The sequence below is a fragment of the Manis javanica genome, chromosome 16 (genome assembly GCF_040802235.1).
Source record: "Manis javanica isolate MJ-LG chromosome 16, MJ_LKY, whole genome shotgun sequence".
Lineage (NCBI taxonomy): Eukaryota > Metazoa > Chordata > Mammalia > Pholidota > Manidae > Manis > Manis javanica.
In genome coordinates, this window is record NC_133171.1 from 5,869,112 (window position 1) to 5,941,200 (window position 72,089).

The 72,089-nt window shown below is 39.1% G+C and overlaps 1 protein-coding gene across 4 annotated transcripts; it reads left to right on the forward strand.

Moving 5' to 3' along the window:
* Window positions 1-16,526: 16,526 nt before the first annotated feature.
* SLC35B3 (solute carrier family 35 member B3) lies at window positions 16,527-40,768 on the forward strand. 4 transcript variants are annotated; one of them, XM_073224078.1, is made up of 11 exons: window positions 16,552-16,662; window positions 18,618-18,723; window positions 19,534-19,827; window positions 21,901-22,022; window positions 25,341-25,495; window positions 26,773-26,880; window positions 29,872-29,969; window positions 35,396-35,488; window positions 35,901-36,012; window positions 37,960-38,029; window positions 39,107-40,768. In XM_073224078.1, exons 3-11 carry the CDS (start codon window positions 19,627-19,629, stop codon window positions 39,255-39,257), a joined length of 1,110 nt encoding a protein of 369 aa, XP_073080179.1. In that variant the 5' UTR covers window positions 16,552-16,662; window positions 18,618-18,723; window positions 19,534-19,626; the 3' UTR covers window positions 39,258-40,768. The 4 variants fall into 4 exon arrangements, with proteins under 4 accessions (XP_017532904.3, XP_036870753.2, XP_073080179.1 ...); XM_073224079.1 differs by lacking the exon at window positions 16,552-16,662 and adding an exon at window positions 16,669-16,871; XM_017677415.3 differs by lacking the exon at window positions 18,618-18,723 and having other exon boundaries at window positions 16,527-16,662.
* The last annotated feature ends 31,321 nt before the right edge of the window (window positions 40,769-72,089 follow it).

Sequence of the window (72,089 nt, forward strand, 5' to 3'; positions counted from 1 at the left end):
TTCCAGGGTTCAGATCCAGATGAAGACCCATCCCTACATATATGTGGAAATGGGGAAGAAAAGTAATTCTCTTGTTGAAATCTCAAAATCATATTTCTGTATTACTACCTTTAAATGCTCATGCCTTTAGAAATTTCAGCAATCCAGAATTACATTATTCATGTGTTCTGGTTGGAGGTTTCAAGAAAATTTTAAATTACAGCATTGCTGCCCATTTTACCAATGTCAATACCTAATGCAGTCAATAATCAAATGAGATTAAAAATCAGAAAAACACTTTTAAAGGTATGGCAAAACAACCTCATTGTCCTGTTTCAAGAACAGCCATAAAAAAAGTTTATTCTATGGTTGAGGTTTGGAATGTGACTGAATGACTATAAAATATTCCAATTACTCTCAATAAGTCACAACCAATGATATTCGGATGTTCATCACAAACCCAGCCAACCCAAGAACTGAACTTGTAATCTGGAATAATCCAATGGTAGGTTTGGGAATCATTCTCCCGACTCAATGTATTACATACCAATTGTATTAAATAACTCTATTAACTAAATATCAAGCTATAAGCACTGAGTCATTAAAGATACTCCATTTCAATTGCCTCATATACAAATGCACTTATTCAGCACATGCTCACCGAGTGCTCCCCATAAGGCAAACTGCACTGGGCAATGAGGATAAATATACAACATAATCAGTACTTTCCAAGAGCTCACAGCCCAGTTAGCAAAGAGAGAGAGAAGCACAAAATCGACAAAACGCTGTGATTACTGCTCTAATAGAAGCAAACGGGTATGCGTTTAAGAACTGTGGTGGCCCAAAAGAGAACTGCTAATCTACTGTGGCAAAGAGGAGAATGGTGAGGGATCTTTCGGAGGAAGCTACTTCTCACAGTTACAGAGCTTGACACTGGCAGAGCCTGCTTTTAAATTCAGATCTCTGGACTTTCAGGGTCTATTTGTTTTGCTACACTGTCCTTAACAATTTGGCCCAAGGTCATCAATACTGTAGCTACAGCACACACAGACACAGGAATGAGATTTAATTTAAGCAATGTTTTTAAGCTGTGACTTGCTAACAATTACCAACTTCACAGAATTAAAAAAAGACCTTTTAAACAACTTTGACCTTGTACCAAAAGCATTTAACACTCACACACATGCAGAGTATGTCAAACATATGTCTGTATACACAGTTTCATGTAGAAGATAATAGATATGCAAAGCTAGTGTAAGTGTTATTTCAAAACTGTGAGTCCAATTCAGTTTATTTATAATCACTTAGGTGCTGAGAGCTCATTAACTAACCAGCTGTCAGACTGTGTTGCTTCAGAACTCTTATCCCAGCAGGATGCTTATCATGGAAGTCAAGAATGAATCTTCATTATTACCATCTCTCTTACTTAACAGAATGTATTTCAGAGGGATTACCTGGATTAATGCAGCTAATTTGGTACAAAACTGAGTTGGCTACTTACAATGTCCAAATATCCTATCTTTTTCAGACCTGTGCAAAGCAATTACAACCTCTGATGTTACATTTGCTAAGAAGTGAAGTACTCAAGCCAAATGTTTATTTCCAACAGGTAGCAAAGGTCCAAATTTGCAAAGCAATAGATAACTTTTACTCTTTTAGACAACTGAAAATATTGCTGCAATCCTTTGCCTGCAGAGGCATTATGATGCCATGCTCATGTCTCAGAGCCCACAGCACGAATAACAGGTAACAACCAGGGAGTGCTACCACCCAAACCATTTTATTGGGAAGTTACAGCTTGTGTACAACTCTGGGTTTTCTCAAAGATGCTACCAAGAATGGCCTTTAATATAAAACAAGAATGCCACTTATGTATTAAGAAAAGAATGACCTTCAAGATCATTTGAGTTTTATTTGTTAAAGTGATGTGCACTATACTTTCCCAGAATCAGGTTTCTTCACAGAGGTTATATTCAGCAGCCTGCCCGTGGAAACAGAACTTGTGTGTGATGTTTTAAATACATTGTGGTGCCAGCTATGCACATTCCCTCATCCCTCAGCTCTCTATGTTGCCACACATATGAATGGAACTTCTGTTATCTCATAAGCCTGAAAGATACACCTTTTTTATTCCACTATTTTTAGCAAACTTAAGACAAAAAATGTGTGGGAAAAAAGGTAAGGAACACCATCTTCTACATCACAGCATACTAAAGTATAATAAACCAAAATACAGTAATTTTTCTCCAAGCTATGTTGGTCCCAGCCTTTGTTTGCCAGGTGAATCCAATAGACAATTGCTACAAATATTATTCTCTTTCCATATTAGCCCTATTGCAAATAATACCAAATGTCTAAATGAATGAAAGCTAGCCATTTTATTTCTAAAATAATTAATGTTGCTGTTAAGACCTAAATCACATTAAAATAGCCATACACAATATAACAGAAAAACAGGTATATATATACATATATATAAATATATAGAGTAGTGTGTACATATATATGAAATAAAAACGAAAAACTATTGTGATGAAATTAAACTAAGGGCAGCTGAATTATCATTAGCACACATACTGTAGGGGGAGGCACGGGGAAGGCAGTATAACACACAGAAGATAGGTAGTGACTCTATAGCATCTTACTACGCTGATGGACAGTGACTGTAATGGGGTATGTGGGGGGGGGCTTGATAATGGGGGGAATCTAGTAACCACAGTGTTGCTCATGTAATTGTATATTAATGATACCAAATTTTTTAAAAATTAAAAAGTTAAAATAAATAAATAAGTAAAGGCAGCTGAACCATGGTCACATCTTATTTAGTTGTGATGCAAATTGATTCAGAGGAATTTAGAGGTGGGGAGGGGAAAGCTAAAGCCTTGTTAGGGGAAGAGGCTTCAGCTAGTTGCTTTAAATTCAATGGTCATTTTAGCAATTTATGGACTTGATTATACCTTCAAAATGAACAATAACCCTGTAACAACTGCAGTAGATACTAAATTTTTATGATATGGGGTAATCAGACTGGCAACCACAGGTATAAGAGACATGATTCAAGGAAGAAACTATTCATGTAAACATAGCTGAGTAACAAATTTCTTATAAGGAAAGACAACCTCATTTTTAAGGCTAATTCAAAGAACTGCAAAAAATCATCACACTAAACCCCATTGTTGTATTTACTCTTACTCTATAAAGAGCAACAAGAATACATGCAAGTATCTTAGGCAGGCAATATGTAGAAATGCATCAGGATACTTTTCATACAATAAAGGAAACTCAAGGGACTCAGCCATTACTAACAGAAGTGACATAAAAAAGTGAGCTAACATTTTTCTAGGTTATTTTGTTATTACAGGATTTTGAACTGCTTTTCTGGTCATTGATTATAATATTTCAATTTAAGGGCTTTAGTTTTAAGCTGAAAGAAGTATTTTCTTAAATCTTAAGTACACTATAGCTTAAAAGATGAAAGAAACAGCCATATCATATATCTCTCCAGACTTCATTTAGTTGTATGTATTCAACAGCAGAAACTTCTTCTCTAGAGTACAGAGAAAACAGAAACAGGTGAAAACCTCTTTCTGTCCTGAATTGGTCTAACATTAGTTAGAGGAATAGAATAGAATAGAATAGAATAGAATAGAATAGAATAGAATAGAATAGAATAGAATAGAATAGAATAGAATAGAATAGAATAGAATAGAACAAATTTCCTCCAAGTTCTTTGATTCTTTGTTTCTTTGAAAGCAAAAATATAATATATTTAGAAAGCAGTTTCTATGTCAATTATATATGGATGACATTTTATATATTATATTATTAAATATATCTGAGTGTATTATGCTGCTCTGAGATTTTTACCTCGTTTCTCATATTAAATGTAACAAAACTGCCTCTAATGGCAATTATAACAGCAGAATTCATGTGACTTCCACAAAAAAATCAGGCTAGTTTTATAAAATCTTTCAGCTTATTTATATAAAAGTCATTAAAAAATATTAAAAAACAAACTATGATACTTTTTATAGACAAAAAGATTTGATACCAACTAAATTTTTTGTTACTCAAAATTTTGATATACTAAATTTTTACTTCATTCAATTACATCAATGAATCAAAACTTCTCATTTCCACGAAAGCACCTTGGATGAAATGTGTTGACAGAGATTTCTTTTTAATGTGTCTCCCCTTATAATAGGTATACGATTTGCCTGGCACCAGATTTTGTCAAGTAGCAACTGTTTTATTCTAAAGCTGAAGAACAGCCATCTAATACCTGCTACACTATTGTCTCCTAAGACATCTACATGGGAGAGCCTGGAGCTGCACAGACTGGTGCCCTAGCTCAGGACATATCCAAAATTCAGACTCCTTTATATTGCTGGAGGACCACTGCTACTGAATTAATTTAAAATATAAAGCAATCACTTTCAGACAGAAATTTTAATTTAACTTATTTTACAATAACATACTTCCAATTGTTCAATGGTCACAATCCGTGCGCAGAAAATATAGGAGCAACAAGAACAAAACTCCACAAGAATCATGTTCTTCTTTGGTGTGTCCTAAGCAGCAGATTCCTCAATGGGAACAATGCAAGCAGGAAAACAGTGTGGCGCCACCTTTCAATTGAATGAAAAACTTCTGTCATCCTAGAAATCAAAATCCAGTGAAAATAACTTCCAAAAACAAAGGTAAACTACAGACCTCACACACAAACAAAAATTAACTCAAAATGGATCATATACCAGACATAGAACCTAAACTATAAAACTTATTTTAAAGAAAGAAGAAAAATCTTTGTGACACTGGGTTAGACAAATATTAATTAGCTAAGACACAAAAAGCACAATCCAACAAAATAAGTATGATTATAAAAAAATAATCATGTAAACACCATGTGATTATGTAATTATATAAAATGATATAAAATATATGATTAACTATACATTAATTATAAAATTATAAATTATAAATTAAACTACATCAAAATTAAGTACTCTTAAAAGACACTGTTAAGAGAATGATAAATAAGCTTTAACATGTAGGAAAACATTTTAAAATGCATCTGATAAAAAGACTCACCAAGAATATATAAAGAACTCTCAAAATGCAATAGTAAGAAATCAAGCACACCATTCTTTAAGTGGGCAAAATATTTGAGCAGGCACTTCCCCAAGATGCACAGAACATACATAGAAGGCAAATAAGCATATGGAAAGATGCTCAATATCTCTAGACACAAGGAAATTTACCCAACAGAGATGAAAACCTGTGTCCACACAGAGATTTGTGCATGAATGCTCAATAGCAGCTTGAGGCATAACAGCCAAAACATGGAAACAAACCAAATGTCCATTAACAAGTAGAATAATAAACAATTAGTGTAGTGCATGCAATTGAGTATTACTCAGCAATGAAAATAAATGAACTATTGGTATACACAACAATATGGCTGACTTATAGGGAAATTAATTTAAGTGAAAAAAAGGTAAAATACAAAAGCAGTATGTAAGAAAGGTTTCCATTTATTTAGAATTCTAAAAAATTCAAATTAATCTATAGTGACAAGAGCGATTAATGGTTGCTTAGAGAAGGCAGTGATAGGTGGGGCAGACAGAACACAAAAGGACAGAAGGAATCTTTGGAGATACTAGATGTGCTCGTTATCTCGATTTTGGGGATGTTTGTGTGGATAACATATCAAAACTTAAATTGTACACTTAACTATGTGTTGTTTATGTCAGTTATTCTCAATAGAGTTGTTAGAAGCTGAATCGTCAATTAAACTTGGTTATGGCACTTAACTGCTCTTCTTCTTTCTTTATAATTCTACATCATTTTTAAACTGATCTTGTTCATTATTGATTTCATTGCTTTCATTGCTAGTGCATGTAATAGTAGATATTTTTATCAAGTATGTTTGGGGTAAGTTTTTCTAATAATAGCATGAATCTATGCATGCATTGCAATTCCAATGTTAACAATGTATCTCCATAGTTGCATCAAAACCTCCAAAAATGTGTTTGTGAATGAATCCTACAGTTTAAAAATCAGTTTCTTCAACAATTGAATAAGATAGGATGTTACCTGAGCTAAGGGCTCTTTTGTCCATTTGAAGTCGGTTATGTGGTCATATGTGTTTGAGCCTTTCTCCTAGACCTAGGGAACACAAGAAGAAACAGCCTAGAATGTTGAGAATCCTGCAAATTCCCTAATAGATATCCACACAAGATGGATCAAAGTGTATGAATAGTAAGTACAGACAGACAGAAACAGAGATAACAAATAATGAGAGTTTCATTGATAGAAATAGAGAAGTGTGGGGAAAATACTGTTTAGTCAAAGAAATGGAGTTCAGGCTTAGGATGATCAGGTTATATCCCCATGTTCAATGTCTAGCAAGCCATGTGAAAAATGCACCTAAAGCACAGGTGAGCGGTTATCTGTACAGGTATAAATACAGCAGACAAGTGTGGTGGCCTTAAAATTGAGTTTATTTCCTGAAAAAGAAATTGATGCAAAGATCAGGAAGACAAAGACTGAAACAAGGGACATTTAGAGGCTGGAAGGAGGACAGGGAGCAAGTGAGGTAGGAGATCTGGAAGCATAATGTTATAAAAGACAACAAAGAGGAAAGTTGCAAAATGAAGCTGGTTCTCCACAGTTCTCATTGCAGCCAAGAGAAAAAGAACAGACCTGATGAAAGGTGTTCAGGCCGGACAATGAATGCCATAAACCTTCAGGGATTACACTGGGTAGAGGAGTGGGGGAAGAAAGGTGCCTGTCTTGAGTAAAACAGGGGACAGTTCCCCACCCACGTGCTCCTCCGTACCTGGGAACTGTCCTTGTTTTTCCCCCACACCAAACCAGCCACAGAATTTAGCCTCCTTTCAGTTCACCTGAAATAATCCAGTTGCAGAGAGGCATTAGTGAGCAGTGCAGATTTGCTGAAGCTTTCCAAATAGTCACAGTGATAGATTTACAAATTAGATACTAATGTTTAATTGATTCCAATGAAATACCTGTTTGTCCCCACAGCTACTTCGCAGACATATCACCCTAGAGGTCCTGTTTTCTCTCTCTTCCTCCAGGCAGCTTTGTTCCACACTCCTGAACTTTCTCTGCAACTTTACACCCATGTCCCTCCAAATGTATCACCAGAATTTATCAAAATGCTCTAAAATTTTAATATGGTAGCTAGTTGTCACATGTGCTGTTGAGCTCCTGAAATATGGCTGGTCCAAACTGAGTTGTCCTGGAAGTGTGAAATTCACACTGGATTTTCAAGATTTTATTTAAAAAGTAATGTATAACTTTTCATATTGATTATGTGGTGAAATGGAAATATATATTGAGTTAAATAAAACATTATTAAAATTAATTTCAATTATTTCATGTCACCTTTTTAATGTAGCTGGTAAGACATTTGAATTTGCATATGTAGAATACATTACATTTCTATTAGACAGCACTGCTCTAAGAAGGGAGAAGGACTTTGTTTTAAGATGAACCCTCCACAGAAAGTATTTTAGGAATCGTCTTCTAAGAAGCTCATCAAATCACTTCTTTAAAAAAAATGTTGTCCTGAAAGAGATTCTCACACGGGTCTCTAAAGGAGTAAACTATTTCTCCATCTCATGACATATGCTAACTCTATGTAGAATTCGCACCACATAAATAGTGCTGGGAAAGAAGGGGAGTGGGAGCTGGTGTCCACAAGCGGCCCAGCTCCATGAAGCTTGTGCATTTGGGTGAGAGCAGAGCAAAGCTGTAGCCCTGGAAGTCAACCAACCTACAGGGAAATTAAAACTGTAACCATAGTCTCATTAGCATAGCCTATAGTTACCATCATACTCTGTAGTTAATTCTCTTATCATTAACACTAATCACATTGTAATTATTTGTGTAATTAATCATCTCCACCACAGACTGTGAGCTTGGTGAGGGTAAGAATCCATGTCCACTTTATTCATCAACACGCCCACTTGCCCAGTAGCATGTATAGTCTAACTGCTCAATAAATATTTATTAATGAATGTTTAATGACAATTGCAATAGCTAGTTTTTCTGTTCAATGCATGTGGAGCCACACATCTACCAATGAACTAGCTTGAAAATGCTATCTAAGTTATTCTTAATGGCAGAGATAGAAAAGGGGCAACTGATGATACTACTATGGAAATGATGATATATAATGAGAGAAGGTGATATTAACAAAAGTAAGACTAGCTAACATTTACTGAGGGCCTACCAGATGATAGGCACTGTGCTAACCATTTAACCACATTTAGCCCTTTTTCACTTAAATCATAGTATCAGCTAATCAGGAAAGTACCATTATCATTCCCATTTACACAGGAGAGTGAGGCTTAGAAGGTCTGAGTAATTTGCCCAAAGATTCTAACAAGCAAGTGGTGGTGCAAGGATTTAAATTTAGTCTGACTCTAGATCCTAATTCTTAACACTAGACAAGGTGATTCCCCAAGACATGCTGAAAACCTGAGAAGCAAAAAGAATGTCTCCCAGAATTGTCCTCCTGGGGGAGAGAAAGCAGGAGCATCTGTCCATGGGTATCCATCCCCCATGGGTAGATCCTTGCCATAGGTGTTCATTTGCCCAAACCTTCCAAGGGGCAGCTGTGCATATGCGTGTCAGTGTGTGTGTGTAAGGGCATGCACACATATGTTGTGGGGTGGGGGTGGGTAATGAGCTCCTTCAGGCCTCTGCAGCACCAGAAAAGCAGAAAGCAAAAAACAAATAATGCAAGTTTGAGGCAAGACACTGTCAGCAAGAAGTGACTGGGTGAGATTGAGTTGAAGCAATCTCTGCAGAAGATTTCATTCCCCAGGGTCAGTCTGATCAGCCAGAGATCCTGCTGTCCTGAGGCTGTAGCAGTGGCCATTTGATCCCTCCCGCCAGCCATCCCAGATTTATCTCACTGGTGACCTTTGGCCAGCACTACAGCTGACTGCTCGCCTAGTGGGGACCCGACGGAGACGTGCAAGCCGTTAATTGTTTTGCCTTTGTCAAGCCGTTGTTGCTGCAGTTGCCTGTTCACCAGTTTTATTTGACACAGAAATACCAAGTGACACCCAATAAATCCAGACGTTTTGCAAACCTATAGACCCCTTGTCCCACTATGCAGGGCAGCACTCATGACACCTGCAGAGCAAGTCCTGATAAGAATCCAGGTCTCTCCTCCACCTGCTTATCCACTAGTGTGAGGCACCCAAGTGAGCAAGGTGTTTTCAGCTTCTTTTATATTCCCCAGGAGAAGAGCTCTCCTCACCGACCAAATCTTTCATCAGTAGAGGACTGAGAAGCATAAAATCTGCATTTGAGTCCCTGGGAGGCACTGTGAGAGAGACCAGCATTATTTCCACTTTTGGTTCTCAGACTCATAAATTCTAGCTGCTGGGGACACAGGACCGTATCTATCTGCTGTTGGCTCCGTGCATGTAAGTATCCTGGACAATGGCCTCTCAGCCTCACTGGGGCATTGCTCCTGAGCCTGGGGACTCGAGCTTCACTAGACCATGCCAGTGTTCTGCCAGGCCAATCGCCTCCAGGTAGTTCAGGCTACAGTAGGGCCAGTAGATCCCATGATCATATGCCCTTTGTCACACTTCATTTACCGGGAAGTGGGTCACATAATCAGAGGCAGTATATCAGGAAATCAGGTGTTTTGTGAGTCCATTGGAATGCAGTACTGGCAGAGGCCCTGGGAGCAGGACCAACTCACATGGAGGGAAGTGTCAATTCCACAAGGACAAATCACTGCTCTCCCCAGGGAAGGAGCGCTCTCATAATTAATCAAGGGGATGGCTGCTCTCCTTTCAGGATTTACCATCAGTCTTTCCTGCTGACCAGCTGGACATTCCAAAAGGCAGTAATTACACCGGCTTTACTTAGAAGGAGCTTTACCTGCTGGGCCAGGTGTTCACCCCCGACCTGACCATAACACCATGGCTATTCTGTACACGACCACACCGGGCAAGCACTGGAGCAGCTGAGAACAAGGGTTAACACACACTGGACAAGCCATCCTGGCCCTTTGCTTACTGAGTGCCTCCTCTGCAATGAAGACTCTATACAGGGCATAAAAATGAAAACAAACATTGACAGATTTTTGTATCCACACCCTCAGAGCTATCCACCTGTCTCTTCCCCAGAGCTCCTCGCCTCCAACCTGCCAATTTGGCATCTTCTTGGCCCCTGACGGAAAGTGGACACTAATCAGGAAGGAGGGGCCATTACTCCCTGTACACTAAGTGGACAGTAAAGTGCTTATAGCTCTGGCCACTGGGGGCATTTCCCCTCAGTGCCTTCTTGGGGCCACTCCTGAGTGGGCTGCAGCAGAGCAGCAGGGCATTCTCAGCCACCCCAAGCTATCCAGCCAACCAGTCCTCCAAGAAGGCCCATGTTGTTTGCCTTCATTGACTGGCATAGGGAGGCCCCTCCTGAGGCCGTAGGTGTGAGCAGAGGGACAAGCACTTGTGCCAGACAGGTGGGGACAGAGGGTCTGGCCTGCCCACTCATCTAACTGGCTTTGCCTTCTGTACCTGCTCTGGCCTGATCCTTAACATACCATTTTTCTCTTACAGCAGATTACTGCTGCACCTGCCCAACCTCTGGGGGTCCGAATTCAACATGATGGGCACCTGCAGTGTCATGACCACTTGACATCCCATGGTCTGCACCCGTCTCAGCTCAGCCTCAGGAGCATTGCAGGAGCCATCAAAGTCAGCAGTTCTCTGCTATAGAAGGTGCAGACTGGCCTTCTCCGGTTGGCACTGTGCTGCTTCTACCAGGGTTTTCCACGGGTTCCACTCAACATTGTTACCTGCCACAGGTGCTTCCAGCCCCATTAAATCTACTGGGCAGCAAGTGGCAGAGCTGCTGCATTCCAGTACAGTCTGGATTTGCTGGGGAGCCCTCCGCTGCCCTGGAACCCCCTCAGAGCTGACAGGTTTTCAAGTCACCTACTGAAAACAGTATTCCTAAGTGGGGCCTCCAAATTCTAGGGGCTATTAAGTACTTATTTTATTTTTTTTTTTGCAATAGGGTCTGCAAAGTGCAATAGCCCTTCCTTCACTTTAAAGGATGTGGCCAGTGCTTCTGTGCCCCACCTGACATCCCCCACAGCAATGTCTGACTTAGGTCACAGCTCAGACCCACTTTGTACGTACGGCGTTTCAGTTCAAGCAGGCACTGTGAGTCTCCCTGCTTCCTGCCTCTGCGTCTTCTTTGACGTTACAGGTACCCTTTAGACAACGCTCATGTGTATCCTGGAAGCTTTAGGAACAGGAGTTCTAAACTCTAGTTTTCAGTTCCTGAGGGAATGGAGTCCCATTGTCCAGGGCGATGGCTTCCCTATGAATCCTAGCATTCCCTTTTCTCTCCCTCCCTCTCCTCATTTACCTTCTTCTTCTGGGGATGACTTTCCAAAGAAGTGACCTGTACACAAATTCTTGTCTCAAGTTCACATTTCAGGTGAAACCAAACTGATAGAGGGTTATATAGACTCTCCCAAATCATTAGGTGCCCCTAACTTTGGCAGATTCTGAATTGTTACAGTGTTTCTCTTTTACTTTGTGGCCCACATGTATCACCCTAGAATATCTAGAGCTTGCCTTCTGTTCTCTAGGTCCAAGTAGCATGATGTCAGCAGAGACTTCATGGCAATCAAAAATTCTTGCAGGACTCAATGTTGACAAAGAGCAGGAAGGTAATCCTAACCCTAGAGATAGACAGCGAATGTGTATTGAAGTCACTTTCATAAAGGAGCAAAGTACTCTTGTTCCGTTTTACCAGTGGGACACTTGCCAGTGTGATAACCAGTTAACAAGGCTGTTTTTACCTGTGTTAGCAAAACTACCACATTTGGCATAATGACAGCGGCTATTGGAGCTACCACTTGGTTAGTTTAGATACTCTACCAACATACACCATGATTCTCCTAATTTTTTCAAGGGCCAAAAAGATTAGTTAAATGGGTATATGATGGAAGCTATCATCTCTGCATTTAAAAGTATTTTCTGGTAGTGAAACCTGTGCAATTCCTCCTGAATGCAAAAAGCATCTGCCTGACTTTCTTGGACCAAGGAGGAAAGATGATTTCAAGAGCTTCCATTTTGTCTTTCCTAACTATTAGAATTCTTTCCATGGATCAAAGAGGGCTCTGCCAGTTGCTAAGCGTGTCAATATTGGTTATATCTTGGGGAGTCATGGACGTGCCATGGAACAGACTTTGATCAGAGCTCCTTTTATCATCTGGCCCCATTTTGAGTGCTTGGCATCAGTGCCTAGTCCCTGTGTCAAGCAGCCCTTGAGAATCTGGTAATCTACTTTCCACAGTGTGTTCGTCCTTGGGGAAACATCTTTCAGTTTCTGGGGGGATGTATTGGGGAGCACTTACTGCACATCACTTGCAGTGGCATTGAGGGTTCTTCCTCAAGGGACCTGGCTGCCGCCTCAGTTGATGCTCTCGGTGTGAGATTACTTTAAGAAGGCAGCTAATGTCAGCCTTTGCTTACTAGGTCTTTTGGTTTCTAAGGTTATTCATGGCAAACAATATGCTTGGCGTACACATCTGTCTCACCCTTAGGTACACTTTCATTATGTGCCCACAGGCCAAGGTAACCTGGTTGCTGTTCTGGCTTTGCTGCCAGCTTTGGTAATTACACCCAGCTTGCTTCTCTTGTGCAAATGTTGCCACTAGGCTTGGACTATTACGGAATCCTATCACCCCTGTAGTCATTATTGATTATCAGGGATGCTAGTTCCATGGAATCATCTCCTACTTCAGCCTTACAGGGGACACTGAGCTTCTCAAAGATACCACTGCCCTTCTCACCAGTGTACTCCTCATTGGCTGACTCAAGGCTCTGTCCAGCCAGCCTTCCCAGGGAACATGGTCAGGGGCTGGGGCCTTTGTTCTCCCATGATAAACTCATTCCAAGGCTTGCTTCTCCCTGAGGCTTGATTCCTTCCTCAGTTTTCTGTCCAGGCCATTTTGTTATCCCTACTTCATTTCCTGCAGGCTTTCACTGCAGTCAAGCTTCAAAGAACCACCTCAGCAGGGCCCTTAGGACAACTACCTGTGCATGCCCAGGTCATTTGGGAGGCGATCTAGTGAGAAGCAGTGAGAGAATGGGGAGAAAGATATAGAAGATGATATAAGAAAACATAATTGAAGTTGCTATTGTGGGCAGCCAGAACTCAATTTCACCAAGATCACTTGAGAAGAACACAGAATGACCTTACAAAACTGTCCAGCTAAAGGGTAAGAGGCAGGAGCCTTTCTCCATTGGCTACTGTCACCTAGTGGTTAAAAGGTGGTCCCTGGAGTGTTAACTTACCTATACTTCAAAGCTGCACCTGTTGTGAGCTGAGACTTTGCATGAACAAAGTCAGAAGAGCCTCAGGGAAGAAAGCAAAGGGACCTGGGAAACACTAGAGAAAAGAACCTGTCAGAGAGAAGTGAGTGGCAGCTTGCATGAAACTGTCCTCATATCCAAGTCAAAAATCAGAGGTGATGCTCAGAATATGAGTCAGGACACCAAAGGCTTTTGTCACAACTTGACTGTTAATGTCACAACTTGACTGTTAATTTCCTAAAAGTTGATAGTTCATAGTTGCAAGTCTTTGTTTACCACAATAGTTATAATAAAGGTATCACATTAATGTAAGGGAGTTAATCATTATTCAATACATACTCTTTAAGGACTACTCAGTCATACATCTCACATCTGACATGTAAGATATTTCACTGACTGCATTACTTTGCTAAAGCTGCCGTAACAAGTATCACAGATTGGGTGGCTTAAATAGCAGAAATGTATTTCTTCACATTTCTGGAGTTCAATATCAAGGTGTTTGTAGGGTTGGTTTCTTCTAAGGCCTCAATCTTGGCTCTCACATGGTCTCTCCACTATACACAGCTGTGTTCAAATCTCCTCTTTTTATGAGTTCACCAGTAAGATTGGATTGGGACCCACCCTTATCACCTCTTTTTAACTTAGGTACGTCTTTACAGACCCTGTTTCTAAATATAGTCACACTGAAGTATTAGGGGCTAAGACTTCAATATGTGAATTTTTTGTGTTTGTGGAGGGGGGAAGGGACACAATTTAGCCCATAACATTTGACCTTTACATTAAAAGCTATTTAGTTTAAAGGAAATTCTAACTATTCTCAATATATATTTGCCAGTCTGAAATTGACAGTAGCTGATGGATATAATCTAGGAAGGACAGGATGTTCTGGTAAAGAGGGAAATGATAAACCAGTCCTTGGTGAGAGGCAAGACCAAATTTGCACAGATTGGCTGTTAACAGTTTTCCTATTTTAGTTATGTTTGTAGAGGTCAGCATATTAGCATTACTGTAGATCTGATACTGCCTTCTCTTAATGTCTGTTTATTTTGGTTGACTCTACTTGGACTACCCTCCCCTCCCCTCTTTCCCCAATTCCCAACCTATTTGAAACCTTCTCACCATTTAGGTTCTGGCTTCTAGAGGAAACTTTCAAAAGCCACCCCAGCCAATATTTGACTTGTTTTGACTCTCCATGCTACTTAACACTCATTTGGCACCTCATCTTAGTCTTCATTCACGAAGTATTTACTGAGTGCCAACTACTTACCAAGCACTCTTTCTAGATGATGGCCATACAGCTGTGAAATAGCCTTGCTTTCATGGAACATTCCAATAGAGCAAAAGGGGGGGGGAGACAGAACACCAAATGTGTGAGAAGTGATCATACCTGTTACGAGGACAAGAAATTCAAGGTGAGGACAGTGTGTGTGGCAGGGGTAGGAGAGGGAAGCTCTCCCAGATAAGGTAGTCTGGGAAAAACTAGCAGGTCACATTTGAGCAGTGACCTAAAGAACGTGAGGAAACACATCCTGTGAATATCTGTGAGGGAAGCGTTCCAGGGAGAAGGAGCAGGACGCCCAGAGGGCAGATGTTCGGTACCCTTGGAGAGGGTCAGATGGGCTTTGAAGAGTAGCTCTGGGTGTGGTCCTCAAGTTCTTTCTTACAAGCCTGATAAGGGTTTTGACCTTTAATCTCAGAAAATGCTAAGCATTAAAGGGCTCTGAGCAGACGAATGGTATATTCTGTTACATATTCTAAAGGATCATCACAGTTGCTAAATGGAATTAGGGTGTAGAGAAATAAAAGGGAAGAATAAAGATAGAAACACCTGTCCAGCTACTGTAATTGTCCGGTCATGAGTAAACGGTACCTTATTATACCTCTTTCATTGTAAGTTGTTTTATAGTGATATTTACCTTTTCATGAGTATCCAGAACTCCTTGAGGGCAGAGAACTCATACTTGTAATTTTTGGATTATGTATGATTTACACATATGCCCATTTAATGGCTGCTCACTCAATAAATGTTTGAATGCCTAACAGTAGTATTAAACTCACATAATTCAGGTAACAAACATCGTTGAAAGGCTTTGGCATTTACTATTTCTTTCAGATATTTAACTTCCCTAAGACTTAATTTCAACATTTATAAAGTGCAGATTAACACCAACCCAGCAAAGCTGGTAGTTTCAATGCAAATGCCTAACCAGATCCAGTCCTTAAAGATATCTGCCACACTTGAACATAAAGCCTCACACCCAATCCAAAATCAAACGCTGCCTTTTCTATATAATGCCTGTGAAATATTAAAAGCTGTGCATAGCTGATTGGCTACTAACATATATATTAATCTAACTCATCCCTTTCTGGACATCCAAAGCATGCATTCAATGTTCTGGCATTGTTATAAGGAGTCTTTGCCTCCCATGTGATTTTAATGTTACCTAAAAACAGCTCATCTCCTGTCTTATCTCGGTTTTTATCTTTTCATCTCAGTGATGTAGATGTAGCCCTAAATGCAGGGTAGATATTCAGCTTTGTTGGCTGGTAGAACCTTACATTCTGTGCAGTAAGTGCCACTGTCAAAATAACGCTGGCAACATTTCTGTCAGGTTTTAAGGACCAGGTGGCTGTAGGTATAAGCTGAATTATAACGTCAGAAGCAACCTAAGTGTTATCTCTGCCCCGCTTCCCAGAAGGCAGGTATGAGACAGACAACTTGCAAACAGAGAAAGGTACAGTGACGGCCCCGTCCCAAATGGATCAAGTACGGTTAAGACGGAACCCGACGGGTTTCTAAATCCAAGTTCAACATTCTCCAATTGGCCTCGTTCTCAAAGTCCAGCGCAGGCTCCTGACGAAGTCGCTCCTGCGAGGCGCCCACGGCCGCGGGACCAGGGACTCCCAGGCCGCCGTAACCTGGGGGCTGCCGAGACTCAGAGGCTTCGAGACCAGGTTCGAGAAGGGCACTGATCGCAAGATGAGAGCATCCGACCTCACCAGCGCAGGCGGCCACCGCGCCATCTTCAGCGGGCACGGAAGTGCCGTCCTCGCCCCGCCGAGCCCATCCGGGCCGCGCTCTGCCGGCGTCCCGAGGGGACGGAGCACGCGCAGAGAACGCCGCGCCCACGCCGCCAGCGGCCCGAGGAGGGGCGGGGCGGGGCCGCGCGGCTGCGCACGCGCGCAGGGACACATAGGCGGAAGTGGCGCCAAGACGCCGGGGATGCAAATACACTGCATGGAGGCGGCGGCTGCCTTGGGAAGTACCGGAGTAGGCGAAAAGGAGAAGCAGGAGGTGATGGCGACGGACTTGGGGAGGGGAAGACGCTCCGTCTGGCTGGGGTCACCCTTCCAGGGGACACACCGGCTTTAGAGTGGATGGGCCTCCGGGCCTCCCCGCACTCCAAGAGAACCTTGACACTGCCCATCTTCCTCATCCTTAACGAGCTGGCAGGGAGGGGATGAGGTCAGGATGACGGCACGGTGACGTCCTTTTTAAAAACGGTAACCCGCTGGCATGGTTTCTAGAGAGGAGTGTCTGGATCTTCTCACCCCGTTGCCGACCCCCGCTGGCTAGAACTCCCTCGGGCCCGTCTGTGGGCTCACAGGCGTGAGGCCACTTGCAGGCCTTTTAGGCTACTGTCGGAGCCCCTGGAGAACTGTCAGTCTCCAGGATTCCCCAGACTGGCTTTTAGTTGAGAGCTGCTTCCTGGATGTGTGTTTAAATAAGGCACTCTGGTTCCCTGAAGTCCTTTAATTTGCAGTGCAAGGTGGTGGTTCTTGACAGGTTATTAAATTTAGGCCCTAAACTTCACTAGGAGTTATACAAATTCCTCCAGTCTTTGCAGCTTAATTTTTCTCCTCCGCCTTTTTATTTTTCTAAGGAAATATTGAAAGAAAGTGGAACTCTGCAGTGCTAAGAGAGCTTTTTAGTTTGGGTCATATGCATTTCTTCTACTGTAGGGTATCAGATGTCGAGAATTGGTTTTAGGTAAACGTTTTTCTGAGTGAATTGGAGTAGTTGGGGACTTGGAAGAGAGACTTAAGCATTTGAAAATAATTTAGTGTTGTGTGTACTTAATTTAGTCGTATACATATACATATATATGATCTTATATAATCATATATATGTTAAATATTATGTATGTATAAAACAATCTTAAGTTTCTCCTTCACCCTTGGGAAAAATAGAGTAGCCATCAAAAATTAGAACACGGTTGAACTTTGTGTATTGCAGCATTTACAAAGAAATGGGACATAAACTTGTTTTCTGTTTCATAATTATACCCCATAGGTAATGATTAATATTTAGAGACCAGTTAATGTAGATCTAATGGCAAGATTCTTTTATTTGTACCATTAATGTGACAAAATACAGAATCAGTTTTGTTTAGGTTACTCACACTGTAATGATATACATAGTTTCCTCATATTCTACCCTTTTGTGGTGGGAGACTTCTCAAGATTGGAAAAGACAAGTTTATTTGTACCTTCAGGAAACTAGTTAAATATATGTGTTGACATACTCAGGAATTATGCACACGTGTGGGTTTTTAAGACTTAGTTTTACGTGTTAGTGTGAGCTTCTAAACAAAGCAAAATGTTGACCATTTAAGTTGTAAACTAGTTTTAATTCTATGCTTGATTTTTGCACCACAAGAACATGGGCCTGTTTTCTTTATCTGTTGGTTAATATGCATCATTAATGTCTACAATGGAAGGTATATGGAGAACCTTCAGGATCACAGTGTTTGGGTATCAGAGCTCAGTGTCTTTTTTCATCTGACTCATGATCTGACCAGTGATGCCCTGATTAGTAAGACTGAATTTTAAATGCAAGGGTAGGTTTTCTGGCACTGGTAACCAGTAAGCAAACGAAATGAATTTATTTCCATGATCTTAAAGGGGCAACTCTGATTCCTGCCATTTTAAACCACAATATGACAGTTTTAAAGATTTCCAGAGGAGGGTTCACTGTCAGAATTATCCTTACATCTTCCCTCAAGTAGTCAAAATTTTAGTGCCTACTGGAATTGTAACAGATGATGAGTCTTTTCTAGAAAGTTAATTTTTCTTTTTATAAGTTTGTTCTATTCCCTATCATAATGTCTTCAGCCTTTACACGCAATTCATTTTTCAGTTTATATAAATCCAAAATTATTTTCAGTCATCTTTGGATAGACTAACAAAAAATGATGTGTATTTCAGCATTTTACAATCTCAAAGACTTTATTTCTTTTTTTTAAACAGCTTTATTGAGGTATAATTTATATACAAAAAAGGCACATGTTTAATACATACAATTTGATGAGTTTGGACATATGCATACATCTGTGATACCATCACCATAATCAAGGTAATAAACATGTGTTACCTCCAAAAGTTTCTTTGTGTCCCTCTTTGTGTGTATGCATGCATGGTGAAGAAAGCTTAACATGAGACCTACCCTCTTTAACAAATTGTTCGGTGCACAACACCGTGTTACCTATAGGCACTGTATGGTGTAAGAGCTCTTGGAACTTATCTTGTATAGCTGAGAGTTTATACTCATTGAACAACTCCCCAAGGACTTCTTAAATTAGAATTATTTTCCCCAAAGGAGGAGAATGTTTTCTTTTAATCTAAGAGATGCTATTGCTAAAGCATATTATCCTTTCATAGTCTCTAGTACATCTAACTTCATAAGTAACTAGAGTTAACTTGACTTTATCTTAAAATGTCATTAGCAAATACATTTTATAATTGTTTTAGCACATAAAGGAACATAAATTTTCTTTCCTGCAATTAAAGACTTAAATGTTGAAGATGTTATGCAGAAACTGTTGTGGACTTTAAAAATTTTATTCTTACTACATACAAAAACATAATTAAGGCATGTTTACTACTTTGATAAAATAAATGCAAAGTTAGCTTTTGGTTTCTGTGGAAATGAGAATGGTATATATTTAATTTAGTGATGTATTGGTCTTTATCAGGTGAAGGTAAATCGTTTGGAGAGTAGACATAACTGTTTTTGGGTGAATGGAGGCTTGAATAGGGGAGTTAATATATTAATATCCAGACGGAATGAGACTTACCTGTGTAATTTTTAAAGTGTGATTTGAAGTACTATTTGGAGCATATACTTATGATCCGAATGTTTTGCTTTAATTGTTTATTTCCTTAGGACTTGGCTGAGCAAGCAAAAGAAAGCCTGAACAAAGGAGAGGAAACCAGCAAAGATAACTTTGGAAGCACTGAATGCAGCAGAACTGGAACCATGGATCTCAAGTTCAACAACTCCAGGAAATATATTTCCATCACTGTCCCCTGCAAAACCCAAACAATGTCACCACACATCAAGTCAATAGATGACATTGTAGTACTTGGCATAAATCTCAGCAAATTTAACAAACTTACTCAATTTTTCATATGTGTTGCTGGAGTTTTTATATTTTACCTAATTTATGGATATTTACAGGTAAAAAATAGTTATTTGTTGGTGTTCATTATAACAATTGAGATCAATATGGGCATTTAAAAGTTTTAGTCTAAGAAATTTTTCTTGATAGGATACCAGTTTTTCCACAAATTTTGAGTTTTTTAGTTTGGTAGTAGACAAGGGCTTAAAAGTAAGTATATTGAAAATGGATCAGAATTTCAGAGTTCACGTTTCAAGTCTGGGGAGGGGAGAGAGACAATCTTAAACTGAAATTATGAAAAAATTTGAAATATTAGCAAAGTATAGGTAATGGGCAACCATGTGTTTTTAAAAGAATGATTCAAGTATTGGTTGGTCTTTTGGACATAATTCTCAATAAAATTAAATAACACAAAAGGCATATTCCAGTTCATTCTTAATCATTAGAGCTCAAATATAAAGAGTATTTTTTCAAAAGTATATCAGGATGTTTTGTGTTTGCTCAAGGATATCTCTTTAATCCTGTATTATGTGAGTCAATCTTTTTTGAAGCATCTATTGTATTCTCATTCTTGTTAGTTTCTTCTCACCTAACTTTGCCAGAGCGATATTTTCCTGTGATTTTGACCTTTGAAAAGCACTTCTAATATTGCCGCAATTCGTACCATATTATTTGCATTGTATTATGGAATGGTGTGTAATTTGACCAGTAGCAAATTTCTGACCTTCATAGACATGGACTGGATGGTAAGGATCCAGGCTATTATAAACAGGATGTTTGAATGGAGGCTTAATATCACCAATGGTCAGTTCATTAATATTTTCAGCCGTTACTAACTTTGTTTTCTTAATGCAGCTTCCTAACATGAGAGAACCTTATATAACTCAAGGAAGCTGGTGTGTTTTCTTAAAACACAGATAATATTTCTGGTATTGTTAAATATTAATCAGAGTGATCTTAAAAATTGTACTTTTTTCCATTGTCTTATGGAGATAAAGTAAATAAAGAAAGTAGAGTTGTGACTCTTTTAGCTTGCAAAATACCAGGAAGAGTATTAATGTAAAGCAAAAAATGAATTAAAATTTTTAATATTTATAACTGATTCCCCCACGAGAAGATGATATAAAGGTTCAAATATCACAGTGAAGAACAATGAAAAATAGTAAATTTTAATAAATAAAGGTTGCAATTTCTTACTGAGAAACATTTCAAACTACCGTTGTTAGCACATAGCTTGGGAGCAAAATTAGCCATTGCAAAGGAAAATTAATTAGAAATTCTACAATTCCATTAAATTTTTTCTATTTGATTAATGATCAGGTTTAATTTGTAACTAGTATGTGCAGTTTCTTTTAAAGTTAGACTGCTGATAATTATGTGTATAATATCACTTTTACTTTGTGAAAACTAACATTGCTACTTTTTTAAATATATAATTGCATATGAAAATAGTTTAAAGAACATGGTTGGGGTTTTGTAATGAAGTTAACTATATATATAGAAAGAGAGTGTGTGAGCTGTGTCTGAATGCCAGAATACTTAATAAAGCTGTTTTCATGTTTATAGTTCATAAGCCAGAAAAATCCTGAATACCTTGCACACTTGAACATGAAATCTAAATCTGGGGAATTATACAATATCCTACGTGTATAAAATCTAGGTTCAGGATCTGTTTAGAGGCTTTGTTTACTTTTTCTTTGGGAAAAACATTGACTTGAACTGATTATATTCCTATAGAAAAACAGGCCTAAGATGATAGACTTCTAAAGAAATAGTGCTTTTTTCTACAGTAAATTGAGTTCTTGAATCAGTTCCCTTTCTCACCATTTTGGGCAACTCTTTTAATTTTGCTCTTTTAGAAAAAGAGAAAGGCATAGGATCACATGGCTTCTCAGCTGTCCCTCCCATCCTTTACTTTTCTGCTGATTTGCAAACCTTTTGGTACCTACTGTCAGTTCTTTGCAAAGGGCCCTAACTTCCTTAATTTTACCTCCGAGAAGCCTTGTAATTCGGGCTCTTTGGTCTTTATCTGTTGTTGTAAATGATGCTTGGTTTATACTGTTCATAGAAATTTATTGTGAGGAAATTCATCTCCCCCTTGAACTTAACAGTCTGCATGTGTTTTTTGACAGGAATTAATATTTTCAGTGGAGGGTCTTAAGACCTTTGGCTGGTACCTTACTTTAGTACAATTTGCATTTTACTCCATATTTGGCCTAATAGAACTTCAGCTTATTCAGGACAAAAGGAGAAGGTATGTGGTTTATTTGTTTTTATTTTTTGACACTTAAGTTCACTAGTAGTAGTTAAATGTTTGTTTTATTTTGGGGCATATGGTGTATATTATACATGAAATACACATTTTCCATTAACAAAACATATACCCAAGAACTTTTATCATATCAACTTACTTTAAAAAATTAATAAATTTCATTGTACACTGAAAAAAGTGGTCTCTCTTTTAAATGTAATGTTATTAAATAAGAATATAATTTAGGTTCAACTTACAGTAAATGTATCTTCTTGAAACAGGAGGAAGTATTCAGGAAGTATTCAGATGTACACAAATAGTTGTGATCACTGAAAGATTTGTAGTACTATTAACATCAAAGTGATGAAATGAAATATCAATACCTGTTTTTATAGTGGTTTTTAAAATGTATATTTAATGTTTTGTAGGATATATTCCACTTAACCATTGTTGTGTTTGTAATGTCCAATAGCTGAGAATGCATTCTTAGAAAGCAGAGAAATTTTGTAACATTCCTTTTCTTCAAAATCAGAGGAGCTTGTCTGACAGTATAGTTTAAACTGACCATCTAGGTTTGAGAAATACCTCAAAGTATTTTTAATAACATATAGAACAATATGCAGTAAAAATCTAGTCTTTGCTTATAAACAAAAGGTGATTAGAAAATTGAATATATTCATGATAAATGGAAGTATGGTTATCCTGTCATGTCAGACCCTCACGTGACTATTTCATGTATATAGAGTGCAGTTTAATGTAATAAGCAGTTATAATACTGACATTCTGCCTTCACTGACAATAAATGTTTAATCCTTCAGTGAAAATATAAAATTTTCACACCTTTTTTTCTTACACAAATGTTTTTGATGGAGGTATATTTGTATGGAGGTAACTATAAAATATTAAGTACTTAAATCTGTAATGCCATTGTTTCTTCATGAGTCTGATTTTACCTCTCAACCTCTCTTGATTGCTAATAATTATTATAGCAGTAGTAATAAAAGGTTTGAATCTGAGGATATTTATTTTTTTCATGTTCTGAAACTCTAAAATTTAGCCACAGGTGGTAAGATAGAAAATAATTAAATATATCCGTCAAGACTAATACATAATGAAGCCTGATGATTCATTACCTGTTGCAAACTGCTGGACCTCTGCTTCCAAAGTGAAAGAATCTAATGCTGTCTTTGTTAAATGAGAAGTGACACAAAGATGGTATTCTGTTAGATTTCAAAAAGATACACCTCCCTCTCCCACTAGATGGTGAGTGGCCTCAAGCCATGTTTATCCAAACTTTAAACCACATAACCACAACTACTTAAGAATAAAATTATTTGTTTGATTTAAACATAAGTGAAGGAATTTAGGAGAATTTACAGATGCATGATAAATGTAATTATCAGTAGAAATCTTTTCATTCCAAGGCACATTAAAAGTTTTTTTAGAAAAAGTCTTCAAAAGTATGTTACAATGAAAATATGCCCAATTACATATTTCTGAATTTTTTTAAGTGGCTCTGCTCTTCAGATTTTTAATTAGCCAAACTCTGCACTTAGGTTTTTTTTCTTTCTTCCTATGTTTATATGAATACCTGTGTACTTGAGAGAGTACATAATTTGGAGTCAGAAAACATGGGTTTGAGTCTTAGCACACTGCCCCTTAATAGCTCTGTCAAGACCTCAGGAAAGTTTCTTAAATTATCTGATTCTCCACTTTATGTTGAGGATCAGATGTGGTAATGCACATTTTAAACTATAATGCCCTAAAATATACTGCTTGGTATTTTCCACCAAAGGTCACCTTGTCACTTTATTATTATTTACTTTCTGTGAGTTTTTAATACAGAGATATGTCAGATTGGTTTTGAAGGGGCTTGTTGAAGTTAGCAATTTTCCCACCATATCTAAAGATGTAAATAATTTGGATATTAAGTAAAAGAGAAGCTGACAGTCCTCGAGGCAAGGTGATGAAGTCTAGCTTCCTCACTTTACCTGTGAGAAGGTAGGGCCTAGAGGGATGCTGGGATTCTCATGAGATACATAGCACATTGTGCTCAGCGTTGGAACCTTTTCAATTCAGGTTTCCTGAGTTGCAGGCTGCTTTTTCTACCTGTACAATACTACTTTTCTAATCATCATTCTTAATGATTTTTCTGACTTGAGTTTTTTTATTTTCTGGGTACTGTTTGTAATATATTTCTGAGGAAATCTGACTACTGTGACTTAGATCATCACCTAGAGAAGCAGCTGTCTCCTTCACTGATGATACCGCACTGAGGGCTAAACCCAGACAGCATGAAAATCAGTGTTGGTGTGTCCGTGGATGCATGTGGTCCTGCCAGAGTATTTCCACATGGATTTTAAACTATAGTAGTAGTTAGGTAGCTAAAGGCCTCAACATTGAAATGTAAATGGAAAGAATGCATTTTTATTGAGTTTTTCCAGTAAACTATTTTGCCTTATACCTAGCCGTAGAGAAAGTAGGAGGTGTTTTGTTGCTTTAAATATGAACACAAATCTCAAATAGGAACTACATCTAAGTATGCAGCATAATATAATTATGTGAATGGTACTTTGTGTGTTAGTCACCCCAACATACGAGATAGTTTTAGGCCATTAAATATCCAGTCAAGTGGAGCATATGTGTGAAATACTAACTCGAAATTCTGAAGTTGCCAAATTAAGAACTCTTAGGAAATCCAGGTAGAACCCAAAGTAGATGATTTGGGATCATGAGGAGAGTCAGGTTGCTCATCTTAAAGCTGACTATTTCAACATTTCATAGAATACAGAGTTCCAGTTTAATTGTAAGATACTGTGGTAATACAAATGATGTCCAAAGTTTTGAATCATCATGTACTTTTTCTAGAGAAATTCTGCTCAGGTTACTCTAGCTGAGTGGCTGGATGTATTTTTCCTAATGCTAGATGGAAACATTAGGAAACAGTGACAATTTAGAAGTCAAAAATAAATCAAGGTGCCTTTTACCATTATACAAATATTTTTTTAAAAACAGGTAGTTTTTATACATAGCATTGCTGAAAAACTTTTCCCCAACATTTTATACCTTCAGTAAGAATCTAAGTAACTCTAATATACCACTTTTTCACACAGTTCTCACTTGTGATTGATTCAATAAAGGTAAATTGTTATTTTTACCAACATTCTTTTATACAAGTAAACAGTGTTTTTTACAGTGATAGTTTACCAATAATTCTGAAATATTAAAGAGAACTGAGGCATTTACACATTGTAAACACATTATCGTACAATATTATGAATTGAGTCTCAAAATGAAGATTTAAAAAATTGTCTTTTACAGAATACCAGGAAAAACCTACATGATAATAGCTTTTCTAACTGTGGGTACTATGGGGTTATCAAATACCTCTTTGGGCTACCTGAATTACCCTACCCAAGTCATCTTCAAGTGCTGCAAATTGATTCCTGTTATGATAGGAGGAGTTTTTATTCAAGGTATAGTAATGATATGTTTTCATACTGTTTGAAATTAATAGGAAATGTTACAGCATCTAGCATTAGGAAAAACATTACACTTTGATTAATATTTTGAGTGAACACTAGATACTATAAAATTCTTATAAAACTGAGGCATTATAACAGTGCTGATACTTATGTGATATACCCTTGCATCTGAAATCAATTGGGGTTGGGGAAAAATAAAAGTGTTTTGTTTATTATTTTACTCTCTTAGTCTGGAATTTATGCCATTTACAGAAATACTGTATTCACTAGTGGAAGGCCTAGCTCAGAAGCACTTGAAAGGCTCCTCTTTTCAATTCTTTCATTCTCCTCCTATCAGGGCTGCACTTTCTGTCTTCTTTGTACAAATGGACAGTTCTCACTGAAATAAGGCTTAACCTGAGCAGAACTGCTTTTTTTACTACCTCTGCTTGGCTTACTGACTTCTTAGAACCCCAACTAAGTCACAGGCTATGTGGAAAAAGGAGTAAAGAAAAAACAATGTAGCAGAAAGCAGTGGAACAAGTTTTGGGGCTGTTCATGAAGAATATATAGGTTTCCATAAACCAGTGTTTCTGTATCACTGAAGTTCTTAGAGAGCCTGACTATATTTTATACATTAAGATGCCTTCCCAAAAAAAGCCTTTTAAAGTGAAAGTATGTATGTCAAGTACTTCACATATAATTTCAGATGGCTGTTCATGCAGGAAAAAGTATTGATCCCTATTAAAAATCACATTTAACATCATAACTGACTGACATGTTTAATACTTGCTTGCAATCCTTACAGAAAGTCAGTGCTACATGATTTTGCTATTTAAATGTGGATATATTAATATAAGTTAATTCTCACCAACCAAGAAGTTAGCTGCTTGAGGTATTTACAGATCTAAAGTTATATATACTGAATAATTACCCTGGTTACTTTCTGAACTTATAAAGTGTAAGAAAATTTGTAGCGTCATATTATACATACATTAAAAGAGGCACTGATGTCTACAAACTTTTTAAATGTTCTTATTTACTCACTACCAAACAGATAAGTAGGATCTCCTATCTAACTTGTGAGGACCTGTTAGAGCTCATTGGTAATTTAAATTTTCAGAAGCTCTTCTGTGGCTATCTCATGCCTCGTCCTAAATGCTCTTTATATATTTTTTACCTTTACTATAAAAAGCAGATCTCTGCTATCCTTAGTTAAACACATAGATCTAGAAATGCACTGAGTGAGTGTGTGGGTAATGAGGTTAACTTAAGTCTTTCTCACACAGGGAAGCGTTACAATGTTGCAGACGTGTCTGCTGCAGTGTGTATGAGTCTTGGCCTGATCTGGTTTACCCTAGCTGACAGCACCATTGCACCCAATTTCAACATGACAGGTAAGGAATTTATTTTTTTCCTAGATTTTGTAGACATTTTGGTTTAGGGGATTTTTACAGTATCATAAGGGTTTAAAGTAATGGTGTGGCATCTGTGATTCTCATATCTAACAAAGCTTTCAGACTTCTCAGATAGGAAGTAGTAGAAATACTGTAACTCTGGAAATACGACCATTGCTTTTAGTACTCTTGCATTTTGACATGACAAGAGGCTGTTTGCCCAGTCAGAAATTTTCTTTTGCTAAGTGTGATAGGTCAATTTTTTATGGGCTGAATTGGAAATGTATACAAGTTATAGCAAAATAATTATAGTAATTGTTTGTATTCTTTCTTTAAAAAAACTGAAACTTGGCCATTTACTTATTGTTTTAGCTAAAGAAGGAAAATTATGCTGTACTTTAATATTGGACTGTAATATAAATATGGTCATAACTTTAAAGTGCATAGTTTCCACCATAAAGAGTCTCTTTATTGTGTGCCATGAGGAATTTTTTAGATTAGATTTTCATAAACAGAGTAAGTATTATAACATGTTTTGAAATAAATAAGAATAAAAAAATATGTGTTGGAATCTAGTTTTGATTCTAAAGACCTTACAAAGAAATTGTTTATTATATGTTCAGTTTTGTTATTCTTAAACTATTGAGTTTTATTCATAAGATTGTTTTAGTATCATCTCATCTCCTAGCCTGATAAAAATAATATTTAAGTTATCTACATCTTCAAAGGAACCTTTGAGAGAACAGGGGGAACAAAGAAATATAAATATATAATCAGCAAGTACAAACTAATTATTCATAAGAAAAAAGTTTTGCATAATGAAAAAACTCATTTACATAAGCTTTGGTATTCTTTCTAAGAATCAAAATTTTTCTTATACCAGCTGTCACCCACCTTCCTTACTAACCTGGTTAACCAGGCTGCTAAATTTAAATGTAACCGCTTCAGCCTCTTGGATCAGCCCTTTAAATCAGAAAGTTCTCGCAGAACCTCTTACTTCTGTTCTTTCAACTTTGATCATTAAGAATGCAAGTGGTCATTACTTCAGTGGGTTTTACCTTGAGAAAGCTTACAGTTGCAGATATTTCTACCACAGTTTGGGTTTTTTAGGAATGCTTAAGTTTTCCTGTCAGCACCTCTGAAAGGAAGATTACATTTGAAGACTGAGGAAATTGACTTATTTACAAAAAAGCAATTTTAGAGGAGGCACAGAGTTCGCAATCAGAGACATGGCTTCAAATTCTGTGCGAATCACTGAAAATTATAACCATGGGTAAATTGCCAGACCCCTTAGGGCTTCACTTGGGAAACAGAGATAATGATGATTGCTTGGCTCACATGAAGGTGGTGGGAGGATAGAATTTAAGATGAGGGCATAGTGGATGTGAATGCACACACGTGTGATACGCTGATGGCGACGGAAGAGGTATTTTCAGTAGTTCTGTAACTTCTCCCTGTAACATAAGTGCTAACCCTTTCTGAACTCTGTGGAAATATTTTTAAGAGAATTAGAACCTAACCATACTTCATTAAGGATAATCAATGAGCACTTATCATGTACTTGTAAGTGTAAATACATACTTACCTGACGAATGAGAGCATATTACCTAAAGGACATTAGATTGACTATTAAGATGGTTATTTAAGATAGAGATAAATAAAACTTTGAATGTATGAAGTGAATATATCAGAACTCATCCAAATAAATGTCCACCTTTATAATATTCTCCATAAGATGCAATGCAGGTATTTTCATGATATTGTCATTCTTCAAAACATGTCTGAATGTCTTTGAATAGCCTTTTAGGAACTAGGACATTGTTTTCAAGATCTTCAGTAATAGTGTCTTTTCCTTTGAGGACAGACGTAATATTTGAAACTAGGAAAAAAACATTTAGAATGAAGTTTGATAAAAAAAATATATATGATTACATAATAAATGCAAAGGTGACAAAAATTCAAATTGAAGAATAAATATGCAAACTTGAGAATTCTCAGTTAAGTGCATACATGTGTACAGGTATTTTTTTGCTACCTGTGATTACTTATCCATTAAAAAGAATAAAAAAAGAAGATGCCTTAAATCCCTTCAACTCACAATTGCTTTATTCTTTCTGTAAAATAAATCACCATGATTGGTGACCACTGTCCAAACACTCGGGGTTAAATAGCCTGCTTCTCAGGTACACATGCATATTTGTTTGAGTACATTGATTTCCAGATTTGTTTATGCCAGTTGTACCTGTTTTTATAATTATTTAATGATTAAATTGCACTGAAGTTATTTAAAAATGAGTTTGAAGAAAATTGTTTCTATGAAAATGAAGTTAATTGAAACAACTTGATCAACAAGCCAATAAAGTCACTCCTGAATTAGATGTGGAAGAAACAACTGTAAAAAATGGGGGATATTATACAAATATGAAAGGATTCTGCACTGTAATTTTTTAAAAGTTCCAAAATTCTAGGTGAGCTTTTTAGCAAAAACAGCTTGGAGATTTGTGTGTGTGAGTGCAAAGATAAAATGCAGAATTTTCGGTAGGACCTTTACTCGAAAGACCTTCACAACTCCATGCATGTTTATGGGCTTTAGATTAAACATTTCAGTAATGTAGGTGATTTTTTTTATGATTTCCCTCTTCATATGATTTTTTCGATTAACTAAAAATCCCAATAGATTGCCTAAGAATTTCTTCTGTATTTAATGTAGTATTTCTTACAAATACATAATCAAATTTAAAAGTAGAACTAATATTTGACATGATAGTATAGTGACAGCATTAATGCAGTTTATCAGTGTTAGTTACTTTTTTAAAATATCACATATGTGCCTATTGTAACTGGTTGTGGATGAAACTACTCAGCTTTACTAAGCTAGTGTGATTTAAGATCTCCTTTTGCTTTTTAGCCCAATTAAATCTCTGATCAATCTTGATTATCGTTCATATGTTTAAATAAGGAGGTTGTTTTTTCTCTTATGCCTTCTTGAAGGTGTGATCCTTATTTCCCTGGCACTATGTGCAGATGCTGTCATTGGAAATGTTCAAGAGAAAGCTATGAAACTGCATAATGCTTCTAATTCGGAAATGGTAAATAGTGCTGTTTCTTCACGTCAGACAGATGCAAAAATGGTGATGTACTTAATTTTGTGGAATAGTTACAATTGAAGACTTGCATTGGAGTTTTGAACTAGTTTAACATTTTCATAAAAGTAATACATTCAAACATGGGAAGGTAAAAAGTTAAAATACCACTACCAGTGTTAGTAGCTTATTGTAAAATATTTTATTGCTTTTTTCCTCATTGATTTATAGAGTTTTTTACATATTAAAAAAATCATTCATTACATCATTTTTCTCCTGTCTTTGTGTTTGGTATTATTTTCCATTGAGAAGTTTGTTGTTTTTACAGGACCCAGTTATCTTTTCCTTCATGGATTCTGGCTGTGTATTATGGTAAAAAGGCTTTCCCAACTCGAAGATTTAAGAATTTTATCCATGTTGCCTACTGCTTTTATGATTTCCTTTTTTATTAAGTCTTTGATTCAGCCAGAACTTTTAGAAAATTTTCTTCCATGTGGCTATCCACTTGTCCCAATATCATTTATTGAATGATCCACTTTTCCAGCTTATTTTAAGTGTCTTTTTTATCATATCATATTCCATTGTAGGGTTCAAAATTGTATTCTTATGGGTCAGTTTCTGCACCAGAACCAGATGATGACAGCAGCTTTCTCACACATTTACCATGTGTTAGGACCAGCCACCATTGTTCCTTTTGTTTTTCAGAATATAACTGCCAATGCTTATTCTTGGGTATTCATATCCCCAAATAAACTAGAAATCCCATTGGTAATGTGATTGGCATGGCATTGAATTATAAAGTAATTTAGGGAGAGTGGTGTCTATACACTTGATTATCTCAGTCCAAGAAGAAGGTATGACTTTCCTTTTACTCACTTCTTTTAATGTCCCTTAGATTTTAAAGTTGTCTTCATATAAATCCAGCATATTACTTAGAGTTATGGTTAGGGGTTTCATCTTTTTGCCATTGTGACTTTATGTGAAAATAATGCCTTTCCAATATAACCTATAACTGGTTGGTGTTTGCAATACTGGAAAGTTATTATGTTTGTTTACATTAATTTTATTTTGTTATTTTGTAAACATTTGTTTTAATAAAGGAATCATCAATATACAATCTTACGAAGGTTTTGCATGAGCAACATTGTGGTTTCAACATTCACCCATATTATCAAGTGCCCCCTCCACACCCCGGTGCAGTCCCTGTCCATCAGCATAGTAAGATGCTATAGTCATTACTTGTCCTCTCTGTGCTATACTGCCTTCCCCGTGACCTCCCTACATTATGTTGCTAATCATATGCCCCTTAGTCCCCTTCTCCCTCCTTCTCCACCCCCTTTCCCTTTGGTAACCTCGAGTCCCTTCTTGGAGTCTTAAGTCTGCTGCTGTCTTGTTCCTTCAGTTTTTGCTTTGTTGTTATACTCCACAAATGAGTGAAATTCTTTGGTACTTGTCTTTCTTCTCCTGGCTTATTTCACTAAGCATAATACCCTTTAGCTCCATCCATATTGTTGCAAATGGTAGGATTTGATTTCTTTTTATGGCTGGATAATACTCCATTGTGTATATGTACCACCTCTTTTTTATCCATTCATCTACTGATAGATACTTAGGTTGCTTCCATATCTTGGCTATTGTAAACAGTGCTGTGATAAACATAGGGGTGCATATGTCTTTTTAAATCAGGGATCTTGTTTTCATCTGGTAAATTCTAGGAGTGGAATTACTGGCTCAAATGTTATATCTATTTTTAGTTTTTGAGGAACCTCCATTCTGCTTTCCACAATGGTTGAACTAATTTACATTCCCACCAGTAGTGTAGGAGGGTTTCCCTTTCTCCATATCCTCACCAGCACTTATTGTTTCTCATCTTTTGGATGTTGGCCATCCTAACCTATGTGAGGTGATATCTCATTGTGGTTTTAATTTGTGTTTCCCTGATAATCAGCGATGTGGAGCATCTTTTCATGTGCCTGTTGGCAGAATCTGAATTTCTTCTTTGGAGAAGTGTCTATTAGGATCCTCTGCCCATTTTTTAATTGGGTTATTTGGTTTTTGAGTGTTAAGGCATGTAAGTTCCTTATACATTTTGGATGTTAACCCCTTAACAGATAAGTTATTTACGAATATATTCTCCCATACTGTAGGATGCCTTTGTGTTGTACTGATGGTGTCCTTTTGTTCTCTTGATGGTATTCTGTACAGAAGCTTTTTAGGTTGATGTAGCCCCATTTATTCATTTATGTATTTGTTCCCCTTGCCCAAGGAGATATGTTCAGGAAAAAGTTGCTTATGTTTATATTCAAGAGATTTTTGCCTATGTTTTCTTCTAAGAGTTTTATGGTTTCATGACTTACATTCAGCTCTTTGATCCATTTCGAGTTTACTTTTGTTTATGGAGTTAGATAATAATCCAGTTTCATTCTCTTGCATGTAGCTGTCCAGTTTTGCCAACACCAGTTGTTGAAGAGGCTCTCATCTCCCCATTGTTTATCCATGGCTGCTTTATTATATATTAATTGACCATATATGCGTGGATTTACGTCTGGGCTCCTTTTCCTGTTCCATTGATCTATGGGTCTATTCTTGTGCCAATACCAAATTGTTTTGATTACTATGGCTTTGTAGTAGAGCTTGAAGTTCAGGAGCATAATCTCTCTAGCTTTATTCTTCCTTCTCAGGATTGTTTTAGTTATTCGGGATCTTTTGTGGTTCCATATGAATTTTAGAACTATTTGTTCTAGTTCATTGAAGAATGCTGTTGGTATTTTGATAGGGATTGCATTGAATCTGTAGATTGCTTTAGGTGGGTTAGCCATTTTGACAACATTAATTCTTCCTATCCATGAGTACAGGATGTATTTCATTTATTGGTGTCTTCTTTAATTTCTCTCATGAATGTATTGTAGTTTTCAGGGTATAGGTCTTTCACCTCTTTGGTTAGGTTAATTCCCTAGGTATTTTATTCTTTTTGATGCAATTGTGAATGGAGTTGGTTTCCTGATTTCTCTTTCTGCTAGTTCATGGTTAGTGTACCTGAATGCAACAGATTTCTGTGTATTAATTTTGTTTCCTGCAACTTTGCTGAATTCATTTATTAGTTATAGTAGTTTTGGAATGGATTCTTTACGGTTTTTTATGTACCCTATCATGTCATCTCCAAACAGTGACAGCTTAACTTCTTCCTTACCAATCTGGATGCCTTTTATTTCTTTGTGTTGTCTGATTGCCGTGGCTAGGACCTCCAGTACTATGTTGAATAAAAGTGGGGAGAGTGGGCATCCTTGTCTTGTTCCCAATCTTAGAAGAAAAGCTTTTAGCTTTTCACTGTCAAGTATTATATTGGCTGTGGGTTTGTCATATATGCCCTTTATTATGTTGAGGTACTTGTCCTCTAAACCCATTTTGTTGAGAGCTTTTATCACGAATGGATGTTAAATTTTGTCAAATGCTTTTCAGCATCTATTGAAATGATCATGTGATTTTTGTCCTTTTGTTGATATGGTGTATTATGTTGATGGATTGTCGAATATTGTACTATCCTTGCATCCCTGGAATAAATCCCACTTCATCATGATGGCTAATCTTTTCGATATATTTTTTTATTTGGTTTGCTAATATTTTGTCGAGTGTTTTTGCATGTATGTTCATCTGGGATATTGGTCTGTAATTTTTTTTTTCTGTGGTATCTTTGCCTCATAGAGTATTTTTGGTGTGAGTCCCTTCTGTTTCACTGCATTAAATATATCATGCCACTCCTTTTTGGCCTGTAAGGTTTCTGCTGAGAAGTCTGATGATAACCTGATGGGCAGGTTGCGTATTATAGTGGGTTGCCTCAGGGCTGAATTGCCAGCCAGGAGGATGGATCATCTGAAGCTCCTGAGAGTTCCTAACCTGCTGGCCTGAGTGTCCTGGGACGATTTTGTCCACCTGCCCTTTCTCCTGAGCAGCAAGCTCTGTGTAATCTTTGCCCCTTTAGCACCCCTCTCACTGTTGGGAAGTCTTTCAAAGTGCCCGCTTTTCTTTTGTCCTGGAGGGGCCAGTTGTGCGTACCTGTTCTCCACAAGCGGCTGGAGTCTCAGTCTCTCCAAGTATTCTGCCTGTCTTTGCTTTCCAACCCCACTAATCTCCAGAGCACCATGTAATGTGAGTTCGTACTCCAGGAACAGATCTCCACTATTGGGTGTTTAGCAGTCCTGGGCTTCTACTCTCTCCCTGCTCCATTTCTCCTCCTCCCACCAGTAAGCTGGGGTGGGGAAAGGACTTGGTTCCCTCCAGATCACAGTACTGCTACTTTATCCATTTCTGTGAGGTCTTCTCTTCTCCCCAGAGGTAGGCGGTCTGTTCTGTAGTCTTTGGGTTGCTCTTTCAGGATTAGTTGTATTTGCTCTATTTTTGTGTTTATGTGGTTTTGGGAGGAGGTTTCTGCCTCACGTCTCACACCGCCATCCTTTTCGTGTCCTGCATTAATTTTATAGTCAGTCACCCTGATCAACAGAGCATACTGCATTAATGATACAGACAACTAGTCTTTCCTGGTGCTTTGTCAGCAGAGTGGGCCATCTTTAAGGAATCTCTAGGCACATAGGAACTTTAATCTTGGTAAGGGGTTTTCTTCATCATTATCACCAGTCTTCCTTGAAAAGATAAATGATAAGAGCATTAAGGATATGTAGATAGTTAATATAGTTAATATAATATAATGGTTAAGAGTTAAGGCTCTGGACTAAAATAGCCTCCGTTTATATCCTAGCTTTATTAGCTCTCTTATTTGGTGAAAATGACTTACTTCCTCTAAGTTTTAGTTTCTTCGTCTATAAACTAGGGAAAAAGTACTTGTCCCATAGGTCGGTTGTGAGAAATAAATTGAATAATCCATAAAGAGCATTATTAGCACAGTACCTGGCATAGAGCAGGTATTGCAAGTTTGATGATAATGTTAATGCTGGTTCTGTTTAGTATAATGAACTGGGATGGAAAGATTGGTAGGGAAATTGGAAAATCAATAGATATGCCATATACTGCTTATTTTGTTATATTAATGTCTTTGCAAACTTAATATTTGGGCCTTTTCATATTTTATAAGTAGCTTTAAAATTTGTTTTGATTATGTATATTTTTAGAAACAACATTAAAATCTGGTTTGAATTCAGTAATCAAGTCAGTTAAAAAAAAAAGTGAGTAATTATGTAACCTTATCTGAAAGGATCAGGACTGCTGTGTTGTATATGAGATAAGGTGTAAACTTAAAAAAATTAGAAGCAACCATCATTTCAAGAAGGCTTCCAGATTGAAACAATGGCACATTACTTTAAAAAACAATTTGTTCTACTAATTTCATTGAATAGATTAATTAAGCCATACTTTGAAAATCCTTCACTTTCCACCTTTGGTTTGATAACATTTTTTCACCTTATTTTTATCTGTTCTAGGTTTTGTACTCATATTCAATTGGTTTTGTGTACATTTTTTTGGGATTGACGTGCACTAGTGGGTTAGGCCCTGCAGTAGCCTTCTGTTCAAAGGTAAACACTAATCACATTTTAAAAAATAAGCATCTTCCATTAAATAATTTTGTCTGTATTTCTAATTCCCCGTTGTTCAGAAAGACTGTTTTATGTAATTTGATAACTCCTTTAATATAGTATGTGGAGATCATAAATTATTTCAGAAATGAAATAATATATATTTAAGTTTATTTTTTCTGGGCTGTAACCTATAAGTTAATTTTTAAGCTGTTCATAGTGTACAAATTGTTCATTTTTAATTTCACCATTATTTGTCCATTAAATCAAAACTAAGTAATAATCTTTGACTGCATTGTGGAATGGCTTATTATTACTCAAGGAACTGATTAAAATCTGTAGTTTTATTTCATTTGTAATATCTCAGGGTTTGTTTTGCATTTTTCTAACAGGCTTTTTTTATACATTGCAGAATCCAGTTCGGACCTATGGTTATGCTTTCCTTTTTTCCCTCACTGGGTATTTTGGAATCTCCTTTGTTCTGGCTTTGATTAAAATTTTTGGTGCACTTCTTGCAGTAACAGGTAGGAATGGTATACTTGCTTAGCTTATGAAATAAGCATTTCAGTTTCTCTGATGCTCTTTTCCAAAAGATATAGGCAGCATTTACTCTTCATTAAAAAGAAAATTGTCATATTTCAATTATGGGATTATAAAAAAATTCTTAGTTATTTTTTAATTCTAAGGAAAATTATATTTGATCTTAGTTTGTTTCATTTTAAATTTGATTTTATAAATAAACTTTTATCAAATATGTAATTTTTAAATACATTAAAGGAACTTTTTATTTAAAAGCATGACAGGATGAATACTTTCAGAGAAAAATACTGCCTTTATACACTTTTAATTTAGAACTGAAAATTCTAATTCTGTTGCACATAAGGCTAGCAGGTTTAGCTTAAACAAACCTTTCATTTGTACACATCCTTTCGAGGACACCAATCAGATTAACTTCTGTTTTACCTGCTCTATGCAGGGACTTTGCTTGGCACTTTAGAGGAGTTGAAATTGTTTTTGTTTTGCTTTGGAGGAGTCAGGAGACTGGATGAGGGGCTACAGATCACAGGGACAGATGAGTTCATGTGCTACCTACTATATATTTTTGGCCAAATAAATGGTCCAGATGAAGGATGCTCTGATGTTTCCAAATGGAAAAAGCCCTAGATGCAGCCCAGGATTGGAAATGGTATTTCATGTCGTGAAGAGCGCTGGACTGGGATGTCAGAAGGTAGAGCCCAGTCCCAGCTCTGATGTTCAATGACATGTGACCTGGAGAGTGAGTCTCCGCCCCTCTGAGCTCCCTTTCTCTTTCGTGAATCGATCGAGTTGGACTTGGTCGTCGTTCTCAGAGATCTGTAGAATTTCCATCCAGATGCATATGTACATTTAATTTTGCTCTAATCCTATAAAGTAATTCAACCCAGGTGTTATACGGCCTCTTGAGCTGATGTGGCAGCTCCACGCTCATTAGAAATCCAGCCCCTCCTGTGTGCTCTGCCATCTTCATCCTCATTCCGGGCAGCGGGATGGAGAAAGGATGAAAGACTCTCTTTATGGAAACTTCCTAAAAATCACCCTCCTAGAAATAGCGCTTCTGCTCACTTTTCATTGACCAAAACCTAGTCCATGGGCCCACGTAGGTGTAAGAGAGGCTGGAAGATATGCCCAGTTAAAACGAGGCATATATTCCAGCCTCTTTACTTTTCCTTTCAGTAAAGTAGAAGGAAAAATAGATTTTGGAAATCAAGCTCTGACATGTTTCCAAAACAGTTCCACTTGGTATTCTTTATTTAAGTGTGGAATATTAAGTGCCAGAAACTATTATAGAGTCTGGGGATATAAGGAGGAATAAGACAAGGAACTAAGTGAAGCACACAGTCTAGTGGGAAAATAGCAACTGATAATGCAAAGTGGGGGAAAGCCCACAGTAGAAGTACGTGCAGAGCTCCTGTCGTCACCTGGCTGGGACAGGGAGGAAGGTTTCAGGCCATACAGCAGACTTCGAGGTCGTACTTGAAGGGCAGGGAAAAGTTAACACACCCATGTAAAGAGGATTATAAAGATCACTTAGTCTTATTCAGAAATGACCATTATTAAGATACTAGTAGGTCCTTTATAGATTATTACTTTTAAGGAATAACCCTGCTCTGCCAAGTCCTATCTTCCCTGGGAAAGCCTTTCTTTCCTGCCAAACTAAGGAAACTTCTCTAAAGGAATGCTTTCATGGTGTCATGGCCTCCAGCAAGTCCCTATTTTATACTTGAACATTTGCTGTATTATTGAATGTCTGCATCCCTACTAGACTGTTAACCCCAAAGTAGCAGGAACATGTTATTTGCATTACGTCGTTCCCTTGGCACCTGACATAGACCTTGGCCCCTAATAGGCTCTGTAAATATTTGCTGATAAGTGATTCCACAATATTACCAAGATAGCAGACACATTCTAAACCAGCCTTTTTTCTCCCACAGTGACAACAGGAAGAAAAGCAATGACCATTGTACTTTCATTTATATTCTTTGCTAAGCCATTCACATTTCAGTAAGTACTTTCAATTCAACAAATGTCTCCACTCATAGTTACTTTGTGTCACATTTCCTCTCAGACAGCCTTAATTTCTTTTCATCTTGACCCCTAATTTGTTGATGTTCCTCTGCTGTCTCAGAAATGTAATTATTTTGAAGAAATGATCTTGAACACAAATTACCTAACTAGAGTCGCAATGTAAGTGCGTCCCTGTTTCCAGTATAAATGAATGAGTTCCCAATATAAATGAATGTGAAAGTGTAAATTTTATATACAATATGTAAATTACATATAAATATATATGAAACCATAATATATGTATACATAAAATACATACATATAAACATATGTATAATATATATGTATATATATAAAATACATATTATATATGGTTTTTAGAAGTAAGTTTATTTGCTGCCTTTTCCTACAAGGATTTGAGTTGGAGAAGTATTCTGTAAGCTGTACCCTAATGATTTAGTTTGTGGCTTTTGTGCAAGTATTTACTATTTATTTTCTTTATTGTCTAGTAGTGTTTGAAATTAACATAATTCAAACTTACGTTGGTTAGTAATTGAGAAGATTCAAACCTAGAAATCATCAATGTATAAGTTTAAAGGTAATCACAAAATAAGTTTCCATGAATGTTTGTTTTCTCTAAGTTAGCCTCTCTTTCTGCACACGCTAGGTATACATTACAGTCATCTCTACCAATTCCCCTTCTTTCTCAGGATGTGCATGCACCTTTTTCTGTCTTTGTAGTCTACCCAACTGGGGTAACTAGCTGGACTGCTGAATTGAATCCCTAAAACCTCAGTTGGCAAATTCACACATCCAGTGTGTTAAATATACTCTTAAGATTTGAGTAGGAGTTGGGCTTTGAATTTGGTTGTCCTAAAAATTCAAATGAACTACATTTAGTATTTTGTAAAATACCTTCTCTGTATATATATATACTTAACATAAAAGATATGGAATTCTAGCTAACCTGACCTAAAAATACCATTTTTATTTTAATGCAATTACCACCAAATTCTGTCGTTAACAACAAATTGGTACCTTGACATTAATCTTTTTTCCTTTTTTCTCTTTTAGGTATGTATGGTCTGGTTTGTTAGTTGTCCTTGGCATATTTCTCAATGTTTACAGCAAAAATATGGATAAAATAAGACTACCATCACTATATGATCTGATACCCAAAAAAGCAGAAATGAGAAAGTCAAGGACGTTGGCACAAACTGTATAGGCAGTGATTCATCCAGTTTAAGATAGAGTTCTATGGGAACAATCATCAACTAATTAACTTTCCAAAGGGATTATTATAAAAACCAAAGGATCTGAAGGCAAGCTTGTGAAGGCATCCATTTGTGGATGGATGGATTATGCATGAAGTCTGCCTTTTCAGAACACTTGTTTGACTGTTTGCCTTCTGAAGCAATCAAGACAGCCACATCTGGCGCACCTTAGGATAAAATGTCATATAAAGGACCATAATTCTCAACAGTCTATTGAGAATTTCTCTGGAAATCAACCATGTTGCAAGACTAATTGGATATCATTGTGACATATCAAAGAAATTGATATGTAATAGCAGATTGCTTTGTCTTCATTCCATTTTGGTGTTATTTAAATTGATTCTCTGTTATAAGAGTGAACCGATGATTTAAAGTCTAGAGACTTCATTATAAATAAAAATTCTGTGATATTTTTTTTTTAAAGAATGTGTTAGTAGATTTTTGTTATGAAGAGGGAAGAAAAGGTTGGAGTGAGGCTTTACAGAAACTTTAAGACAACCTATTTCCCAGTAATTTAAAAAATACTATTCAGAGAAAGCATACTTTGAGTATGCGGAATACAGGCAAAATAGTAAAGGGAGTCGTCATCCTGTTACCCTGTAAGTGTGCATCACAAGACATACTTGGTACTACTCATCAAAGAAATACTAAAAGATTTAATAATTCAGGTTTTTTAATTGAAGGGAAAATAACACATAATTTTACTATTTTATAATAATTTTTCTCATCAAAGTAAAATTTAATTTGGCAACTTGAAAATAATATGTTGCTTTTATAGTTTTGAGTCTAAACACAAAAATGTTGGCCCTTATGTTTTAGCAGTAAGTTTTGGAATTGCTTCCACTCTATTAAAGAACTCCTATTTATCTTCATTTTATTTCTAAGTAATGTTGGTTAAAACAGCTTAATATCTATGCTATTGGTGATACCACATATTTTGTGAGTATAATATGCTTGGAATATTTAATTTCATTCTTAAAGTTCCATTGTGTTCTGATGATGACTTTAAGCTATAAATAAATATATGTGGGTACAAGAGCCCATGATAATTTAAGTATCTAGCATAAGGATTTCTGGTTTTTATTTGTCATATGTTAAAATAATGTGGGGATTTATTCCCCAAATAAATGGTGATCATTTTTAGGTTTTTGTATGTTAAAATGAAAGGAATCTTAATTTATACCTCATCATGCTGCCTTAAACTCTAAAAAAATAAGAAATGCTTTTCTAACTTTTTACCTTGCCTGTTACCACCATTTTCCTCATCCCACCCGCCTAATTTTAAACAATTTAGCACTGTTTGAAAAGTGAGTTTGCCAGCCTAACTAACCCTTTATACTCCATTTCCTTTTTGTTCACCTGCCATCACATGGAGGTAAACTTCATCTCACTTATTTGTATCCATAAACAGTCTGAAACGTAAAAGAATTCCTATACTAAAGGAAATAAACTTTTGAACATCCTTTAGTGTGAGATTTTATAATCTGAGCTTTAATGAATTTCATCTCATGTCATCCCAACAACCAAAATAAGTAATAAGGGAATAAAAATAATAATTGTCCTTGCTAATATTTAAGTGCCTGTTAGGTGGCAGGCACTATATAAGTGCTTTATATGCAATAATTTATTTAATCCTCATACTACCTCTATGAGGGCAAATTCTTATTTACCTCATTTTATGGATGAGGAAGCTATGGCCAGAGAAATTAAGTGGCATTCCTAACCTCACGTAGCTAGAATGCCGGAGCTGTCAAGCAGTCACGCTCTTAATCACTATATTGGCTAAGTAGGTGTGATTATGCATGTTCACATTCTTCACCATACAGAGGTTGAGGACCAGAGCGGGAACTTACTGGCTCACAGTTACCTGACTACTATGGAATAGGACTGGGCTCTGAACCCAGTGCTGTCATACCCAAAAGCATATTATCTGTACCCACTGTGAACATTTAAGTAACCCAAAGTAACATAATGACTGATGAAGTGTTTTTAGTAAAGAATTTGTGAGACATACTTAAGTGAAAAGGCAGGGATCATCTGATTGGAACATTAGTTAAATGCAGTTCAATTTGTTTTAAGCAGTGTATAGATACAAATTGTTTTCTTCAGCAGTGTTCACATGAGGTGCCTATCATGTACTAGACAGTAAGTATGCATGTCATACAAATTTATCATCAAAGAATACCATTAGACCAAAATGGTTACTGTCTAACTGATGTTCTGAATTCTGCCATATTTAAGTCCCCTTTTTTGGCATAATGTTCAATGCTACAAAATAACAGAAGAATCTGGCCAACTCTTGTGGATCACTGTATTAAAATGTGACCTGAAGGCAAGCCAGAATCCTCAGCAAGCCCTGTTGTATAATATAGAATTTGGCTGGCCTTTGTCTCTGGTTCTTGAGCGGGGGCTTCTGATCCTTGGAATTTCCCAAGTGATAAAAGTGTCTTTGTTATTAATGGTGGATTTCTAGATAGTTCCAGGGTGAGGGCTGGCCATATGGCAAAGAACCATGTCATTTACAGTTTAGGGTTTATACTAAATGGTATCAGCTCAATCTGCAGGGAAAGAAAAGGGTCTGGAGATTGACTTTAGTTGTGTGGCCAATGATTCAATCAATCAAGGCTACGAGGTGAGAACTTCACACTGACGTGCCCGGAGGGTGATGTGTCCTAAGGTCATGGAAGCTCAGTGTAACCCTCCTGACCTTGTTCCATACGTTTCTTTTGTCTGGTTCTGATTTGTATCCTTTATAACGAAACTAATGGAAAGTAGAGCCCTTCCCTGAGTTCTGTGAATCGTCCTGTCAAACTATTGAACTTGAGGGGTTAGTGGGAACCCCTGTATTTGTAACCAGCTGGTAACAAGTGTAAGTGGCCCTTGAGATCCTCAGCACTTGCAGTGAGGGGAGGGCAGTGGTGTGGACAGGTGGCTATGGCCTGTGAAATTTGACCTGGTAGAATTACACTACAGGCTTTATGCTTAACAAGTATTTGTGAGTAACTATTAGCATTCTCTGAACTGTAACCTGAGTCAATTTCCCCAAATGATTTTTATCTAAAACCCACTTTACATTCTAGATTCTTCCTTGGTCAAAGAGCACAGAATTCCATTCAAATTTGACCAGGATAATAGACCAATAATATGGCTTAGCATAATGAAAATAGGTATACATTCTGATATCACATTTGCTCTATGTGGTTAAGAAGTTAACAGGTTATGCATAATGATGCTCAAAACCGTTGTGTGCTTCTCACTAATTAAGCACTTAACACTGTTTTCCCATTATGTGAGCAGAAGTTTTTCATATTTTCACTTATTTAGCTTTTCATATGTCTCTATTGAATGTCTTTGTACTTAGCCACTGAGCCAACCATCTTAACCTTTTTAACAAATACTGTAGCATTACTGACTTGACTGCTTTTTTAAAATTTTAACACCATATAGTCATCGATTCTCACTGGGCCAAATGTGAGCATGGCATTAAAATAGATGCTGAGGATGCAAAAAGGAATCAAATATAACCCTCACTCTTAGGGAACACATATTCGCTATGAAGATTTGCTACAATCTCTATAAAAATACAAAAAAAGCTATGTTGGGGTTTCCTGGCAGTCATAAGGTATCCCATTTGCCTTAAGTTTTCAAAATAGCCGTTCCCCAGCTTCTGCAACTTTAATATTCATTTGAATCACCTGAGGGTCTGAAAAAAGGAGGATTTTAATCCATAGGATTGGCTTGGAGTTTGAGATTTTGCTCCAACAAGACAATGCTGCTAGCTGAGGCACCATACACAAATATTGAAGGCTTAGACTCTTAACTCTGGGTGTTTTCAATATCAAGTTATTTGACTAATTTTCACCTGATCTCCTTCCATTTACTTTTTAAACTTTCCAGTCTGCATAGCCTATTTAACCTTTCTCAGAGTGTCTGTTGAAACTGAGCAGAAACCTTAACCATTCTTAATCATTTATGTGTATGAGTGAAAGATTTAATATTCATTACTTTCACCATAAATATACTTTTAAAAAACCTTCATGAAAGGAAGATAAACCCAGAATTTCCTGCCAGTACAGTCTGTTGTTTTAATTTCATGTCATGTAGTTAGAATAATTTTTATGCTATTTTGTAGTGACGTAATGAAGGAAATATGTTCACTTACAGGGGGTTCAGGAAGGAGGACTTAATACTTAAGGGATTCTTCTGAGACTTTAATAACAAAAATGTGTTTTATTAAATATCTTAATCCTATGATACCCCCAAAATTTCTGAAACAATTTGACCATTTTAATCAGTTTCACACAATTGATAAGATTTAAATAGGTAGAATAAGTAAAATGTGGATATCTATTCACAATAGCTAATGATAGAAATGAGACCTTGTTGTCTACTACAGATTTCTTTGCAGGAGTCACCTCCCATTTTTTTCTCATAATGCCAGTTACAATTAAAGGAGTGAAAATCAAATAGGCTCAAGTGTATATTGTGTTTCATTTCCAACTCAACAGGATATGAGCACTTGGGAATTGATTTTTGTAGATGTTCTGAAAAAGTCCATTAATGTATCTTAATTTTAATTGTGTAAAGCTTTTTTGTGTGTGTATATATATATCCAGAGAAGTTTCATAAGTCCGGTTATCTTTTCTCTAGTTTCTAACTATATTTTAATCCATAGAATGTTCATGTTCAATATCTGTTGCTAATCTCAGGACTGTTTAGATATTTGACACCTCTCATGAAAACAAAGTTGACTGAAATGCCTGTTCTTCAAAAGGTTTGATCTCAGAAGGTAGGGTGGGACTGGGGGAAATTTACTGTACAATGCCTGCAAGCATACCCACAACCAGTTCGGGTCATACAGATGTCTGTCTTTAAACAGCTGGGAGTTGCTGCTGGATTCAGGAAAAGCACAGAACCAGAGCAGCGCCCTGGCCCTGCTGGTAAGGCGGCTGACGGAGCAAGTCCACAGTTACGGGGCTAGACGGTGAGGTGCCCAGGCTGACGGTCAGATCTGAGGAAGAGAGATTTGCTCTTCCAGATGTCCCAGCTCTTTCGTAAATTCTGAAAGTTAATCTTACTAGAATGTATTTATTTGTTCACTCAGTTCTTAGTAGCTTGCTATTCTAACAAAATCAAGGCGTGGGTAGTAATTTTTTCCCCTTAATCCTGAGGTTTTGTCTGTTCACAAAGTTTTTAAGAAGGCGTGGTAGTTTGATTTTCCCCCCTCCCCCGGGACTCCTATGATGTTAACTCTACTCCCGTATCCCTGAGCTAATCTTTCATGGTTTCCATCTCTTTGCTGTTTCCTGCTGCTTCTAGAAAAATTTTTCAATCTGACCTCTCAACATTTATTTATTCTTTATCTATTCAACTTGCCATGTATCCCATTGTAGTGACGCTTTTTTAAATTCCAATTATTATATTTTCACACATTTCAATTTGGATTTTTCTAATGATTTCTTGATTTTGCTTTATGTTAGCATTTTTCCCTTATTTCCCAAATTTTACAACGTTATTTCAAATTCCTGAGTTCCCTGTCCTGTTTCTGATAGTAGATATTCTTAATGAGTAATCACACACTTCTGTATTGCACAGGCGTTAAGGATTGCCCGCTGCCTCCTCGCCACCCACCATGCCACTTCCCAGCCATACTCCAAGGTTCAAGACAATCTTTCAGGACTTCTCACTTGTGGTGTATTTTTTTTCCCCTAGAATGTCTACCTGCCCGCCCCCACCCCCTCCCCTTCTCTCTACCTCTCTGTGTCTCTCAAGTTTCTCCAGAGGTGTTTTAGGAAGAAGCCCACAGCCTGTATTAGTTCACCATCTTGCCAGGAGTCAAAACTAAATAAGAAGGAAGTTCTCCCAGTTCTTTGCCTTAGAGATTTACACTAATGACTATCAGCTTTGCCTCCCCAATCCATGCAAATAATAGCTTGCTGGCTGCTATTTTGATGCAATTTATTTTAGAATTATTAGTATATTTACCAGTTTAAATGGGTAAAATTCAAATTTAAGCAGTGAGATTTGTAATATTTAACAATCTGAGTATAGAGTTCATCTTTCAGGAGGACAATTAAGTGATGGAAATACAACATAGAATTCAGTCATTAAATTTTATACCATGGTTAATTAGCTAAGATTGTTTTTATTACATCTGGGTGGGTGGTTGGGATTGGAAAATCTTGCGACACCTTAAAGCTTTGGTTATTTGAGATGATTCCAGTTCATGTTCCTTGTTAAGAGGCCCCATTGTGCTGTTCAGCGCCCAGGGAGGAAGCGACACCCAAACAAAACCCTGTGAAACAGGAAAGGCAGAAATAAAATAAGCTAAATGCCATCCCTGAGGTTCCCGTGTGGTAAGAGGCAGTGGGCCTGGAGCCCGTTTCCATGACTGCATCCTAGTGCCTGTCTGATAACCCACCGTTCCTGAACCTCCATGGCTTCCAGCCACCACACCACCAGGTCAGGACTGGCATCCTCCCCAGTTCTGCTTCTGTGTCCTCCCAAAACACTTACCACTGCCTGCCTTCTCTTGTCCGCTAAAACTGAGCAAGACTTATTCCAAGGAAGGGCTTTTGTGAGCAATCTGCTGGTGCCCTATTAACCATCTCAGTGCACTGCCTCCTCAACCAGTCTTTGAGGCAGGCACAAATGTGAGGAAAGAAGGGATTTTCTGCCAGTATCGCGATCAGCGAAATCCACCCATGTGTCAGCACGAGGGCCCATCTTACAGGTAAGCGTGGGTAACAAGACTCGATCATAGGGAGAGGGATTTAGGGGCAGTGGAGGTGGGGTAGAGGGTGAAGGACTGGTGAGAGTCTGAGTTCCAGTGCAAGTGCAGAGCAAGGATTGGATCCTGGAACAGGAGAAGGACAATGGTGGGGACACTGGTGAAATCTGAACAAACCCTGAAGTTCAGTTAGTCATATCACTGATGTTCATTTCTCAGTTTGAAAAATGCTCGCTATATTGGGTACATGACACCAGAGGAAGCTGAATGGGAGCTCTTTCTATTCTACTCTTCAGTAAATCTTAAATGACTTCAAAATAAAAAATTTTTAAATAGAAACTTCTTTGCCTCAAAAGATATCACCAAGAAAGCAAAAACACAAGCCATGGAATGGGAGAAGAAATTCACCACACAAATATAAATAAAAAAGAGCTTGTTTCTAGAATGTGAGAAAAGCCCCTATAATCTATAAGAAAAAAGCCCAACACAAAAGTTGGGAAGAGAGTTGAGTCATTTCACAAAAAAAGGATGACCAAATGGTCATAAATATATGAAAAGGTACTTATCCCATTAGTTTTTAGGGAACTATAAATTTAACCTCAAGTGAAAATCTACTACAAACTTACCAAAGGCTAAAATTAGAGATGGTAACTACTAAATATCGACAACCATGTGAAGAAAGAGGGATTCTCCGATACCTGGTAGAGATGTAAATTGACACAGCCACTTCAGAAAGCTCTTGGGCATTAGCTACCAGATTTGAATATAACATAGCCAGTGAACCAGTGATTCTATCCACAAGCATGTACATATGTGTACATATGTGCATATGCACATCAGGACACAGTATTCAAAGCAGCATTGTTCATATGTGCAAAAACTTAGAGTCATAGAATGGATAAAAAATACTGTGGAATGAATATGAAAGAGTGACAAGAATAAATCTCACATTTGTACTGTTGCATGGAAGGATGTAGATACAAAAGAATATAAACTATGGTTCCATTTATACAAAGTTCCCCAGAAAAGGCAAAGCAAAACTCGAATGTTCAGGGATGCATGTTTTGGTGGCAGATTTATCAAGAAAAGCGAGGGAGTAATCGAAGACAATTGCATTTTGGGGAACGGGGGAGGGCAGAGGGATGGCAGGAGGGGCTGTACCATGCTTGGCAATGTTCTATTGCCCTCTCTGGTGATTACACTCTGTGCCCTTTCATACAACCACTGGGCTGTATCTTTTTATCTGGCACAGTTTTCTAGAGTATGAGTATTTCCACAGTGAAACAGATTTCTAAAAGAGGAAATAGGCAGGAAACAGGAAGCATGTTCTTTAGGTGATGACTCAGTAGCTCTCCACCAAAGGGGGAATCTTAGACCAACCAACCCCTATGCTTACTTCTTTGTCTTAAATCTTGTTTTCCTCATCCATTGAGAGCCATTCCTTCATTTTGGACTTCATCAGACACTTTTAATAAAACATGAGATTTCCTGTAACAGTGCCTTCTTTCTATTAGAATATCTTTAGGGAGCTGAAGGTGCAGGCAGAAAGAGTTGTTCTTTACTTAAAGACAGTGGCAACAAAAGGGTGTAACTAACACACATGTGCCTACCTACATATACATGTGTATTTTTAAGCTCTACATCAAAGACAGTATATTTGACTTTAAGAGATGTATTCATTCACTAGATACATTTTCATCACATGCTGCATTAAGCGTTTTCCATTTAGAAGACAGATCTAAAAACACTAGTCTTATCAGTCCTCCGTTTGCAATTTAAGTATAAAATCCTGCCAGTGTTGTATCCATTAGAATAAAACAGTCTTGGAAATTAAGCACTAATTTCCCCCTCAAATGGCCATTTCTGGTTGTTGTTTTTTCTTTCTAATTACCACTGTAATGAAGTGGCCAGTATTATGGTAGGAAGTGATTTCAAAAGCAGCAATTTCTTACATGAATCATATAATTTATTGACCCCCTAATGTGAGTCAATCCCTGTTTATAGAAAATGCATGTGCAGACTCCATCTCTGCTGAGACTAAAATAATTTGAGGATAGCAAATCATACTTCCAGCTCAGAGTAGGCTTTCAAGCATTTAACTCAAGCAGAGAGGAAGAGGAAAGACCTGTTTTCAGTGTAGGATCATTTTGATCAGTCATCTCTTGCTCTCAGCAGCAGATTTTCAAAATCTTAAAACACTGCAAGATTAATAGCACATCTGATAAGGATAACTTGTACCAAAATAGGTATAGTAAAAGGTACTTAGGTTATAAAGCACTATAAAAACACTAATTTTTGTTAAGTTTTTCATCTGACCATCCTCTTCCATACCATTGGACATCCATCCACTCTACTTCTAACACAGCTTTTTCCAAGTAAAGCTTAGCCAAAATACCTTGCTTTCATGGTTAAAAACGAATTTCTTTTTTATGTTGGCCATATCCCATGTAAACTTCTGATCATTCGGTGTCCCCTTATTTTCTATCAAATGACTTCCATGTGGTCAAGCAAAGGTCACAGCTTCCTGCCTGTGAATTACATGTGCTAATAGGGTTAGGCACCGAGATTTTAGCTGCTTTGCTAAACTGGTTTTGTGATCATTTACCCCAAAACAAAGAGTAGTGAGTATGTGCTCCATTCGTTCAGATCAGCACCATCAAAGTAAATGGGAGTGGCATCCAGAAATGGGCCATCACGGCCTATTAGAAAATGAACGGTGCTGAGGTCTGCAGTAAACTCTCACAACTAGGGGTTTTCTGATGGAAAAATACAGAAAATGATAATACTGACCATTGCAATCACTCGGATTGTAGATCAAATTATCACTGTCATATGTAAGAAATCAATAAACTCTTACCAAGCTGTTGACACTACCGCTGGTTGCAATTTGGTAAGAAATTAGAGAAATCAGCATCTCTTGTGGGCATTTCTGGGTCTTCCTTGGACCCTCTGTTGTCCCCAAGGGTCTTTCTTCCTCCTGTAGCTTTAGTTGACCAGTGACATATCCAGAGTAAGCATATGCATAGAAGTAGGAAATGCAACCTGATCCTTGGAAAAAACTCTCCTGCCAGCTAAGAAAATTCAATCTGAACATTTACCATCTATGCAAAATAACTGTTGCATGAAGATAATCTTTCTTCATTTTGAGAAAACAGAAGCCTGCCTAAAAAGGTGATGAAATCTCTGGCTCCAAATATAATAATAGGGAAAAACTGGAGTGACGGGAGAAAGATCAGAGGTTGGGAATGGGAGGGAAGGGAAGGATGAACAGACGAAGCACAGATGAAACTATTCTGTGTGAAACTGTAATATTGGTTACATTCATTATGCATTTGTCAAAACCTCTAGAGCTGCACACCACAAAAAGTAGCCTTAATGTAAACGGTGGACACTTACTGTAAACTAGTATAGTTGATAATAGTGTGTCGATATTGAACATTAATTGTAACAAATGAACCATAGTAGTGAAGACTGTTATAATTGGGAAACTGCATTTGGGGGGAAAGGGGAGCCAGTGGAGGGGAAGGAGATGCATATATGGAATGCTATATTCTATCTGCTCGATTATTCTGTAAATTTAAAACTGTACTAAAAAATGAGGTCCACTAGCTTTCAAGAAGAAATTAGAAGAGAACAAAGAAAACAAGCAGGGTAGGCAAGGAATGCCTTAAACTCTTACTGGAAATCTGGACATAAGTCTGCAACCCCCAAGCTTGCTTCAAGTTGGTGTGAGTTCTACATAAAACTGAAATCCTTGAAGAAATGAATAGACTTGAAAGAATGATAAACTTTTTGAAGTTTTACAATTCCTATATTCATCTGAGCCATATCAGAGAAATAATGAAGGGAAATCCATTAGACATTCATTAAGGTATATTTTAATAATGATTAGATGTTCTAATTTAAAAAGATTTGCTTGCTCATTGTAAAAAAATGGGATAGGGTGAGAACATGGAAATAAATAATTTTAAATGCTAAAATATATATATAATATAAAATATATTTTATATACATATATATATATATATATATATATAAACATCTGTTGAAGGAATCCATAATGACAAGGACATTAAAGGCAAAGACCAACTATGCCAATACCAAGAGGTTGGGTGGGGAAGCAGCGTAAGTGAATAGATGATGATGAACAGCACAGGCAGCTGGGTAGCTGCAGGTAGCTTACACAGTGAAACTCAGATTTCGATTACAGTTAGGCTGCAAAGGGGGATGGGAGGGCTTGGAGTTGGGTTTTGCCTTCTGGGAATTGGAAGCCATTGCAGGGTGCTGAGCTGGAAGTAGCATGATTTAGCTGGGTTCTTCAGGAATGATGGGGGCCAAGCAGCAGGGATGCTGTTTTAGAATAATGCAGAGGGGACCTGAGGAGGACTGTGCTGCAGGGACACTGAGGAGCCTGAGACATAGAGGAGGCAGAACGGTAAGGCTTGAAAAGAAAGGACTTGAGAATGCCTCCTAGGTGCCGCTGACCACAGGGAATGGAGGAGGAGCAGAGGGAGGGACCAGAGGCAGGGAGCGCAATGGATCCCATTGGGCGTATGTGACGTTTAGTTTCCGCTGGGTCCTCCAGGCAGTACCATCCAGTAAGAAAGAAATGGGATGTTGGTTCTACAGGTCAGAATGGTCTGCACTGAAGATAAAGTCACTGTTCCACAGAGCACAGGAAATTGAATGCATGAGACCCCCGAGGGATGTCATGTACACTGAGAAGGAGAAAGGCCGCAGGACAAAACCAAAATCACCAGCATCTAACAAGCAAACAGAGTGAAATGGTCCCACCAAGGATCTAGAGGAAACTGGACAGAAAGAGAGAACTGAGAGGCTGGTGCCGTGGAAGGCAAGAGGATTGAAATGTTATGCTCTAGTGAAGAATGGTACCAAGTATTTTCCTTCCTCATTTCTGAAGTATTTTAAAAAGTCAGAAAAGAAAATAAAACGATGTGCTAAATATCTTCTAACTTGGAAATATTAAAAATGTAGCTGAGTTAAATCAACCTAATGATAATGGAATGCCAAATAAGAATTCATTTAAAAATTGTTGCATTCAGTTTAATAGCACTAGAATCAAGAGAAGAAATATTGCTGGCATCTTTTCGTGTGATTCACCACACCACCACGGCTCATGCACTTGCAAACTCCTAAGAGAAAAAGTAAAGCAATACAATGTGCCCTTGCCTTGGAGTCAGATATCTGAGTTTTGATATGTTTCCTGCCACTTATCAGCAGTGGGCAAATCATTTAACCTATCTGAGGTCCAACAAGGAGATGGCAAATTCTGGAAATTAAATAAACTGAGTATATTTTTTTACAGTTCAATTCATATTCCAAAACCCTTTTGTACTCAAAGCATACTACCAAATACTAAAAAATTTGATGACATTCTGGGGCTTAGCTAATATTTTCTTTTAGCATAGGACCTGCTTAGAGAGGAACAGGTACCCCTGAGACCATAGCATTCCTCTCTCCATGAAGATTCTTGGGAAAATGCCATGCAGAGGTCCAGTGGCTAAGAACTACTTAACCATGCCCATGTAAAGAGCAAAAATTGGTGTGCAATTTAACATTTTTATTATACGTGTTGACTTTTTTTTTTTCATCCCACAGGTAATCTGGCCTATAATAGAAACAGAACAAAGCTCTTCCTCTCACCCTCCTGTTCTGGTCTGTTAATATGTCACTGCAGCTAGACAGGAACCTCTCCATTATATCCTAAGTCTGTACAATAAATAACGGTAGGTGCTGGAAAACCCTCACAACAAATGGAGTGGTGCATAACACACAGTCCTCGCAGAATTACCACAGCAGGGAAGACTGGCAGCCCATTTAGTATGCTGGTCAGTTTGAAGAAAAAGAGAGATAATTTGGTTCCTAGAAATGATGAAACTAAAACAAAACACATAACCCTTGTTACACTAAGCTGGGATATTGCTTGTCTTTATTTTGTTTTTCTTTCTAAATAGGTTTATTGGGACATCATTTACATAAAGTAAAATTCATCCTTTCTCATATACAGTTCCATAAATTTTGACAAACACATGCAGTGGTGTGACATATCGTAGTTACACTATCCAAAAATTCCCCCATGGCCTCTACAGTCAACCTCTCCACCAGCTCTGGGCCACCAATGACATATTTTCTGACTCTATAGTTTTATCTTTTCCAGAATGTCATTTAAAATAGAATCAAAGACTATTTGCAGCCTTTTTGGTCTGACTTCTTTCAAACTTAATGCATTTGGAATTCATCCCTATTGTGGAGTGTATCAGTAGACCATCCCTTTTTGTTGCTGAATAATATTTCATTATATGAATGTACCACAGTTTATCATTTCACTTGTTGATGGACCATTTTGGTGATTATGAATAAAGTTGCTATAACCATTTATGTACAGATTTTTATATGAACATATATTTTATTTCTCTTGAATAAATAAGTACCTAGGAATGGGATCTTTGTTTCATATGGTAAGTACATGTTTAACTTTTTAAGTAGCTTCCAAACTGTTTTCCAAAGTGGCTTTCCCATCAGCAACATATGAGTTACAGCTGTATCCTCACCAACACTGAGTATTGTAAGATCTCTAAATTTCAGTCATTCTAATAGATGTATAAATGTATCTCATTGTGATTTTAATATGCATTTCTCTAATGAGTATGATATTGAGTATCATGTGCTTATTTCTCATCTGTATGTCTACTTTGGTATAGTGTCTGTTCATTTAGGTAAAAGGTGAAAGTTAATCTTTTGCCCATTTCTTAATTGTTTCCTTATTATTGAGTTTTAGTAGTTCTTTCATATTCTAGATACAAGTTCTTTAGAAGATACTTTTTTTGCAAATATTTTCTCCCAGTGTGTGGCTTGTCTTTTCTCAATAATATTTTTGAAGCTTTTAATTTGGATGAAGTCCAATTTATTGTTGTTTTTTTTGTAGATCATTCTTTTCAATCATTTCCGGTAAAGCTTTGCCTTACCCAGGATCACAGAAATTTTTCCGTATGTTTTCTTGTATATGTTTTATAGTTTTAGGTTTTATATGTAGATCTAGTTATCCTTTTTGAGCTAATGTTTGCAAATAATGTGACGTATGGGTCAAAACACATTGTTTTGCATATGGATGTTCAATCGTTCCAGCATCGCTTATTGGAGAGATGTTCACTTCTCCACTAAACTGTCTTTGTACTTTTGCTCAAAAATCAACTGACTATATCTGCATACGTCTAACTCTGAACTCCATTCTATTCCATCAATTGCTGTATCTATTTTTTACTGTTTGATTACTCTAACTTTAAAATAAATCTCAAAACTACATACTGTGAGTCCTACAACTTTGCTCCCCTTTTTCAAAACTGTTTAATCTAGTTCCTTTGTCTTTCCATGTACTTTTAAAATCAGCTTGTCAATTTCTTTTTAAAAATTGTCACTAGGATTTTGATTGGGATTGAGTTGAAACTATAGATCAGTTAGGGAGAATCGACATTCCAACAATATTAAAATTTCCAATCCATTTATATTATGTATCTGTTTATTTAGGTTTTCTTTGATTTTTTCCATCAGTATTTTGTAGCTTTCAGCATATATATCTTGTACATGTTGTTAGATTTATATCTATGTATTCATAGTTTGAGTGTTATTGTAAATTATACTTTTAAAACTTCAAGTTCCAATTTCTCATTGCTGATATATAGAAATACAATTGTTTTTTCTATACTTATTGGCATTTTATTGTCACACATTTCCCCTGGTCATTATATGTGTTCTAGAACAGTGGTCCTCAAACCTGGCTGAGCCTCAAAAATTACCTATGAATCTACAGATCCCTGGACCTCATCTTCCACAGGTTCTTACTCCCACAGCTCTGGAATGGTCCCAAGAATTTATGTTTAAAGAGTTTTCCTGGGTAATTCTCATCTCAGCGAGTGTTTGCTGATATAAATTAACAAATAAGGTGAATATGACAAGTAGCGATTCATTTCCCTTACTGGCACTACTAACCTACACTCATTGGGCATTTTCCATTGGATTCTGGTGTGGGTGTGCAGTGATATGTCTCTTCTGAAATCTAACCACCCCCTTTTAACCAATGGCATGTTTTTATTGAAAATCATGCTAGATCACTAACATGGCACATTGGAATTCATCATGAAATGAGTCATTCAACTCATTAAATTTTAGTCTATGGCCACACATGGCCCAATTAGCACAATATTACTGACTAGTTGACCAAACTATATATAATTGCTTTTAGAGGGGAAGCAAATAAGGGAACACTGGCTGAAAAAGCAATACAAATCCAGTTAAATTCTAGAGTGGTCTGCCAAGAAAAAGTATGGTGGTGAAGTAGCTTTGTCTGGAGGGCGGGGAGTGGATTTATTGTCAGGCCATTGTAGTATCTCCTAGAAGGACACAGAACAGGAATTGCAAACTAGCCTCCCAGGGACCTGGAAGGACAAAGAAAGCCATCAGGATCTCGGGCAGTTCATGTACTCCTGTCCACAGAGCTGTTTCTTATCTCTTGGCCCCTTCATGGAGTCGCTTTCTCTGCTCCCTCTCAATCTAGAATATCCCTAAAGGAATCCCACCCCCTACCTCTACATGGCCCCAGAAGTCATATCAATGTCCAACTAGCCAAGACACTCTCAGGTCAGATTATTGGTTTGGCCTAAATTAGATTATGTGACCACCTCTTAATGTTGACTGATAGGGGCCATGGGAAATAATACTCTGAGAAAAAGATTGAGTAAGGCAAATAATTTGATTAACATCTGCCGTATATAGATGTTATACATGGAAACTCCTAAAAAGTTTGACTAATGGCATGAATGATATGAAGTGCTTCCACTATGTCATTCTTTGACAATGACATGTCCCATGTAACTGCAAATATTTTGAGTTGTCCAATAAACTAAGAACAGCATTTGCTAAATAAAACTCTAATGTTTATTAAGCAAACATTCTATTCTCAACACATAAAGCTTAAGTTCAGTCTCTCCTTTTTAATATGAGCATTACAGAAACAGTATTGGGGTAATTAAAACTAAATTACTTCTAAACGAGCTAACTACAGAACAGCACCATGGCAATAAGGCCATTTACTGGGTTTTTATATTGTGGGTTTTTTTTTTCTTTCTTCCTCACTGCTTCTCATATTGTAGTGGTTTCCAGATTACACCTCAGAGTTCAATCAAGTTGAGCATAAAGCTTGACATTACAGAAATACATCAAAAAAGGGAAGGAACGTGTTTATATGCTGCATAGCAGGTGTTCTAGAAACATTGGAACCCCATATATGTTGTCCAGAACTAAGTCTTAGGGTCACAGAAGCCAGAGTGCTAGGAATAGAATAGGGTCCTATCACCATCTACACCTTGTTATATAGAAGAGGAAATTGAGGGCTTCAGCATTATGCAAATTATCCAAATTCTTACACTGAGGTATTGGCAGAACTGGTTGAGACAAAATATAAGTTTCTGACTCCCAAGCTCTGGACAAGAGAAAAATAACAACAGCAAGCTTTTCAAAACCACACCTGCTGTTCTCTCTGAAGAAATGAGTTTGAACAGGTTTCTTTCCCCTCTCCTGCAGGTGAGTCCAGCCTCTTCCTGGCTCTATTCCCCGCCCTTTAGTGACCTCTCCTCCTCCGCCTGCGCCTCACAACCTAGACTTCTTACCCACTGCTTTGATTAGTGTTACTTAAATCTCCAAAGAAATTATGTCAGTGTTGCTGATATTCTTATAAATGCATTGAGAGCTTACAAATGATACCAGGTATGAAGACTTATGTGACTAAAAATATTTATGTAAACGCATAAGACAGTGGAGGACACTATCTTAGTGTTCATTTGAATAACATAAGTTCTGCTTTAACTCTTCTCAGAATTGATATTGATGACTGTCATGGACTGAACTGTGCCCCTCAAAATATTCATATGTTAAAGCTTTCACTCCAATGTGGCGTATCTAGAGATAAGGTCTTGTGGATAAAATTGCCATATTTCCAGAATCTCTCACCTGGCTTTGGAACATCTCCATATCAATAGGAGTTTCCAAGGGGTTGAAGAAGCAGTCCATCTCCACATCAGTAGGCGATTACTGGGCAAGGGGTTATCTGCATCTGGATGGGAGAGGTTGGGCGGAGCTTGCTATGCTGAGAGAAACGGGATGACTGCTTATTAGCAATAAACGGGTTTCTTAAACTTTATTTCTCCTTTTGACTGATTTTGGTTTCAAAGGTGTTTTGCCCCTGGAACTTTTCCCCCGGAGTTACACCTGCCCGTAGTCAGCAGGACCTCTGAACCCAAAATCTGTCTATAAGAATGCCACCATTGGGTGGGCTGCCCCTAGAGATGCTGTAGAGATGCCTGGAATCCCTTCTCTGTGGATAATGGGGTGGCCCCAGTGGCTGCAGCAGTAGAGGTTGCAGCTTCACCCAGGAGCCCCCTATCTGTGGGTTTCCAAATGGGGAGCCCCTAGTGGGGAATTGGTATAGGGTAAAGCACGTCCTAGAAGGGTGGGGCCTTCCCCAAAATTGGGGAAAAGCGGAGACACTGGAAGCTGCAGAATTAACCCTTCGTCAGATAGAAGACTGCTTAGAGGCCCTGAGCTGGCATTATAGGGCCTCTTTTCCTTGAGATAGTGGAAAATGTTATCAAGGAGAGAGAGTGATTTTGGCAGGACAGAGACACACTTCAGCATCGCTTGGAGGAGCTGAGTGATGACCTACGGGATGCCCTTAAGGAAAAGAGACAGTTATTGAGAAGACAGGTCGCACTCCTGGATGATTCCTCTGCAGTGGCAATGGGGGAGGCAGTAAGAGAAGCCACATTGCAGGAACCCATGGGGGCGGGGGAGGAAAGAGCAGTGAGTTCAGCCCCAAAAATGGTGGAGGAGGTGCCAAGAGAGGATAACGGCGCGGGCTGAGAGCCAATCTATTGCCGAGGCCACTGCCCGAGGCACCATCCTCTCCTATGTTAAAGGCCCACCAGGTAGTAATTTAAAAAAATAACAACAAAACAACCATGGGTGCCTCAGTGGGAGGAGCCACCCCCTCCTAAGATTGTGGAGCACTCCATGCTCCACCCCTATACCCAGGATTAGCAGGTGGGCATGAGTGTCCGGTATCGGGGAATTGGGCATGAAAAATATCATCTGTAATATGGGCCCCCAGAGCCCAGATGAGGAGTTGTTCACCATAGGAATGAGAAACCTGGTGCTGCATGCAGTTCCCCAATCTCTCTGTGGGTCCCTAGTGACTACTCTTGCCCCCCACATAGGGCAACCCATAAGGGAGGCTCCTTGTACTTTAGCAGATCTGGGGGAAGTTGAATCAATAAGAGCACAGAAGGAAATAAGGGCTACTATTGAAAGGAGAGGTGCAAAAGGCCCCATGAAGGTCTCGAGGACCCAGATGTGGGTAGATTAGATAAAGGCCAGGTAGTGAAAGAAAAACTTGATGGGCAGCCCAATAGGATCTTGTTAGAGCTGTGGCACCAATTAAAGCCAGAGAAGCAGTTCCAACCGCTGAGGTCCAGGACACGGAAGCCGGAGTCAAGGCCTCATGCCCAGTCTGTGTCCCTGCAAAACTTCCTGGGGGACAATACTCAGGATTCGCCTGGGCCCTCACCCTCACAGAAGGATGTTTGGGCATCCCTGTTCAACTGAGGGGGGGGGTCAATGTCCCCACCTTGGGGGATGTGGTGGGAATGGGAGGCCACATGTAGAATTAGCTATTCATTGGTCCCCTGTGAATGTACAATGTGTCCTGGCTCTGGTGGACACAGGAGCTCAATATTCTCTGGTTTATGGCAACCCTGAGCATTTTCCCAGGAACCCTGCTGATAGATGACTAGGGGGTAGGGCAGTTAGAGTGAAGAAAGCCCATATCTCATTGGGGATAGGTTGTTTACCCCCATAGGAGTATACTGTGTACATTTCTCCCATCACTGAATATATTTGGGGGGTAGACATCCTGCAGGGCCTGTGGTTACCACTGCAGGGGAGTTCAGAGTGAGGGTACGTGTGGTAAAGGCAGTTCTGAGGGGACATGCTCAGCACCCACCTGTAGCTCTGCCTGCACCTCGGCAAGTGACAAATACTAATCAGTATAAATTGCCTGGGGGGTCACAAAGAAATGGAGAAACTTCACAGGAGTTGGAGAAGGTGGGCATCATAAACCCCACTCATAGTTATTTTAATTCCCAAGTGTGGCCAGTGAAAAAGCCAGATGGCTCCTAGCATATGATCACGGACTAAGGGGAATTGAGTAAAGACACACCCCCTTTGCATGCTGCTATCCCCTCTATAGAAGTCCTTACAGAAACACTAAGTCATGAATTAGGGACGTATCATTATGTTGTGGACCTTGCTAATACTTTCTCTCTATTGACATAGCACAGGTAAGCCAGGAACAGTTTGCCTTCACGTGGAAAGGCCGGCAGTGGACATTCACTGTCCTTCCACAGGGACACCTCCACAGTCCCACCATCTGTCACAGACTTGTAGCCCAGGACTTGGCCACATGGAAGAAAGTGCAAATGATGTGGTTGTATCACTCCATTGATGATATTATGCTCACGACTGATTCTCTTTCAGATTTAGAAGGTGAAGTTCCTAGACTGCTGCAACATCTATGGGAGAACTGATGGGCTGTGAACAGCACCAAGGTTCAGAGACCTGGTTTGTCTGTGAAATTCTTAGGGGTTGTCTGGCCGGGTAAAACTAAAGTTGTTCCTGAAGCAGTCATAGACAAGGTCCAGGCTTTCCCCACCCCTACCACTGTGGCAGTATTACAAGAGTTTTGGGGTCTTCTGGACTACTGAACAGAGTTTATCCCACACTAGGCATAACTTCTAAAGCCCTTATACAAGTTGGTATGAAAGGCCATCAGATGGGACTGGGATGACATATGTGCAGCTACTTTTACTGCTGCTAAGCAAGCAGTCAAGGCCATACAGGCCTTGAGTGTAATGGACTCATCAAGGCCCTGTGAGCTAGATGTTCATGTAACTGAAGATGGTTATGGATGGGGTCTTTGGCAACAGCTTGAATGACAGGCCATCCAATTGGATTCTGGTCACAACTATGGGAAGGAGGAGAGGTCCGGGTCACCTTGATAGAGAAGCAACTGGCTGCTGTGTACCATGCCTTGCTGGCTATGGAGGCCACGACCAGAACAGCTGACCAAGGTAATAACCACCTATCCCATCACAGAGTGGGTGTGAGACTGGACCCAAAGGCCATGGGGTGGCATAGCACAGATGCCTACACTGGCCAAATAGGACACATATTTACATCAGCATAGTGCCCTCTCTACTAGCTCCATGGAGAACTCCAATGCTTATTGGGGCCAGTGACCTATACCGGTGGACAGCAGAAAGAACTTGCTTTTGAGCCATTGGTAGCCAAAAGTCTTTATCAGGAGGGAAAAGCTCCTATACCTGAAGATGCTTGGTATACAGATGACTCCATTTGTGAGCAGCCCCTGAAGTGGAGGGCTATAGCTTTCTATCCTAAGACTGAGACAATATGGATGGAGGACAGAGAGGGGAAGAGCAGCTAATTACCCAATCTCCCAGGAGCCCTCCCCTGTAGTTGTCTGCACTAACAGCTGGACCATCTACTGGGGCTTGACCCTGTGGCTACTGACATGGTGCCATGCCAACTAGATGGTTGGTCACCAGCCCCTCTGGGGGCAGGAGTTGTGGCAAGACCTATGGGCCTCTGGTCAGACTAAGACTGTTACCATATATCATGTGACTGGCCATTTGCCTTTGGCATCCCCAGGGAATGATGAAGCAGACACACTGGCCCAGGTGCGCTGGCTAGAAGGAAAGCCTGCCTCTGATGTGGCCCAATGGTTACATCAGTGTTTGTTGCACGTGAAGCAAAAGACAATGTGGGCTGTAGCCCGGCAGTGGGGCTTGCTACTGACATATGAAGAAGTCAGCAGAGCCCTGAAGGAGTGCCTTGTGTGCTCTATGAGGGGCCTCCACTGAGTCCCACAGCAACATGGGACAATAGTAAAGGGGCCAGGACCCCCTGTCAGGTGGCAAACTATACTGGGCCTCTGCCCATATCAGAAGGATATCGGTATGCCATGACTTGTGTGGACATGGCTACTGGCCTGTTGGTTGTTTTTCCTGTATGGTGTGCAGATCAGCAAACCACCAAGAGGGGCCTGGAGCATCTCTTTGCAGCCTATGGCCGGCCACAGGTGATTGAGAGCGATAAAGGCACCCACTTTTACTGGACATGAGGTATGAAAATGGGTGCAGCAATTAAGAATAAAGTGGAAGTTTCATCTACCATATTACCCTACCAGGGCAGTTGTGATAGAGGGGTACAACAGTCTATTGAAATCTGCCATGAAGTTAGTCACCAGTAGTCTATGGGGCTGGTCAGTTCACATATGGACAGAGCTGTGGCATCTGAATGAGAAGTCCTTGGAAAGGAACCTTGAGCCCTGTGGACATGCTAACACACATTGCTGACTCTCCTATACAACTGTATGTGCAAACTAAAGACAAGTTATTGAAGCCAGGATATGGCCAGCAGAGCAACATCCTGCTGCCAGCCACCATTGCATTAAGCCCTGAAGACTCTGTTGAGTGGACGTGGCCCTGGACATTTTGACATATAGACCTGTGATGGCTGGCCCTTCTGGCACCTTGGGGGAAAGGCCTGAAAGCTGGCCTCCTGTGTATTCCTGGAGTAACAGCAGAGTGGCCACCAAAGATCAGAGTACTATACCTAAAACGTCCAGGAGGTGAGAGCATCTTGTGGGGAAGTTTTGTTTTATCTTTATGGCCAGTGCATGTACCTCCCATAGCCCTATATATTGACCGATCTGTAACTCCCAAAGGGAGGGAGGAAATTCTGGTGTGCTAGACCAGGACGAAATCCCATTCCTGCCACTGTCCTATCACAGGACCACTCTTGCATGGTCAAGAGATGGACAAGATTTGCCTATGCTGGTGTCATTAAAACATGTATCTTATCGCCCTTAGGGTTGCTTTCTTCTACCATCCTTGTGCCCTGGATGCGTCCCCTGGCTGCAGCTGCTTCTTGATGATCTCGCTCTGAACTTCCTCCCTGTTCAGCTACTGCCTGCCTGTGATATGGGCGAGCTATGGACTTAATCTGCGTAAGACTTTGAACCACGCTGAATCCTCCGGCTTGAGGATCATCATGATTTTATTGCTGCTGCTATCATGTGTTATTAGTCTGGTTACAATGCTCCAAGTTTCTCGCCCAGGGACCATTGCAGAAGATGGGGAATGAATAGATTTTAAGATGAGATTTCTGGAGGACTGGGCTGTGGGTAAAATTGCAGTATTTCCAGAATCTCTTGCCTGGCTTTAGTACATTTCCATATCAATAGGTGTTTCCAAGGGGTGGAGAGAAGTAGCATCTCCATATCAATAGGTAATTACAAGGGTGAGCAAGGGATTATCTGGGCTGGAGAGGTTGGGTGGAGCTTGCTCTGCTGTGGCAGCCCAGTCGATAGAGACAAGGGATGACTACTTGTAAGCAATAAACGGGTTTCTTAAACTTTATTTCTCCTTTTGACTGATTTCGGTTTCAAAGGTATTTTGCCCTGGGATTTCCCCTCCCCGGAGTTATAAGTCTATAAGGATTTCATAAATGTTATAACCTTGAATATTCTTCTTCTAATTCTAATTACTGTATTTAAAAACAGCCTATTCTTCCAGTACATAAAAATTTTAGGCAATTTAATTCTCATTTTATCTTTATCCTTTAAGATTCAACATTTTTGTCTGTTGCACAAGCATGTTAGATTACTGACAGTACTTATTTGCTTACACCTGGAAGACATAAAAATCTCTAAATGACGGTACTTTCCATTTTCGACAATAAATCCTACAGTCACACAGAGCTGCCATTATTTGCTTTGATCCCTAGGGCATTTGTGTGGGAAGGCTTTAAGGGCATTTTGTAGGCTGGTAAACTCACTAGCAAGATGGTATGAATTCATTTTCAGAATCATGCCGAAGCATCACAATGCAATATTCCACCCTTGGTCTCTCTTCCACATTTCCATTTTCCATGACCTTATTGTTAAAGACCTTCCAAATGTTCTTGATTGATTGAGACCAAGGAAGACAGTGTCCACTGAGTTTTCACAGTTTTTTTTTTCCAGTCAGCTCCATTTTATTATTATATTCATAAAATAACCCCCACACCCTCTATAGCTCCAGCCCCCACCCCCAAAGATGGCTGAAACTGTGCCTGAAGTGCCACCAGAGTCAGTCTCAGTGCACCCAGACGAGGACGGGACAGCTGAAAGGGCCCCTGGGTCTCTGCACCCCTTCCCTGCTGCCCTGCACCGGCCCCAGCCCCAGACGCACCTCAAGCGGGAGGGGAAGCTAGGAAGCGAAGCTGCCCGGGGTCCCCAGCCTCCCCTGAGCAGGTCCCCGCACTTGCTCCCAGACTTGACCTGGACCCCTACGCCCCTCCTCCCGCGGTGGGCCGGGCCTCCTGACTTCAACCCCCAGACACTGCCAGCCACTCTGCCTTTTTCAGTTAAATCTGCTACCTTAGCTGATCGGACACCAGCCTCCACAACCACCTGCCTCCCAGATGACAGGAGCCTGGGAGAGGCTGAGACGGGGAAGGACGAGGGGCTCAGGCGGGGCTGGAGGGGGCCAGCATCCTAGGGAAGCCTGAGGCACGGCCCACCTGGGCGAGCAGCGGGGCCGGCCAGGCAGGCGGTGGGCAGGCTGGCCCAGCCCCTCGGCCCGGGGCAGGGCGGCGCAGCTCTGGGCCTCACCGATGTGGGAAAAGCAGGGCCTGCCAGGAGGACAGGAGGGACAGAGGAGGCAAGAAAAGTATGAAACGCGCTCCAACTCCGGTACGAGGCCGGCGGGCTCCTTCCCAGCAAGGTTGGTGACAGAAGTCACTTCCTGTTTAAACGCGGAGATCCAAGCTGATGTCTCTTTCCATAAAGTGGCTTTGCCTTGTGTGATGACTTAAAAAAAAAAAGCTTGCCTGGCTCTGCTCTCTTCACGGTGCCTTTTCTCTAAGCGGCTGCTGCTCACCGGCCAGGCCACCTGCCTTGGGCCAGAGGGTGGAGGGTGGCACCGTCACAAGATGCGGGGCGCCGACCTATCATTGGTGACGGTCCTGCGGAGCCGCACCCCGCACCAAATGGCCACCAGCAAGTCCTCGGCAGGGGGGTCACTAGTGGTGGCAGAGGGTGGGGTGGGCGTCTCCTCTGCTGGGGTGGCTGGCAGGGCCGTGGGGAAATGGAACTGGCCCTCGCCCAAGGCATGGGCACCTGCCACCAGCTCCCCCAGCTTCTCTGGGGGTCACCCTACTCTGGAAGGTTTTTAATCTATAAGTAGGTATTAAAAATCTAAAAGGTACCACTTTTGATGTCCAGATTCACTTTAGCACATTTTTTTTGTATACAAGGAATTCAAACACATCAGAAATTGGGATAAATAGCTAAATCAGAGAGTATGGCTTTGATTGCCCCCATTCACACAATCGGGCTTAATTATTTCACTGCATATTATCATGTTCGTGAAACTCATGTCAAATGAGTTTCACAAAAATAAGTGCTGGAACAGGAATGTGAGCCTGCAGCAGCCACCTTACCTTCCAGCTCAAATCCGAACTGCTTGTGAAAGGCAAGAAAAGCCCTCCATTACCTTTGCTTTCCAAACTCTCCCACCTCTCTCTCAACATCCACAGAAGCCTGTGCTCTAATCAGGCCTCTTCCTTCCTGCTGTTCCATGAATGTGCTGGTTATTAAGGGGTACCGCTGCCAGAGTCAAGTCAGAATGCTTTCATGTGGTTTCCCGGGTTCCCCTTAGCCTCACCCCTGCCTGCATCTCCAGCCTGATTGCTCACTGTCCCCGGCACATATGTCTTACACTAGCCAAACCGAGACAGGAGACGAGCTCTCTCTTCTCACTTTCTTTCTCACCAAATGTTTCTATCTGCCTGGAATGTTTTTCCTCTCCTTCTTCTCTGGCTAATTCCTTCTTGTCCTAATATTCCCCTTAGGCATGCACAGCTCTGGAGAACTTTTCCTTGTCCCCTTTCTCTCCCCTAACTGTGTCTGGTAGTCCCCCTCTGAGGTCAGCGAGTATACCAGGATTAGCCCCAGAGTGGCAAGTGTCACTCTGAAGACAGCAGTCTGCAAGGGTCTGTTCTACTTCTAACTCCAGAACGGAAACCATGTCTTTTCTCTCTGCGCTCCCACCCAGAGCAATGAGTGAAAGAATAATGAATAACCAGCGCTGGCTCTTTGTTCATACCCTTCCTCCTTGCCCAAAATTGCTCCCTCCTTTAACCACCCATCCCAATCCTTCTCCTCTACCCAAAACCCATGTAAGCCCTATCCCCCCTCTTTTTCCCTAGAGCATGTGGTTTGTGCTTTTTATTGATTTTTTTTGTAAGTATTTCAGACCCAAATTAGACTGGAATACCTTCTAGGTAAAGGTTGCACCTTGATTACTTCTGCACAGCCTGCTGGGCACACAGGGGGTTCCTAGTACTGTGATTGATCTGCCTGAATGGAGAATATAACCCTCTGGAAATAGGGTACAGCGTCAGCTGTTTCAAAAGAGCAATGATCTGTACAAGGTCATGGTACCTTTTAAAATAAAATAATTCTCTATGTTTAATGTAAGTGCTACAGTCTTCGTTATTATTTTTATTATTATTTGCCAAATAAAACACATCTATCCTGAAGCCAAGAACAGCAATCAGCCTGTTGAGATGCTTTGAATAATTTTATTAGTCAGAACACTGGTCTGTTATATGTTCAAGTCTTTAATATGCATGAAACAATGTTCTCTGATGCAACAGATGATTAAATAAATATATTAGAGTGTTCATTCTAAATGAAAATACATGGACAAGGTAATTCCCAAGGCTCAGAGCAGCTACAGGGAGGAAGATAAGCTGAAGTAGGCCATTTCTCTCCAGAGAAATTCTGTGGAGATTGCTTTCAATTTTGGTTCTAAATTTAAGAAGTTGTGGCATAAAGAGTTGAAAATAAGGTTTCAGGTTTATTCATAGGCAAGCTTTGTTTAGAGGGATGTGGGAGAATTAGGGATAGATAGGGAAGGGGAGCCCTTTCTTTTTTCCCCTGTGAAGACAAGTTATTGGTAACTTCATCCAGGACCTATTTGTTCTCAAAGCACTAGGAGCCTCTGACTTGCCATTCTAGGCTGCTAGCTAGCTGGGAGCTTTGGCTAAGCCACCTGACCTTTCTTTCTGAACCTCAGACTTTTTTATCTGTCAAAGAGGATAATAACATCATTTGCATACCCCACATTTTTGTAGGGTGGCATAGGGCTGGGAGGTCAAATAAAATAAGCAGTTAGAGATTTACAAAGCAAATTCAAAGAGAAAGCATTAAGATTCACTTTCCCACAAGTTGGGTTGCCTCCAGACTGAATTCACAAACACCTACGTCAAATAGTGAACACCAATACATGCTTAATGCAGGCTTAAAGCAAAACCAACTTTGCTTATCTAGAGGAGGAAGAATTATTTTTGGACTAGCTTGCACACTTGTCTGGGACTATGGAGTCCTAAATTATATTCTTCTTTCAGTCAATCAACATACATATATTGATTAACCAGTACTCACGGGCATGGAGGATGGGCACTGTACAGAGTTCTCCCAGTCTCCTAGAATCACAATACATATTTGAAGACATATGAAATGTATATGTGTCAAAGGATTAAAAATCCACCCAGTGTAGTTGTGCAGAGCAGGGTGGGGTGAGAGGAGGAATCTGGAGGCAGGAGGAGAGAGTCCTGCAGCTAAAATAGTGTATTGGTTTGTTGGGGCTACCCAAACAAAGGCCATACTCTGGGGACCTTACCAACAGATCTGGAGGCTGCAGGTCAGAGATCAAGGTGCTGACAGCCTTGGTTTCCTCTGAGGCCTCTCTCCTTGGCTTCTTCTCCCTGTGTCCTCCATGGCCTTTCCTCTGTGTATGTTTGGGTCCTTATTGCCTCTTCATGTAAGGGCACCAGTCACATTGGATGGGAACCCACCGTCACGACCTCATCTAAATTAATCACCATTCTAAAGGCCCTCTCTCCAGACAGAGTCACAGTCTGAGGTATCAGGGGTCAGGACTTCAATACCTGAATTTGGGCAGCATGCAGTTCATCTGAAAAAAGGCAAACTGAGATAGTTATATGAGGAAAGGCGTTCCAGGCAGAGAGAAGGCTCGGATGCAGAGAGGTGATGGGCGTGCAGGGTCTGTGAGTAAACCAGCACCGTGTAACTCAAGCTAGTAACACACTCGACAGTCACTAGAATATGTTGTTTTACACATTTGAAAACTGAGATTTATGTGGCTTGCCTCTCACCTCACTCCTCAAACTTAGTGTGCTTGAGGAATCTTGTTCAAGAGTCAACTCTTATTTGTTAGAGTTTGGAGGTGGGCCCGATAATCAGAATTTCCAACAAGATCTTCAGTGATGTTGACTCTGCCAGTCTGTGACCACACTCTGAGTAGCAAGGGGACAGGGGACAGGAAAGCAGAGTAGTAGGTTATGTTTTAAAAGAATATCATAGTAACAGGCTTTGAGTTTGGAGTTGACCTTGTGGTACTGAAACTGCTGTTTCAGATCATAAGTTAGATTAGCCATCATCTTGCAAAACTTGAGAAGTACTGACAGTTGGCTAGTTCAAGGAAAACAAAGGAATGAATTAAGTGGGAGTTTCTCAAAATTTTTCTCACATAAAAATTTTTTTAAATATATAAATGGTCAATAGGTACATAAGAAGATGCTCAATCACTAATCATCAAGGAAATTAAAATCAAAACTACAGTGAGATATCTCTCACTTGTTAGAATGGCTGTTAGCAAAAACAACCCAAGAGATAACAAATGGGGGTGAGGATATGGAGCAAAGGGAGGCTGTGCACTTTGGGTGGGAATATAAATTGGAGCAGCCACTGTGAAAAACAGTATGGAAAAAAATCAAAAGTATAACTACCATATGATCCAGCAATTCTAATTCTGGGAATATATCTAATGGAAATTAAAAACACCATGTTGGAGAGATATCTGCACCCCTACATTCATGTCAACATTTTACAATAGTCAAGACATGGAAGCATTCTAAGTGTCCATCGATGGAAAGATGGATAAACAACTTATCATCGAGATACACAGTGGAATATTATTCGGCCATAAAAAAGGAGGAAATACTGCCATTTACAACCACATGGACAGACCTTGAAGACATTATACTAAGTGGAATAAGTGACAGAGAAATACAAATACTGTATGGTCCCATTTATATGTGGAACCTGAAAGAAAAAAACAAATTCATAGAAAAAGAAATCAGACTTGTGGTTACCAGGGGCAGGGGGCAGGGTGGTAGGAGAAATTGGAGGAAAGTGGTCAAAAGGTACAAACTTCCAGTTATAAGACAAATAAGAACTGGGGATGTAATGTACTCCATGATGACTATGGTTGATACTGGTGTCTGGTATATATGAAAGTTGCTAAGAGAGTAAATCTTAAGAGTTCTCATCACAAAGAAAATAAACTTCTTTTTTCTTTTTCTGTATCTAGATGGTTGATGGATATTAACTAAAATTGTGTTGGTTATTTCACAATATATGTTAAGTCAAATCATTATGCTGTACACCTTACTTATACAGAGTTATATGTTAGTTATATCAGTAAAACTGGAAAAAAATTCTGTAAACATTTAACACTTAACTAAAATGAAAATGAAATGCATCAAGAAATTCCCAGAAAACGATTAGAAATAGCCAATCATACTTAATTTGACAGCTTGTTCTTAAGAGAGATGTACTCATGGCTATGATTTTTATATGCAATAGAAAATTGCCCTCCTGAAAATGTTATTTTTAATGTGTTTATTGGAGTAAACATATCATTACTCTGTGGTCCTCTGTTGACAGCACCCAGACTTCCAGGTAAATGAGCTAGAAATAATGCAAAGGAAAAGAGGACACTGAGGTTAGTGACCAGAGTGTGGTTTGATTGAAGCAGTGTTCAGGAAGGCTGGATTGGGGAGCTCATGCAGGTTGGGTGCAGAGACAAGGAAGACAGGATGAAGGCAAAAGAATTCACAACAGAGTTATGAAGATCTGAGCAAGATGGTGTTAAAAGCAAAGGATGGAGACTGAATTGTCCAGATTGGGGGACTGTGCTTAGTCGGACAATGTCACAGGCCTTGGAGTACCAGCTGGCCATACTCAAGAGGAGACCTCAGTTATGAAACTGACTCTGGGGAACATTGCTTTATAAGACTTTAAGGTGTATTAACAACTTAAGATTGGAATTAACCTGGGAAATATCCTTATAAGTAATTGTAAAACTGTTTTCTAAATTACTATTTTCCTAAGATAGGCTCCATAGCAAAAGGGGGTGTGGGGTTGGAGTCAGAAGATGCATCCATGATCAATTAAATTTGGAAAATGTGAGATATTGTAGCCCTTCTTTACAGATTTGGAGTGCACATTTGTTTATTAAAAGTTCTGAGAGTCCATCATTAATAAACAAATGCACTAAAAGCCCTTTCCAGCTCTCACACAGCATGTCCTTAATTAACCAGATAATTCTTTTTTTGATAAACCCTCTCCTAATATCAGGCCCAACTAGGATTTTGAGGAACATAGCTTAGAAGACACCATTTAACGAGCTAAACCAATACTTTTGTTCCTTATAGTTTGTAAACTCTTACATAATTCCTCCAGTTAATGATTTGGAGGAAAAGTCACCATTTTGTAAAGATTTTAGGAAGAATGAGACTCAGCTTATGTGTTGCAGACTCCTCAGCTGGCAATGGATTCTTCTTTTGAACGTCTGGTTGGTCAGTCAGACATTTATGATTCAACACATTGGTATCGAGGAGTGACTTCTGTGCAAGGCACAGTACTAGGCACTCGGGCAGCATCTACTCAAGTAGAGTCTTTGTGTTCAAAATCTTTAGAAAGAAACAGAGACTGTAAATAACTCTAACCAGGAGACCAAGAAAGGGAGGAGGAAAGACGATGTGGTTTTGGAAAGAAATAGGCCACAACCAGTCAAGAGGATCAGAAAAAAACAGTATGTTAAACAGGTGGCATTTATGTAGGATGGTTTTGGCAGATGGAATTTGGAAGGAGCAGTAGGGTAAGGTCATCAGATACCATCAAACCCACACCTTTGAAAGTTAAAGGGACACCACTGATAATTACTCCAGGAAAGTAGGCATAAGGCGGTCAGTCTAGATTAGCGGGGAGGAATTAATCAGCCCGTCCATGTGCAGAGAGGTCTGGGGAGGGCAGAGCATAAGGAATGATCCACCAAACCCCGAAGACACCGGGCGGGTGGTCTGGCTGCCAGCTACCTCTGCCCCCCATCCTCTACCCCACAGTCTTCAGGCTCACCACTGCCCCTAGACACACCACAAGATCTTCTCAGCGTCCTTGCACTTTTGTTCCTCATACATCCACATGGCTAATGCCTTCATTTAATTCATGTCCAAATAAAAAATCCTTACTGTGAACTTCTGAGGACGATGATAAGTCACTGAAAGTGAATGGCATGCCATGACTTAGAGTTTAAAGGGCTTATTGTGACTATGTATGGGGATGAGACAAGTCAGAGTGGAAGCAGAGATCCAGGGAGGAAGGCAATGCAGTTGTCCAGGTGAAAAATGGAAAATTTACTCTAAGCAGATCGGTTTAGCATCAACATGTAAGAAATGAAGAGAGAAACCAGTTGGCGGCATCAGCTCGTTTAGACAAGAGAGATTGAAACCTGAATTAGAGTGACAACGGCAGATGAAGGGTAGAAGTGACAGGCTTCACATCTGATTGCACATGGGGAGTCTAAAATGTCATCAGGACAGCATCCTCCGAGTGGTATTCCTGCTAAATGCTCCTCAGAAAATGAGTCTAGCTGGCAGTCAAATCCCCTGGGAAATGCTGCGTTCCGACCTCCTCTTGGAGAGTTAGACACACAGGAGGAAAGTCGAGGTTCAACAAGTCCAGCTGTACACAAACTCTTGATTTGTCTTTACAAATTTGTTGGCATGGGGCAAATGGAAGTTTTTGACTGGGATTCGTGCCTGGCCTTGATCATGTCCGTTGTATACACATATAAGAGCCTGTTTTGCATCAGTGGGATGTTTACTGGTGGCAGAGCCACCGTTCAGTTACAGGATTGCTGGTCCAAGGTTGGGGGTGGAGAGGAAGCACCCACTCTCTGCTCCCCTCCATTCCTGCTGTGTAATTGGTCAGCCATCTGCCAGTCACTGGGGACCCACACACAGATACCCACCTGGTGTGAATGCATGGCCAAGTGCCAGTGGGGAGAGACAGCCGAGCAGCCAGGGTTCTGAGTGGACAGGAGGGACTGAGCAGTAGGAATAAACCCTTTCATGCCCAACCTCTTGTCCTTGTCTTCCTTCAGGGGTCAGCAAATTCATAGAGAACTTGCCCTGAGTGGTGAAACCCCTCTTTTCAGAACTACAGTTTGACAGCAGAACTTTTCTTTAAAAACATAGTAACACCTCTGAACATCCTGCTGGAGCCAGATTTTACCAGCTCACAAGACATGATAATTAAATTTTCACCAATTTTGCAAACCATTAGGAGCTTAATATCAACCAGGGTGGGACCATTTATACCACAGATTGGCAAACTATTGCCTTTCTGGTTTTGTATGAATGTGAGGGAAGGATGGTTTTTATATTTTTAAATAGTCAAAAAAATTAGGGCATAGTTATTTATTCCAGGGTACAAACCTGATTCTCAACCAAGTGGGCAACATTTGTGTATGGATAGTTAAAATACCCTCTCCACTGGGGGAGGGAGTAGGGTTAGGAAGTAACAAATGCTAGCTGATTTTCACAAATTCATCAAAACGAAGCCTTTAGGCTAAGTAAACTGATCTTAAATAATGGCAATTTAAATGTATTGATTTGCAATGCAACTCATCAGAGCTATTTTTTAAGTATTTGCATAAACAATCGTCTTTTCTATACTAACGGTATTGACTTAAATTATTTCTTTGTGCTTCTCATTGCACAGTGGAAAAGTTAAACTGGCAATAGCCCTACAAGTGACTCATGAGTTAAGTAAGACTGGCCAAAAAGTGCCTTCCTATTTCAAAAAAAATGATGTATCTGAAACAGTTAATTACATACTTAAAATAAATGGAAAACTCTCCAACTATACCCTAAAACTTCCTGGCAAATAAGAGAATGACAAATACTAAGTTTTAAATATGAATAGAAAAAGAGTACAGAAAGCATTTACAATGCTAGTCTGTAGCAGTGCATAATTTCCACTTAATCTAAGGCTCATTCTCTTTTTTTCTTCAGTGAGAGAACAGAAATATTCCCTATTTTTTAAGAAAGCAGTTTTAGACACATTATTACCTGGGGGAAATACCCCTGTTGTGGGTGCACCCATTGTGTATAATAATCTAAACTGTGACATGTTCAAGTAGCAATCCTTCTGGATCCCCCCAGACCAAAATAAAACATTATAAATTAAAAGCCGATGAGATAACAAAATTGTTTTTCATAATTCATAGGTCAGATCCCTCTAGGGAGCTATTCCCAGTGACATTAGAATTGCATTTTCTGTTGTAGGCAGGTCTCACTTTTACACCTGGGTTTACACCAGGGTTGAAAATAACAATAGTGATGATGACGGTGACAATGACAATGATGATGGCTTCAGAAATGACAAGAGCTCCAGCATCCCTTGCTCTGTTCTGAGGTAAGAGACAGCGTCCCTGTGGGTGTGTTGTTGCAGCAGAGATCTGTCACCTAGTTCTGTCAGTTGCTTGTCAGTTATATACACACGACCACACACACACACACACACACAAAGAAACAAATGAGCTCCTCACACTCCATTCACGTCAGAACTCAACAGCTTGAGTAGCACCAATATTCTGCAGTCACTCATGAAAAGAAATTTTTAATAATAAATATCTAACAATTAATGGGCTGGTAGCTGCATTTGTCTTCAGGGCAAACTATCTAATTTCCTTGCAATGTTTCATAT

Excerpts from the sequence above, each read along its gene's own strand:
- SLC35B3 (XM_017677415.3), top strand. The coding sequence starts at position 16,591 with ATGCAAATACACTGCATGGAGGCGGCGGCTGCCTTGGGAAGTACCGGA. Across the intron at positions 19,828-21,900 it reads TAATTTATGGATATTTACAG|GAATTAATATTTTCAGTGGA; the intron begins GTAAAAAATAGT and ends GTTTTTTGACAG. Across the intron at positions 26,881-29,871 it reads ACCCAATTTCAACATGACAG|GTGTGATCCTTATTTCCCTG; the intron begins GTAAGGAATTTA and ends GCCTTCTTGAAG.